The following is a 72089-nucleotide window of genomic DNA, read 5'->3' as shown; positions in this document are numbered from 1 at the left end:
TACATCTAACCAATGCAACTGTTGTTAGAGGTATTATTATTATTATTGCTATTATTATCGCAGTTAAATAAAAACAAGTTTGCTTAATTTGTTATTTTGGCATTTGCTTGTATTCTCCATAAAGCGACAAAAGGCGTTGGGCACAAGTTCGGCTACTTTATCTTGATGGTACCTATTTTTTCACTATATAAAACCCAAAAGAGTATCTCCTCTTTAACGGAATGATAAATCTGATTATAAGTGTTTTCCTTGTTCATTCCTCCCGAGGCATGTAGGCCCGACTCACTAGATTGATGTTGGAGTGTTGGAGGCAGATCAAGCGATGACTTAGTAGTTATTGTTCCGAACTCGCAACCAAAAATAGGTGTCCTGCCATGAGATCTTTCCATGTCAATGATGTGATTTAAATGTGCTGATGTATTCGAAAGAACCCCCTAAAATAAAGCATTATTTAATTGAAGGCATGTAACGTTTATAGCATCAACATCGGCTGGGAGTGTTTTTTGTCCATTTGAAATCAAGTACATTGTCATCAAGAACATTTATGGTCAATTTATTATTGTGTATATACAAAACTAATTTTAGGACGCAAGGCTCTAAGCTCTGTACAACAAGTTCACAAGTTCAATTGTGCATGTACATGAATAGTACATGAATAGTACATAAGCAGGTTTTCGTTTTGAAAGGTGAAATCATGTGATTCAAAGACTGAGTTCTAAATGTATTTTTATTCAAGAGAATATATTATATATTAACTAGAACACAAGTGTCTACATTTTGGCGTTTTTTTTTTCATACATGATTTTATATTATCAATGAACTGGTTTTCACTGATAGGCGATAAATCAGGGAATGCTTGAAGAACTTAGAGGGACATAACATTGAAGATTGTGGTGGCTTACGAGATAGCAAAACTGCAAAAGATTGATTCATTTCATATAATGCTTTTGAATTTAAAACCTAGAGTTACAAGATTTTGAATATATGATTTACCAGCAATTACTTGATTTTGTAATATTCTATTCATTTTGGGATGGTTGTGACAAACCATTTAAATTGTTTCATTATGGCTTTTAAAGTTGAATGTAATTAAATTTCTTACTCATAGATACCTTGAGAAAACATTATTTATCTCAGTTGTGTTGATAAATTGTGTATTTCTAGATTCGCTAAAAACATTAAATGTTCTGGAGGTTAATGAATAAAATTGCCTTTTTCCTGGACAAAAATCAGTTCACCACCACCCCACACAATGTAATGTGAGGTTTTAAGCTGTCATAAATGTAATAGTGCAAGACTGATAAAGAAGATGTGTACATAATACATAGGATGTAATAGTATTTCAAACCATAGAGATTAATATATATGTATATTGGTGAAAGTGAACTGATTTAAAACTATTAGATAATACAGAATTATTTGAATGGCAAAGAGGGTTGCACCTATGCATAGTGATAAACAACAGTTTGTGTGTAAAAAAACATTTGTCTAATTCATACTCGAATGTGACATTGGATCCTTGTGCATTTTGTTTCCTGCGATAAAGAGGGTCATATTTTTTCGCCTATCTAAAAGAGAGAACATGAGTTTATCTCTGATTCTTGATTACATCATTGGCCCATTGGTCGAGGTTCTTAAAATATCCGTTTCTTCGCTAAAGCGTCCTCAATTGTTTTCATGAAAAGAGATAGCTCTGTATCCACTTTAATTTTTCCACCAGCTTGTTTGCCATACTCAACACTGCTTCTTTGTCTTACAAATAGGCAAGAATAATTGGCCCTAGACTAATACTTACGTTCGCGAGTGTGTAGTGTAGTAATATATGCGGTAATTGTTAAATCAGAGTGTTTAACTTTCTTATGTGCTTCTATAGGCGATCTTCCAGTGGTATAAACAATACTCACATTCATTACCCCATAGCAAAGGATTAAAGTTCGTATTGCCAGGCTTCAAACCCGTATAATTAGCTTGCTTTTGTATGTATGTTGACACGGTGGATTGAAAATTCCTACATCCAGCATCACTAAGTTTAACTGCACCGCCAACGTTACATATGCATACGTTTGGAAGAAACCGAAAATAATTATCATCTAATCTGTTCAAAATACTTATAGTGGCTATACTATGCATAAGGGTTGCCACAGGGCTATATCCCGACATATTAAAATGATGCGGACTATCTACACATAATGCCAAAACAGTTACATCCTGTGATTTATTATATTAAAAAGTAGGTGATTACATTCTCTCGATCTCTATAGCCGCCCTCCAACTCTACATAAAGCTATAAAGGTAAAGAAAGTTCGTCAGCCCAAGTGTAAATCTGTTTCAAGGCTGACTATTTGCAAATAATAATGCTGCTCCTATGTACCGCTGTGGGAATCTGAAATGTAAACTGGGTTGACCGCCAGCAGAGACCTGGCAAGACGTTACACCTTTCAGGTCTGGTCACCACTCCTTGGAGCAAAAATAAAACCCAAGACAATCGATCGTTTTGGCAGACAATGGCTTACTATTCAATTACAGGGGACAAACAATATTACGATCATTTGTTATCGATTCAGTGCAATTTACTAATACTGAATCGAAATGGTCGGTTCATTTAAAACATTGGGAGAGGGCAAGTTGTTCTTTGTTTTAACGTCAACATTGAGAATTAGTTCTTAATTCTTTTCCCGAAGTCTTCTGATTAGTTATTTTGATATAGACACATTGTGTAGTATCAAGATGATTAATAATACAAACTGTCTGTCCGGCACTGGTACTGCAAATATTTCCCCGAGATATATGTTTTTCTGCTAAGGTATTTTTAGGTTGCAAAATGTTCCATTTTGCAGCGAAAAAAGTTAAAACACTATCTTCGTCTTTCTTTGTGTTAAGGGCCTTGATCGAAATATATAAGAAATCACCTATACATATTCCAAGTACACGCCTATTTACATTGATAGATTTGAGTTGCTTCATAGAAATTATTGGATCTATTTCAGAATGAAAAGCATTTCGCAAACATTTGTCCTCATTCTGCCGATTTAATAATATACTTTTCATTTTATTTGATATATTGACTCAGTCAGACAGACCAAGAGAGATACAGTTTTATATAACATGCAATATAAAAATATTAGCAGTGTTTGATGATTAGACTAGATAACATTAGCAGAAAAAATCTCAATTACCATTTATGGGTAAATAACTGAAATAGAACAATAGTTAATTCAGTGAAGGTATTGACTACAAAATAAACTATAATGCTTCATATAAGTAGTTAGTATATTGTCTGACATTCGGGTCACTTACTTTTGCGCCATACAGAAGGGTTCGCACACCGCCATTGTTTACGTGTAACAAACAAGCAGTGTATACATTTTATTTTGTTCTTGATAGCACGCAAACGTACTATAGATTACTAACCACTTTACTGTGATGACATATTTGCGATGTTACTATTCCAATCATTATAGCTAGGTTTATAGGACTCAAGCAAATCGTTAAGAAATATAAAAGTGTTTGAATTTTAAATTAAAAGATTTCGGCCTTGAAAGTACTTGACAGTTAATGCTATATAGACAGTTGCTTGAGAGGAGTTGATTTTCTGAAAAAGATCGTGTCATTGGGATACGTGTCTAAATCAATTGTAGTGATCACGATTATTTGCCTTGATTGAAGCTGAAACAATCCCTTATGGAAGCAAAGTGTTTCACGATGACTGACATTCAAGATCACCAGATGTATAATTGTTCAATAATTTAGGTTTTCAGAATGATCTAAAGAAATTATAAACAACTATAACTAATTCAGATCATTGGAAATGTATTCCATATGTTTTCTGATGCATGTGTTCTCTTTTTAGTGTCCCTAAAGTCATTTACGTGTAAATATACATACCTGTGTAGTTGTTTCTGTTGTTATTAGTATGGTTAGCGCTCCGAACTTTAGACCAGAAAGATGTGGCTCTATGTCCTGCCATGCAATCACTGTATGTAGAATTAAATAATTTAAATGTGCTCCTATGGCAAAATTAACCAAGCTAAAGTAAGTCATTGCTTAATTGAAGATTTGGAAAGTAAATGGCATCTACACCGACTGGGTGTGTTTCTTTTACATTTGATGCAACGTACATTGACATATAAACAGTTCGTGTCAGGCGAAAGTTCATTTATCTACTCAACTTATTTTAGGAATCACTGTGATGAATTTATTGCAACAAGTGCACAAGTTCACAGGTTGAAATGTGTACTTGCATCTTTACATAAAGGATAGTTTATATTATTAATTTGAAAACCCAATGATTTAAAGAGTAATGTTTGTCTTGATATTTAAGAGAATTTATATGATAAATAGTGTGTGTTAATTGCTATACTTAATTTTAATTGCGACAAAAGTAAAGTTAGGGCATTTTGAAGATATAATTTACAAATGACTCAGTGATTTTATTATCCTCTATTAACCTTTGATATTTTTACGACCAACCCTTTAATTTTGTAAATGGTTTGGGTCTGAGTAGGGCTTTTAAAGTTTAAAAACAATACAATTTCAGGCTCATAGATTGCCTGAGAAAACACAGACTTTCTCTGATTTGATTTTATGATCCCCTATTATTAGGTATTTAAAATATAAATGATCTCGAAGTAAAAGAAAAGGTTAACTCTTGTCTGAAACAAATCAGTGTACACGACACCACGAAATTTTGTGTGCTGTTTTATAATCTTGGAAATAGAAGAGATGTCACGGAACTTACAACCAAATAGATTAATATTTAATTATACTAGTGGAATTTAAAGCGTTGCAAATATAGGTCACTAAATAATTATTGGAATGCAGTGTTGGTGGATGGAGAGGGTCGCTGCTCTGTAGAAGGAAAAATAACATTTTGAATGTGATCAAACGTATGTTTGATTAACACATTAATCTAAGATTAGATAGTTGTACAACTTTTCTTCTGCAATAAAGACTGAGTGTCTTTTCTTTGTTTCTAAAACAATGAACAAGTCCTTGCCTATGACTCTTGGCTTCATTTTGAGCGTACATTCCTTGTTATTAACTATAAATATCCCTTTACTTGGCCAAATCTACCCTAGCTTTCTGATGAAAAGTGACAAATTTGTCGCCACTCATTCTTAATATTGCTTCCCTGACTTCAAATATAAACATATAAAACGGAAAATTACATCCCTGTATAAACTCTTATCTAGAATAGTATGATATACACACTTATTTCTTCCCTGCTTTAATGGCGTGGAACATTTTTTCTGCAAATACAAACGTAACACAAATGTGTACATGTTTTGTGCTCCTCCAGAATCTCAATGACTTGCTATGGACAAGGGCTTAAGGAATATATGTTTAACTGAGCATTTTACCCCTTTCCAAATCTACCTCCCAAATTTGAAAAAGTCAAGGAAGTTCATGGAAAAGTGGAAAATCTCGTTTTGACAAACGCCTTGTGAGTAGCAGTTAACGTGGTTACATTCGAGAATAAAACACATAAGAAAACAAAAGAATGGATGAACACGGTACAAAAAGGTGTTACCAAAACATTACAAATGTTCGCCCATGTAGGTAAGCTTTCGTATTCAGTGCTTTCATGAATTAAAATTACCTCTAAACCTCCAACAGCACTCTAACTCTCTCTCTCTCTCGCTCTCCTTCTATAGATCTCTTTTTCTCTTACTCTCTGTCTTTATATCTATCTTTCTTTCTCTCTCTCTCTCTCTCTCTCTCTCTCTCTCTCTCTCTCTCTCTCTCTTTCTCTCTCGTAAGCAGGAAAAATCCAACGAACATAGACCCGTTATTTCTAGATATTTGTGTGTTCAGCTGAATCAGGCCAAATTGTTTTGAATATTTGTAAAGCAACGCCACGATTTTTCTACAAAATTATATTCTTTCCCTCGTTTATATGTAACCAAAATGAATATTCAGAACAGTCTGAAATATGCCTGTCTATATTTCTATTACCCATAATATCTACTAAAGTATGTGCTTAGATTCATAGAGCATCAACACTCAATATTGTGACTGTCTTCTCGGCGTTTTTTGTGCGTTTTGCTTTCTTATTTTGACCAGCAAAAACAGGGCATGATGTCTGAAGAATATCTTTTAACACCTGATAGACACTGTGCCTGTTAGTTTGAACGAATCATCTGATTTATATTAAAAGTGACAAAATGGGCAGTTGACTACTAATGTACGTGCAAACGCCAGCCTCACAATATTCCCTGAGGCAGTGTAAAAGGTCAGCCGTGACAATTGGAGAGTAGGGTGAAAAGTGCACAGAGAAGATCTTTACAAAGAGAAGAATACAATGACCTTGAACAACTCTCCATATAAAGGGTCCATCCAGGATTGTGAGCATAAACTAAGAAAACTGTCAGACAGTTAGCACCACCGCTTTTGATCATTAAGCAGACAGGTTAGTGTACCTTTCTTCTCGTCATCGAACGTTCTCTCTCTCTCTCTGATTCTCCTTATTTATTTTGTCTGTGTGTACGTATGTTAATGTGGATAAATGAGACAATGTTTTAAAATGTGTGATTTATTAAGTTCATCAGAGCTCACTGTCTGTTTTTCAGAAAATGAAGTTCTTCGGTTTAATTACGGTGATCACGTTGGGCTTTGTTCTAAAAGATGTTCTATCAGTTTGTCCGCAAGGGTAAGTTGTTCTTATTCTACATCCTTTTTAAATAGAGTGGCTTTACATATAGATACATTTCTGTCATTTTATAAATCAAATATACTAAAGTTATGAAAGAGAGAGATTATTGCTGTTTGATGGAGAGATACATATTGCACTATAAAGGAAGATGGATGACAAATTGAGGCTTCATGTGTAAATAGAGAGAAATAGGTTGAGGGATGCATATATACATACTATAAAAGGACATAAAGATGGACAGATATATATATATATATATCAGCTTGATATATTATTAGATCGATAAAAATAAAAATGTATAATGAATATTGCTATGTAGATTTTTTCCTTTTCCGACAGACATATTGCTTACACTCATCGCATAATTCAACGTTTAATATACCATTTCCTCTACTTCAGCGGATGCGAATGTGGTCAATTTTGTGTTGACAGCAACAACAAATGGTGCAACAGTACCAATGACCAGGAATGTTTGTGTAAACCAGGTATTTTAAATGCGTTTGTTTGCTAGTTGTTTAAAACCCTACCTTTCCTCTATTCTGTTTTAATTACATAAAGATAGCATTAATATTGCTACTAGAAAACAAGCCACTACAACTGTTTCTGCGTTTGCAGCAGCTTCTCGATCTAGTGTTTCTAAACTAGCACTATACTTTTAGTATTTAGTCCAAACCAAATGATAAGTATGAGGATGAACATGAGTATTATGATAGCTACACAACAATCACTGTCACTATCAAGTTATCGCAAGCTCAACAACTCTCATCACCATCATCATTATCATCGTTTATGTTACAGGATGCCTGGTATTTGACAAAATGCTGACCCGGGGAGAGAACGTAGAAGATATTTACTGTAATGGTTGCTATTGTTCAGAGGAATCAACAGATGGAGAAGCAGTTGTGAGTAACAACACATTTTACTTTAGTTTTGCAACAAGATGTACAATACAGGCACAAGAGAGCATCAAAGTATAATAATTACTGACAAATCATTGTCATATTTAGTTCCTTGACATTTTAAGATATACAATTGTTTTCCTCGCAGTGTTAATGTAGTTGTCGAATAGATTCTTGTATTGCTCATAAACGTTACGTCTAATTCTGACAAACGATGATCAATAATATATATCGACGGTTAATACATACATGGAAAACGAAAACAACAACAAAATATCTGATAAATCATCGTCACTTTCTTTAACGCTTATATATATAGGCTGGAGTAAAGTCACTTCCATTTACAAATCTGATCATTTGGTTTAACGACAAATTCTTGAAGACAGTGCACAATGACAAAAGGCAGTAATGACGCTGTTTAAATGTCAGTACTTAACGTAATTAATATAACGTTTATCAATTTGATTTTCTATCTAATGCCCTGGGGTTATAGAAGGACGAAGCAAATGCTAAAGGAAATGAATTATAGTGTAATGCGACCTATATAATGCATCGATTTTCTGCCAATCGTAGATTTACTATCACTTTTGCAGCAGAACCTGTGCTCAGGTTAGCAACATTTTTTGAATTATTTTAGCTCAAATGTCTCTTACTAGACAAGTCAAATCCGACCCACATTCCAAATATTTGACTTTTATCAGTTCCTTATATCCCGTCTTACCCAATGTGGGCTATCGATTATTTAAAACCATAGCTGGAAAGAGATATTAAAAACTAGGATTAAGCTTTTGGATTGTTTGCTCTCTCTCTCTCTCTCTATCTCTCTCTCTCTCTCTCTCTCTCTCTCTCTCTTGCCAATTAATAAAACAAAGATAGATTCTTGTATTTTAAGTGTACCATGATTATATTACTTTTCTCCAATCCTCGCCTGTTTGACTCATTCTTTTTTCCATAGTGACTGAAATGAAAAACTGAATATATCTCTTGTTTCAGTGTACTCGTCGCGCTTGGTGTCTATTTAGTAATCTTACTATAGAAGTCGACTATCCTCATCCTGATAATGAAAGTCCAAATTGCGAAGAGGATGAGGTGTCCACTATACAAACAGGTATTAAATAATTTTATACTACTATATTAAATTATATGATTTTATGTTATATTATATTCTATTATATTATATAATATTATATTTTGTCTGCCGTAAACAAGATTTTCATGTAAACATATCGAGTTATCCTAAAGTAATAATTATTTAAAAATGTTTATGATCAATTCGATGCCGGAACCTTTGTAAGCACGGTCCTAGTAGTTCTGATTCCCAATGCGTAGACATAATTGCTTCATGTTGTCCGGGTATAATAATAATTAGCAGCTGTCTATTTACAGATCCCTTAAATTTGATAGTAAATACAATCTTTACATTACATGTGTTTGCTTGGGGACACGCGTATCAAGTTATATTATAATGGTATTCATCTTTCAAATCGTCAAAGTTTCATTTCCACTGTAATGGAAGATATTTTGATAAATACTTTTAAGAGAATATAACCCATCAAGTCAACGCATAAAATTTATTTCGATAGTTTAATAAAGTCAATGTTTGCTTTACTTTGCAGAAACCACAGACCCTAATTAGTAGAGCTGCCTCTCTCCGATTCAAATTGTAGTGAACTTTATCGAAAATGTAAAGATTGAAAATGAAATTTGTATGTTTGAAATTACATTACGTTGGATGTCATTATATGGATTGTTTTATTTTCTGCAATAATTATACATGTTAATGTTTATATATGCGCCACATAAATCTTGTCAACAATAAATATATAAGCAAGGTGAATAAAGGATGGATATATATAAGTATTTCATTGTGAGAACGACATTATATCGGGAGCGAAACAAACATACAAACAGATCTTTTGAATCAATTTCAATTGTTGCTCAGAATATTTATGGATTTTGAATAAATATCATACAATTGGACACCGTCTGAATGTTATCATTATTAAGTTGAAATTATTTTAAATTCCCGAAAGATTATATCTCTTTTGTTCCATGCTACTTAGACCAGTAGATGCTGTGCTAAATATCAGTCATTTCCTAACGAACTTTTCCTCGGTGTATAATAAGCTGTTGAGACGGATGTTTGTTTTGTCTTTGAAATTGGGTCTGCCAAAAAGATCTATCAATTCAAAGAGTGAAATTCCGTTTGGTTTCTTCAACATACTACACTTAGCTGTTTGAGTTTGTTGATACTTGGTAGTTTGGTCCTGACAAATTGTCCTTTACGTTCTCTCTACATTTACAAGCAGCAACCAACACGTATGTTCTACAAGATACATAAATGTTTGTTGTAAATTGAAATAATTATGTCTATCACACTTTGACACAGATCGTCAGTGAGTATTAACAGCGGCCCTAAAGGGAAAATTTGAAAATGATTTGAACGTTTATTCCTGGGAATATATCAAATATCGTTTTCCTAACATCCTCCTTAATTCGTCTTCTCGTTCGAAACGTAATCAACAAGAGCAGTGCAAATCTTGTTCATTATTCATATGAGACATAATCTTGCTATTAGGAACTAGGCCATAATCCTAAAAGGATGATGTGGATGAGAACAGTAATAGGAATCAATTGGTTAGTGCCAGTTTCCTTGACAAAGTAAATCAGAAAGCTTACTGGAATAAAAGGGACAGAAGAGATAGAAACTAACAATTTAAAGCATAATCATGTAAGACATGGCAAGGATACATTGACTGTTTTTTGTCAGAGTAGATGAGTCACATTCTTACAAATGTTTTAGAAAAGGCTTTTTTCCTTCACATTTGGCTGGGCAAGAGAAAGACAAGAAGTGTAAATAAGGAAAATATTCGTTATTAGCGAGTTTAGACAATACTATTCACACCGGTTACTACTGGATTGTATGTAGACACTACTAAATGTATGTAGACTGCTGAATAGTACTTTCTCTCTTGTGCAACATTGTACGGATCTTAAATTAAAGGAATATAGGGATAATGGTCATCAGAAACCTGGACTGACGCAACACATTCTAGATATAGACACCTCTACTTGGAGCAAAAGAAAGTCAATTAATCGTTTTTAAAGTTTGAATATTGCAAAGGAAAATTCTTGTCTTGAAGATACAGGGGACAAACAAGGTTATGATAATTTGTTTGTGGAGTCTGTATAATGTATTGATAAGGAATCGAAACGGTCGGAGCTGTCATAAAATCTGGTGAGGGAAAGTTGTTTGTTTAACATCAACATTGAGAATGGAATTCCTAATTTATTTCCCGAAAACTCGCCAGTAGTTAGTCTGAGATCGACACATTTTGCAGTATCATCATGATAAATAATATAAACTGTTTATCCATCAGGGGTGCAGCAAATATTTGCCCATGATATTAGGCTCGATAAATGCACGCTCTTTTCTGCTAAATTATTTTCATGTTGTAAACCTTCCATTTCGCAGTGAAGAAGCTTACAATACCAACTTCGAATTTTAATGTACAGCCTATATTAATATATTCCAATCATTTAACAATCACACGATCCCTCAATCGCAAGTTAATCGGATTCCTTAGCCCGAATCCTTTGGTTCTGTCCGCACTGTTGTTTAATAAATCCTAGTTTTATTTGTACACGTATGTGCCGAAAGAGCAAGCTTCGCTAAAGACACTTTTTGCAGCTACACTTTAAGTTATGTACAAGTAAAAAGAATACCTTCACGCGATTTTCATTGTTTTGTTAGTTATCTAAAACAATGATGTAGATGACTTATCAACCCACTGTAATGACCGTACGTAAGGAGTGACTTTATCAGCCGATGTGTATTAATGGCCAAGTATGTTACTCAAGTTTTAGTTTTCTTTAGTTTATTTTATTGATATTGCAGTCAATGGATCTTCAAAGCTCTTCATGCAGGATAATAATCAACCAAAAAATAATCCACATACGCAACAAGTTACATTGGAAATACTGTGAGTGGCAAAATTAACATGAATTAAGCCACGTAATTGATGCTTCCAATGGACATTTGTCCGAGTATTTTAAAATCAGAAAAGCCAATTTACAATAGAGTAAACGAGTGCTTTTCGAGGATCTCTCTCGGACCTTCTAAACGTTATGTGAATGATGGAAAATTACCTTTTAGTACAGATATTTTATATTATTCTACCTTTAAAACAGATTTATAAATATTTTAAGTCATACTGTCCTATGGGATTCACTCGCAAAAATTTTCATATGTCACTTCGAGCCTTCTCAGGAAAAAATAACCTACGCGTGGTGTTTGGAATTGCATTTATGGGAATTTTTTCATCGTTGGCCGAATATTCATATCGGGCGGACGTGTTTGACACACGTGATCCCTTGCTTAATCCAGTGCATTTGAAAGGATTCTTATTCGCCAAATGATTTGTATTTTATCTCTCTCTCTCTCTCTCTCTCTCTCTCTCGATATATATATATATATATATATATATATATATATATATATATATATATATATATATATATATATATATATACATATATATATATTATATATATATATATATATATATATATATATATATATATATATATATATATATATATATATATATATATATATATATATATATATATAGATAGATAGATAGATAGATAGATAGATATATAGATAGATAGATAGATAGATATACAGAGAGAGACAGACAGACAGACTGATAGATGCGACGTAACGGTAACAATAAATTTATGATATTAAATGAGCTTCGTATAATTAGTTGTTTATAATAACACATTAGTTTTCCGTTAAAACATTTTATGAAAAAAATATAATTCACTTTAATCGTACTTTTCTCCTGTAACAAAATCTGATATATGATAAATTCATATAGTGATATTACTCACACTTCAATTCGGTAAACATTACCTCATTTTTTGGCCTTTTGTTTTTGATCATGGATCATTTACTGCAGCTGGTGTACCATTTTTGAAACAGCGAGAACTGCAATACAAATCAACAAGGAGCTTTATGCTGTTTGACTGTAGCATCGGAGTCAAATCAGACCAGACATTGTGCATGCTCGTATGTCGAACAAATATGAAAGGAATATATTGGATTTTGTTCGAATTAATTGTTTTACAATTACGAGCTTTTGGTAAAAATACAATGAGATTAAGGAACCTATTCCACCAAGCTCTTGATTCCAAATATGTTGGTAGAGAAATTGCAAATACATTTTGTGCAGACTTTCATGATCGGTTCTTCAACTATATCACGGTGAATATCTGGGTTGGGGAACCATTTGGAGCACAACATTCTTAAATTACCTTTTGTTTGAGACATTTCATTGGTTCCACAAAATCACGGTTCCAATTTAAAGAAGAAGACCATCTCGCAAAAATTGCTACATTCATACTGCCGATATCATATACTTTTTAATTTTACTTGATTCATTGACAGATTGACTGACAGACACCAAAAGACAGACGGAAATGTAATTCGATATAAGATGCAATATAGATTTTTAGCCGATTGGATATCGCAGATTAAAGTTATAACATAAACGATTAAAATATAACTTACCAGTTATATGTAAATGATTGAAAAAGAACGGTTATTAAGTCAACGAAGGTGTTGACTCAAGACTACACTAACTTGTTTCATATATAGATAAACGCTCACTTGTCTGACATTTAGGTCAGTGACTATTGACAGATACTAAGGGTTTCGAACAACACCATTGTTTACATGTAACAAACAAGCGGACTATACATACTAAGTTGATTTGATAGCGTATAAACATATTAATCATCACTAACACCATCATCTTGATACATTGTTATGGATATTACTATCTTTGTAGTTAATGAAAATTTTAAACGTGCTTAAATTATAAAATTAAATACGTAGACCATGAAAGTGCTTGACAGTTCATGCTACGTAGAAAGTGCTTGAATATCCTTCATTTGTGTTTGATTGTGTCCTTTGCATAATTTTCTAAAGCAATTGTAGTAATGTTTATTAATTGCCTTGACTGAAGCAGAACAAAATCCTTATTCGAGGCGAATTGTTTCACTTTGAGTTCAGTCAAGATCACCAGGTGTATAAATGATCAATGATTTAGGTTTTTTCAGAATGACCTATACAATGGCAAACAGCCAACAATTCAGCATAACCTAAAATTGTGACTTTAGAAACTGTATTTCATTTGGATTATCATCTTTTTGTTTGTTTTCTTGTAAGTGTCTATAACATCAAATAATTTCATACATCTAACCAATGCAACTGTTGTTAGAGGTATTATTATTATTATTGCTATTATTATCGCAGTTAAATGAAAACAAGTTTGCTTAATTTGTTATTTTGGCATTTGCTTGTGTTCTCCATAAAGCGACAAAAGGCGTTGGGCACAAGTTCGGCTACTTTATCTTGATGGTACCTATTTTTTCACTATATAAAACCCAAAAGAGTATCTCCTCTTTAACGGAATGATAAATCTGATTATAAGTGTTTTCCTTGTTCATTCCTCCCGAGGCATGTAGGCCCGACTCACTAGATTGATGTCGGAGTGTTGGAGGCAGATCAAGCGATGACTTAGTAGTTATTGTTCCGAACTCGCAACCAAAAATAGGTGTCCTGCCATGAGATCTTTCCATGTCAATGATGTGATTTAAATGTGCTGATGTATTCGAAAGAACCCCCTAAAATAAAGCATTATTTAACTGAAGGCATGTAACGTTTATAGCATCAACATCGGCTGGGAGTGTTTTTTGTCCATTTGAAATCAAGTACATTGTCATCAAGAACATTTATGGTCAATTTATTATTGTGTATATACAAAACTAATTTTAGGACGCAAGGCTCTAAGCTCTGTACAACAAGTTCACAAGTTCAATTGTGCATGTACATGAATAGTACATGAATAGTACATAAGCAGGTTTTCGTTTTGAAAGGTGAAATCATGTGATTCAAAGACTGAGTTCTAAATGTATTTTTATTCAAGAGAATATATTATATATTAACTAGAACACAAGTGTCTACATTTTGGCGTTTTTTTTTTTCATACATGATTTTATATTATCAATGAACTGGTTTTCACTGATAGGCGATAAATCAGGGAATGCTTGAAGAACTTAGAGGGACATAACATTGAAGATTGTGGTGGCTTACGAGATAGCAAAACTGCAAAAGATTGATTCATTTCATATAATGCTTTTGAATTTAAAACCTAGAGTTACAAGATTTTGAATATATGATTTACCAGCAATTACTTGATTTTGTAATATTCTATTCATTTTGGGATGGTTGTGACAAACCATTTAAATTGTTTCATTATGGCTTTTAAAGTTGAATGTAATTAAATTTCTTACTCATAGATACCTTGAGAAAACATTATTTATCTCAGTTGTGTTGATAAATTGTGTATTTCTAGATTCGCTAAAAACATTAAATGTTCTGGAGGTTAATGAATAAAATTGCCTTTTTCCTGGACAAAAATCAGTTCACCACCACCCCACACAATGTAATGTGAGGTTTTAAGCTGTCATAAATGTAATAGTGCAAGACTGATAAAGAAGATGTGTACATAATACATAGGATGTAATAGTATTTCAAACCATAGAGATTAATATATATGTATATTGGTGAAAGTGAACTGATTTAAAACTATTAGATAATACAGAATTATTTGAATGGCAAAGAGGGTTGCACCTATGCATAGTGATCAACAACAGTTTGTGTGTAAAAAAACATTTGTCTAATTCATACTCGAATGTGACATTGGATCCTTGTGCATTTTGTTTCCTGCGATAAAGAGGGTCATATTTTTTCGCCTATCTAAAAGAGAGAACATGAGTTTATCTCTGATTCTTGATTACATCATTGGCCCATTGGTCGAGGTTCTTAAAATATCCGTTTCTTCGCTAAAGCGTCCTCAATTGTTTTCATGAAAAGAGATAGCTCTGTATCCACTGTAATTTTTCCACCAGCTTGTTTGCCATACTCAACACTGCTTCTTTGTCTTACAAATAGGCAAGAATAATTGGCCCTAGACTAATACTTACGTTCGCGAGTGTGTAGTGTATTAATATATGCGGTAATTGTTAAATCAGAGTGTTTAACTTTCTTATGTGCTTCTATAGGCGATCTTCCAGTGGTATAAACAATACTCACATGCATTACCCCATAGCAAAGGATTAAAGTTCGCATTGCCAGGCTTCAAACCCGTATAATTAGCTTGCTTTTGTATGTATGTTGACACGGTGGATTGAAAATTCCTACATCCAGCATCACTAAGTTTAACTGCACCGCCAACGTTACATATGCATACGTTTGGAAGAAACCGAAAATAATTATCATCTAATCTGTTCAAAATACTTATAGTGGCTATACTATGCATAAGGGTTGCCACAGGGCTATATCCCGACATATTAAAATGATGCGGACTATCTACACATAATGCCAAAACAGTTACATCCTGTGATTTATTATATTAAAAAGTAGGTGATTACATTCTCTCGATCTCTATAGCCGCCCTCCAACTCTACATAAAGCTATAAAGGTAAAGAAAGTTCGTCAGCCCAAGTGTAAATCTGTTTCAAGGCTGACTATTTGCAAATAATAATGCTGCTCCTATGTACCGCTGTGGGAATCTGAAATGTAAACTGGGTTGACCGCCAGCAGAGACCTGGCAAGACGTTACACCTTTCAGGTCTGGTCACCACTCCTTGGAGCAAAAATAAAACCCAAGACAATCGATCGTTTTGGCAGACAATGGCTTACTATTCAATTACAGGGGACAAACAATATTACGATCATTTGTTATCGATTCAGTGCAATTTACTAATACTGAATCGAAATGGTCGGTTCATTTAAAACATTGGGAGAGGGCAAGTTGTTCTTTGTTTTAACGTCAACATTGAGAATTAGTTCTTAATTCTTTTCCCGAAGTCTTCTGATTAGTTATTTTGATATAGACACATTGTGTAGTATCAAGATGATTAATAATACAAACTGTCTGTCCGGCACTGGTACTGCAAATATTTCCCCGAGATATATGTTTTTCTGCTAAGGTATTTTTAGGTTGCAAAATTTTCCATTTTGCAGCGAAAAAAGTTAAAACACTATCTTCGTCTTTCTTTGTGTTAAGGGCCTTGATCGAAATATATAAGAAATCACCTATACATATTCCAAGTACACGCCTATTTACATTGATAGATTTGAGTTGCTTCATAGAAATTATTGGATCTATTTCAGAATGAAAAGCATTTCGCAAACATTTGTCCTCATTCTGCCGATTTAATAATATACTTTTCATTTTATTTGATATATTGACTCAGTCAGACAGACCAAGAGAGATACAGTTTTATATAACATGCAATATAAAAATATTAGCAGTGTTTGATGATTAGACTAGATAACATTAGCAGAAAAAATCTCAATTACCATTTATGGGTAAATAACTGAAATAGAACAATAGTTAATTCAGTGAAGGTATTGACTACAAAATAAACTATAATGCTTCATATAAGTAGTTAGTATATTGTCTGACATTCGGGTCACTTACTTTTGCGCCATACAGAAGGGTTCGCACACCGCCATTGTTTACGTGTAACAAACAAGCAGTGTATACATTTTATTTTGTTCTTGATAGCACGCAAACGTACTATAGATTACTAACCACTTTACTGTGATGACATATTTGCGATGTTACTATTCCAATCATTATAGCTAGGTTTATAGGACTCAAGCAAATCGTTAAGAAATATAAAAGTGTTTGAATTTTAAATTAAAAGATTTCGGCCTTGAAAGTACTTGACAGTTAATGCTATATAGACAGTTGCTTGAGAGGAGTTGATTTTCTGAAAAAGATCGTGTCATTGGGATACGTGTCTAAATCAATTGTAGTGATCACGATTATTTGCCTTGATTGAAGCTGAAACAATCCCTTATGGAAGCAAAGTGTTTCACGATGACTGACATTCAAGATCACCAGATGTATAATTGTTCAATAATTTAGGTTTTCAGAATGATCTAAAGAAATTATAAACAACTATAACTAATTCAGATCATTGGAAATGTATTCCATATGTTTTCTGATGCATGTGTTCTCTTTTTAGTGTCCCTAAAGTCATTTACGTGTAAATATACATACCTGTGTAGTTGTTTCTGTTGTTATTAGTATGGTTAGCGCTCCGAACTTTAGACCAGAAAGATGTGGCTCTATGTCCTGCCATGCAATCACTGTATGTAGAATTAAATAATTTAAATGTGCTCCTATGGCAAAATTAACCAAGCTAAAGTAAGTCATTGCTTAATTGAAGATTTGGAAAGTAAATGGCATCTACACCGACTGGGTGTGTTTCTTTTACATTTGATGCAACGTACATTGACATATAAACAGTTCGTGTCAGGCGAAAGTTCATTTATCTACTCAACTTATTTTAGGAATCACTGTGATGAATTTATTGCAACAAGTGCACAAGTTCACAGGTTGAAATGTGTACTTGCATCTTTACATAAAGGATAGTTTATATTATTAATTTGAAAACCCAATGATTTAAAGAGTAATGTTTGTCTTGATATTAAAGAGAATTTATATGATAAATAGTGTGTGTTAATTGCTATACTTAATTTTAATTGCGACAAAAGTAAAGTTAGGGCATTTTGAAGATATAATTTACAAATGACTCAGTGATTTTATTATCCTCTATTAACCTTTGATATTTTTACGACCAACCCTTTAATTTTGTAAATGGTTTGGGTCTGAGTAGGGCTTTTAAAGTTTAAAAACAATACAATTTCAGGCTCATAGATTGCCTGAGAAAACACAGACTTTCTCTGATTTGATTTTATGATCCCCTATTATTAGGTATTTAAAATATAAATGATCTCGAAGTAAAAGAAAAGGTTAACTCTTGTCTGAAACAAATCAGTGTACACGACACCACGAAATTTTGTGTGCTGTTTTATAATCTTGGAAATAGAAGAGATGTCACGGAACTTACAACCAAATAGATTAATATTTAACTATACTAGTGGAATTTAAAGCGTTGCAAATATAGGTCACTAAATAATTATTGGAATGCAGTGTTGGTGGATGGAGAGGGTCGCTGCTCTGTAGAAGGAAAAATAACATTTTGAATGTGATCAAACGTATGTTTGATTAACACATTAATCTAAGATTAGATAGTTGTACAACTTTTCTTCTGCAATAAAGACTGAGTGTCTTTTCTTTGTTTCTAAAACAATGAACAAGTCCTTGCCTATGACTCTTGGCTTCATTTTGAGCGTACATTCCTTGTTATTAACTATAAATATCCCTTTACTTGGCCAAATCTACCCTAGCTTTCTGATGAAAAGTGACAAATTTGTCGCCACTCATTCTTAATATTGCTTCCCTGACTTCAAATATAAACATATAAAACGGAAAATTACATCCCTGTATAAACTCTTATCTAGAATAGTATGATATACACACTTATTTCTTCCCTGCTTTAATGGCGTGGAACATTTTTTCTGCAAATACAAACGTAACACAAATGTGTACATGTTTTGTGCTCCTCCAGAATCTCAATGACTTGCTATGGACAAGGGCTTAAGGAATATATGTTTAACTGAGCATTTTACCCCTTTCCAAATCTACCTCCCAAATTTGAAAAAGTCAAGGAAGTTCATGGAAAAGTGGAAAATCTCGTTTTGACAAACGCCTTGTGAGTAGCAGTTAACGTGGTTACATTCGAGAATAAAACACATAAGAAAACAAAAGAATGGATGAACACGGTACAAAAAGGTGTTACCAAAACATTACAAATGTTCGCCCATGTAGGTAAGCTTTCGTATTCAGTGCTTTCATGAATTAAAATTACCTCTAAACCTCCAACAGCACTCTAACTCTCTCTCTCTCTCGCTCTCCTTCTATAGATCTCTTTTTCTCTTACTCTCTGTCTTTATATCTATCTTTCTTTCTCTCTCTCTCTCTCTCTCTCTCTCTCTCTCTCTCTCTCTCTCTCTCTTTCTCTCTCGTAAGCAGGAAAAATCCAACGAACATAGACCCGTTATTTCTAGATATTTGTGTGTTCAGCTGAATCAGGCCAAATTGTTTTGAATATTTGTAAAGCAACGCCACGATTTTTCTACAAAATTATATTCTTTCCCTCGTTTATATGTAACCAAAATGAATATTCAGAACAGTCTGAAATATGCCTGTCTATATTTCTATTACCCATAATATCTACTAAAGTATGTGCTTAGATTCATAGAGCATCAACACTCAATATTGTGACTGTCTTCTCGGCGTTTTTTGTGCGTTTTGCTTTCTTATTTTGACCAGCAAAAACAGGGCATGATGTCTGAAGAATATCTTTTAACACCTGATAGACACTGTGCCTGTTAGTTTGAACGAATCATCTGATTTATATTAAAAGTGACAAAATGGGCAGTTGACTACTAATGTACGTGCAAACGCCAGCCTCACAATATTCCCTGAGGCAGTGTAAAAGGTCAGCCGTGACAATTGGAGAGTAGGGTGAAAAGTGCACAGAGAAGATCTTTACAAAGAGAAGAATACAATGACCTTGAACAACTCTCCATATAAAGGGTCCATCCAGGATTGTGAGCATAAACTAAGAAAACTGTCAGACAGTTAGCACCACCGCTTTTGATCATTAAGCAGACAGGTTAGTGTACCTTTCTTCTCGTCATCGAACGTTCTCTCTCTCTCTCTGATTCTCCTTATTTATTTTGTCTGTGTGTACGTATGTTAATGTGGATAAATGAGACAATGTTTTAAAATGTGTGATTTATTAAGTTCATCAGAGCTCACTGTCTGTTTTTCAGAAAATGAAGTTCTTCGGTTTAATTACGGTGATCACGTTGGGCTTTGTTCTAAAAGATGTTCTATCAGTTTGTCCGCAAGGGTAAGTTGTTCTTATTCTACATCCTTTTTAAATAGAGTGGCTTTACATATAGATACATTTCTGTCATTTTATAAATCAAATATACTAAAGTTATGAAAGAGAGAGATTATTGCTGTTTGATGGAGAGATACATATTGCACTATAAAGGAAGATGGATGACAAATTGAGGCTTCATGTGTAAATAGAGAGAAATAGGTTGAGGGATGCATATATACATACTATAAAAGGACATAAAGATGGAAAGATATATATATATATATATATATATCAGCTTGATATATTATTAGATCGATAAAAATAAAAATGTATAATGAATATTGCTATGTAGATTTTTTCCTTTTCCGACAGACATATTGCTTACACTCATCGCATAATTCAACGTTTAATATACCATTTCCTCTACTTCAGCGGATGCGAATGTGGTCAATTTTGTGTTGACAGCAACAACAAATGGTGCAACAGTACCAATGACCAGGAATGTTTGTGTAAACCAGGTATTTTAAATGCGTTTGTTTGCTAGTTGTTTAAAACCCTACCTTTCCTCTATTCTGTTTTAATTACATAAAGATAGCATTAATATTGCTACTAGAAAACAAGCCACTACAACTGTTTCTGCGTTTGCAGCAGCTTCTCGATCTAGTGTTTCTAAACTAGCACTATACTTTTAGTATTTAGTCCAAACCAAATGATAAGTATGAGGATGAACATGAGTATTATGATAGCTACACAACAACAATCACTGTCACTATCAAGTTATCGCAAGCTCAACAACTCTCATCACCATCATCATTATCATCGTTTATGTTACAGGATGCCTGGTATTTGACAAAATGCTGACCCGGGGAGAGAACGTAGAAGATATTTACTGTAATGGTTGCTATTGTTCAGAGGAATCAACAGATGGAGAAGCAGTTGTGAGTAACAACACATTTTACTTTAGTTTTGCAACAAGATGTACAATACAGGCACAAGAGAGCATCAAAGTATAATAATTACTGACAAATCATTGTCATATTTAGTTCCTTGACATTTTAAGATATACAATTGTTTTCCTCGCAGTGTTAATGTAGTTGTCGAATAGATTCTTGTATTGCTCATAAACGTTACGTCTAATTCTGACAAACGATGATCAATAATATATATCGACGGTTAATACATACATGGAAAACGAAAACAACAACAAAATATCTGATAAATCATCGTCACTTTCTTTAACGCTTATATATATAGGCTGGAGTAAAGTCACTTCCATTTACAAATCTGATCATTTGGTTTAACGACAAATTCTTGAAGACAGTGCACAATGACAAAAGGCAGTAATGACGCTGTTTAAATGTCAGTACTTAACGTAATTAATATAACGTTTATCAATTTGATTTTCTATCTAATGCCCTGGGGTTATAGAAGGACGAAGCAAATGCTAAAGGAAATGAATTATAGTGTAATGCGACCTATATAATGCATCGATTTTCTGCCAATCGTAGATTTACTATCACTTTTGCAGCAGAACCTGTGCTCAGGTTAGCAACATTTTTTGAATTATTTTAGCTCAAATGTCTCTTACTAGACAAGTCAAATCCGACCCACATTCCAAATATTTGACTTTTATCAGTTCCTTATATCCCGTCTTACCCAATGTGGGCTATCGATTATTTAAAACCATAGCTGGAAAGAGATATTAAAAACTAGGATTAAGCTTTTGGATTGTTTGCTCTCTCTCTCTCTCTCTCTCTCTCTCTCTCTCTCTCTCTCTCTCTCTCTCTTGCCAATTAATAAAACAAAGATAGATTCTTGTATTTTAAGTGTACCATGATTATATTACTTTTCTCCAATCCTCGCCTGTTTGACTCATTCTTTTTTCCATAGTGACTGAAATGAAAAACTGAATATATCTCTTGTTTCAGTGTACTCGTCGTGCTTGGTGTCTATTTAGTAATCTTACTATAGAAGTCGACTATCCTCATCCTGATAATGAAAGTCCAAATTGCGAAGAGGATGAGGTGTCCACTATACAAACAGGTATTAAATAATTTTATACTACTATATTAAATTATATGATTTTATGTTATATTATATTCTATTATATTATATAATATTATATTTTGTCTGCCGTAAACAAGATTTTCATGTAAACATATCGAGTTATCCTAAAGTAATAATTATTTAAAAATGTTTATGATCAATTCGATGCCGGAACCTTTGTAAGCACGGTCCTAGTAGTTCTGATTCCCAATGCGTAGACATAATTGCTTCATGTTGTCCGGGTATAATAATAATTAGCAGCTGTCTATTTACAGATCCCTTAAATTTGATAGTAAATACAATCTTTACATTACATGTGTTTGCTTGGGGACACGCGTATCAAGTTATATTATAATGGTATTCATCTTTCAAATCGTCAAAGTTTCATTTCCACTGTAATGGAAGATATTTTGATAAATACTTTTAAGAGAACATAACCCATCAAGTCAACGCATAAAATTTATTTCGATAGTTTAATAAAGTCAATGTTTGCTTTACTTTGCAGAAACCACAGACCCTAATTAGTAGAGCTGCCTCTCTCCGATTCAAATTGTAGTGAACTTTATCGAAAATGTAAAGATTGAAAATGAAATTTGTATGTTTGAAATTACATTACGTTGGATGTCATTATATGGATTGTTTTATTTTCTGCAATAATTATACATGTTAATGTTTATATATGCGCCACATAAATCTTGTCAACAATAAATATATAAGCAAGGTGAATAAAGGATGGATATATATAAGTATTTCATTGTGAGAACGACATTATATCGGGAGCGAAACAAACATACAAACAGATCTTTTGAATCAATTTCAATTGTTGCTCAGAATATTTATGGATTTTGAATAAATATCATACAATTGGACACCGTCTGAATATTATCATTATTAAGTTGAAATTATTTTAAATTCCTGAAAGATTATATCTCTTTTGTTCCATGCTACTTAGACCAGTAGATGCTGTGCTAAATATCAGTCATTTCCTAACGAACTTTTCCTCGGTGTATAATAAGCTGTTGAGACGGATGTTTGTTTTGTCTTTGAAATTGGGTCTGCCAAAAAGATCTATCAATTCAAAGAGTGAAATTCCGTTTGGTTTCTTCAACATACTACACTTAGCTGTTTGAGTTTGTTGATACTTGGTAGTTTGGTCCTGACAAATTGTCCTTTACGTTCTCTCTACATTTACAAGCAGCAACCAACACGTATGTTCTACAAGATACATAAATGTTTGTTGTAAATTGAAATAATTATGTCTATCACACTTTGACACAGATCGTCAGTGAGTATTAACAGCGGCCCTAAAGGGAAAATTTGAAAATGATTTGAACGTTTATTCCTGGGAATATATCAAATATCGTTTTCCTAACATCCTCCTTAATTCGTCTTCTCGTTCGAAACGTAATCAACAAGAGCAGTGCAAATCTTGTTCATTATTCATATGAGACATAATCTTGCTATTAGGAACTAGGCCATAATCCTAAAAGGATGATGTGGATGAGAACAGTAATAGGAATCAATTGGTTAGTGCCAGTTTCCTTGACAAAGTAAATCAGAAAGCATACTGGAATAAAAGGGACAGAAGAGATAGAAACTAACAATTTAAAGCATAATCATGTAAGACATGGCAAGGATACATTGACTGTTTTTTGTCAGAGTAGATGAGTCACATTCTTACAAATGTTTTAGAAAAGGCTTTTTCCTTCACATTTGGCTGGGCAAGAGAAAGACAAGAAGTGTAAATAAGGAAAATATTCGTTATTAGCGAGTTTAGACAATACTATTCACACCGGTTACTACTGGATTGTATGTAGACACTACTAAATGTATGTAGACTGCTGAATAGTACTTTCTCTCTTGTGCAACATTGTACGGATCTTAAATTAAAGGAATATAGGGATAATGGTCATCAGAAACCTGGACTGACGCAACACATTCTAGATATAGACACCTCTACTTGGAGCAAAAGAAAGTCAATTAATCGTTTTTAAAGTTTGAATATTGCAAAGGAAAATTCTTGTCTTGAAGATACAGGGGACAAACAAGGTTATGATAATTTGTTTGTGGAGTCTGTATAATGTATTGATAAGGAATCGAAACGGTCGGAGCTGTCATAAAATCTGGTGAGGGAAAGTTGTTTGTTTAACATCAACATTGAGAATGGAATTCCTAATTTATTTCCCGAAAACTCGCCAGTAGTTAGTCTGAGATCGACACATTTTGCAGTATCATCATGATAAATAATATAAACTGTTTATCCATCAGGGGTGCAGCAAATATTTGCCCATGATATTAGCCTCGATAAATGCACGCTCTTTTCTGCTAAATTATTTTCATGTTGTAAACCTTCCATTTCGCAGTGAAGAAGCTTACAATACCAACTTCGAATTTTAATGTACAGCCTATATTAATATATTCCAATCATTTAACAATCACACGATCCCTCAATCGCAAGTTAATCGGATTCCTTAGCCCGAATCCTTTGGTTGTGTCCGCACTGTTGTTTAATAAATCCTAGTTTTATTTGTACACGTATGTGCCGAAAGAGCAAGCTTCGCTAAAGACACTTTTTGCAGCTACACTTTAAGTTATGTACAAGTAAAAAGAATACCTTCACGCGATTTTCATTGTTTTGTTAGTTATCTAAAACAATGATGTAGATGACTTATCAACCCACTGTAATGACCGTACGTAAGGAGTGACTTTATCAGCCGATGTGTATTAATGGCCAAGTATGTTACTCAAGTTTTAGTTTTCTTTAGTTTATTTTATTGATATTGCAGTCAATGGATCTTCAAAGCTCTTCATGCAGGATAATAACCAACCAAAAAATAATCCACATACGCAACAAGTTACATTGGAAATACTGTGAGTGGCAAAATTAACATGAATTAAGCCACGTAATTGATGCTTCCAATGGACATTTGTCCGAGTAATTTAAAATCAGAAAAGCCAATTTACAATAGAGTAAACGAGTGCTTTTCGAGGATCTCTCTCGGACCTTCTAAACGTTATGTGAATGATGGAAAATTACCTTTTAGTACAGATATTTTATATTATTCTACCTTTAAAACAGATTTATAAATATTTTAAGTCATACTGTCCTATGGGATTCACTCGCAAAAATTTTCATATGTCACTTCGAGCCTTCTCAGGAAAAAATAACCTACGCGTGGTGTTTGGAATTGCATTTATGGGAATTTTTTCATCGTTGGCCGAATATTCATATCGGGCGGACGTGTTTGACACACGTGATCCCTTGCTTAATCCAGTGCATTTGAAAGGATTCTTATTCGCCAAATGATTTGTATTTTATCTCTCTCTCTCTCTCTCTCTCTCTCTCTCTCTCGATATATATATATATATATATATATATATATATATATATATATATATATATACATATATATATATTATACATATATATATATATATATATATATATATATATATATATATATATATATATATATATATATAGATAGATAGATAGATAGATAGATAGATAGATAGATAGATATATAGATAGATAGATAGATAGATATACAGAGAGAGACAGACAGACAGACTGATAGATGCGACGTAACGGTAACAATAAATTTATGATATTAAATGAGCTTCGTATAATTAGTTGTTTATAATAACACATTAGTTTTCCGTTAAAACATTTTATGAAAAAAATATAATTCACTTTAATCGTACTTTTCTCCTGTAACAAAATCTGATATATGATAAATTCATATAGTGATATTACTCACACTTCAATTCGGTAAACATTACCTCATTTTTTGGCCTTTTGTTTTTGATCATGGATCATTTACTGCAGCTGGTGTACCATTTTTGAAACAGCGAGAACTGCAATACAAATCAACAAGGAGCTTTATGCTGTTTGACTGTAGCATCGGAGTCAAATCAGACCAGACATTGTGCATGCTCGTATGTCGAACAAATATGAAAGGAATATATTGGATTTTGTTCGAATTAATTGTTTTACAATTACGAGCTTTTGGTAAAAATACAATGAGATTAAGGAACCTATTCCACCAAGCTCTTGATTCCAAATATGTTGGTAGAGAAATTGCAAATACATTTTGTGCAGACTTTCATGATCGGTTCTTCAACTATATCACGGTGAATATCTGGGTTGGGGAACCATTTGGAGCACAACATTCTTAAATTACCTTTTGTTTGAGACATTTCATTGGTTCCACAAAATCACGGTTCCAATTTAAAGAAGAAGACCATCTCGCAAAAATTGCTACATTCATACTGCCGATATCATATACTTTTTAATTTTACTTGATTCATTGACAGATTGACTGACAGACACCAAAAGACAGACGGAAATGTAATTCGATATAAGATGCAATATAGATTTTTAGCCGATTGGATATCGCAGATTAAAGTTATAACATAAACGATTAAAATATAACTTACCAGTTATATGTAAATGATTGAAAAAGAACGGTTATTAAGTCAACGAAGGTGTTGACTCAAGACTACACTAACTTGTTTCATATATAGATAAACGCTCACTTGTCTGACATTTAGGTCAGTGACTATTGACAGATACTAAGGGTTTCGAACAACACCATTGTTTACATGTAACAAACAAGCGGACTATACATACTAAGTTGATTTGATAGCGTATAAACATATTAATCATCACTAACACCATCATATTGATACATTGTTATGGATATTACTATCTTTGTAGTTAATGAAAATTTTAAACGTGCTTAAATTATAAAATTAAATACGTAGACCATGAAAGTGCTTGACAGTTCATGCTACGTAGAAAGTGCTTGAATATCCTTCATTTGTGTTTGATTGTGTCCTTTGCATAATTTTCTAAAGCAATTGTAGTAATGTTTATTAATTGCCTTGACTGAAGCAGAACAAAATCCTTATTCGAGGCGAATTGTTTCACTTTGAGTTCAGTCAAGATCACCAGGTGTATAAATGATCAATGATTTAGGTTTTTTCAGAATGACCTATACAATGGCAAACAGCCAACAATTCAGCATAACCTAAAATTGTGACTTTAGAAACTGTATTTCATTTGGATTATCATCTTTTTGTTTGTTTTCTTGTAAGTGTCTATAACATCAAATAATTTCATACATCTAACCAATGCAACTGTTGTTAGAGGTATTATTATTATTATTGCTATTATTATCGCAGTTAAATGAAAACAAGTTTGCTTAATTTGTTATTTTGGCATTTGCTTGTGTTCTCCATAAAGCGACAAAAGGCGTTGGGCACAAGTTCGGCTACTTTATCTTGATGGTACCTATTTTTTCACTATATAAAACCCAAAAGAGTATCTCCTCTTTAACGGAATGATAAATCTGATTATAAGTGTTTTCCTTGTTCATTCCTCCCGAGGCATGTAGGCCCGACTCACTAGATTGATGTCGGAGTGTTGGAGGCAGATCAAGCGATGACTTAGTAGTTATTGTTCCGAACTCGCAACCAAAAATAGGTGTCCTGCCATGAGATCTTTCCATGTCAATGATGTGATTTAAATGTGCTGATGTATTCGAAAGAACCCCCTAAAATAAAGCATTATTTAATTGAAGGCATGTAACGTTTATAGCATCAACATCGGCTGGGAGTGTTTTTTGTCCATTTGAAACAAAGTACATTGTCATCAAGAACATTTATGGTCAATTTATTATTGTGTATATACAAAACTAATTTTAGGACGCAAGGCTCTAAGCTCTGTACAACAAGTTCACAAGTTCAATTGTGCATGTACATGAATAGTACATGAATAGTACATAAGCAGGTTTTCGTTTTGAAAGGTGAAATCATGTGATTCAAAGACTGAGTTCTAAATGTATTTTTATTCAAGAGAATATATTATATATTAACTAGAACACAAGTGTCTACATTTTGGCGTTTTTTTTTTTCATACATGATTTTATATTATCAATGAACTGGTTTTCACTGATAGGCGATAAATCAGGGAATGCTTGAAGAACTTAGAGGGACATAACATTGAAGATTGTGGTGGCTTACGAGATAGCAAAACTGCAAAAGATTGATTCATTTCATATAATGCTTTTGAATTTAAAACCTAGAGTTACAAGATTTTGAATATATGATTTACCAGCAATTACTTGATTTTGTAATATTCTATTCATTTTGGGATGGTTGTGACAAACCATTTAAATTGTTTCATTATGGCTTTTAAAGTTGAATGTAATTAAATTTCTTACTCATAGATACCTTGAGAAAACATTATTTATCTCAGTTGTGTTGATAAATTGTGTATTTCTAGATTCGCTAAAAACATTAAATGTTCTGGAGGTTAATGAATAAAATTGCCTTTTTCCTGGACAAAAATCAGTTCACCACCACCCCACACAATGTAATGTGAGGTTTTAAGCTGTCATAAATGTAATAGTGCAAGACTGATAAAGAAGATGTGTACATAATACATAGGATGTAATAGTATTTCAAACCATAGAGATTAATATATATGTATATTGGTGAAAGTGAACTGATTTAAAACTATTAGATAATACAGAATTATTTGAATGGCAAAGAGGGTTGCACCTATGCATAGTGATCAACAACAGTTTGTGTGTAAAAAAACATTTGTCTAATTCATACTCGAATGTGACATTGGATCCTTGTGCATTTTGTTTCCTGCGATAAAGAGGGTCATATTTTTTCGCCTATCTAAAAGAGAGAACATGAGTTTATCTCTGATTCTTGATTACATCATTGGCCCATTGGTCGAGGTTCTTAAAATATCCGTTTCTTCGCTAAAGCGTCCTCAATTGTTTTCATGAAAAGAGATAGCTCTGTATCCACTGTAATTTTTCCACCAGCTTGTTTGCCATACTCAACACTGCTTCTTTGTCTTACAAATAGGCAAGAATAATTGGCCCTAGACTAATACTTACGTTCGCGAGTGTGTAGTGTATTAATATATGCGGTAATTGTTAAATCAGAGTGTTTAACTTTCTTATGTGCTTCTATAGGCGATCTTCCAGTGGTATAAACAATACTCACATGCATTACCCCATAGCAAAGGATTAAAGTTCGCATTGCCAGGCTTCAAACCCGTATAATTAGCTTGCTTTTGTATGTATGTTGACACGGTGGATTGAAAATTCCTACATCCAGCATCACTAAGTTTAACTGCACCGCCAACGTTACATATGCATACGTTTGGAAGAAACCGAAAATAATTATCATCTAATCTGTTCAAAATACTTATATTGGCTATACTATGCATAAGGGTTGCCACACGGCTATATCCCGACATATTAAAATGATGCGGACTATCTACACATAATGCCAAAACAGTTACATCCTGTGATTTATTATATTAAAAAGTAGGTGATTACATTCTCTCGATCTCTATAGCCGCCCTCCAACTCTACATAAAGCTATAAAGGTAAAGAAAGTTCGTCAGCCCAAGTGTAAATCTGTTTCAAGGCTGACTATTTGCAAATAATAATGCTGCTCCTATGTACCGCTGTGGGAATCTGAAATGTAAACTGGGTTGACCGCCAGCAGAGACCTGGCAAGACGTTACACCTTTCAGGTCTGGTCACCACTCCTTGGAGCAAAAATAAAACCCAAGACAATCGATCGTTTTGGCAGACAATGGCTTACTATTCAATTACAGGGGACAAACAATATTACGATCATTTGTTATCGATTCAGTGCAATTTACTAATACTGAATCGAAATGGTCGGTTCATTTAAAACATTGGGAGAGGGCAAGTTGTTCTTTGTTTTAACGTCAACATTGAGAATTAGTTCTTAATTCTTTTCCCGAAGTCTTCTGATTAGTTATTTTGATATAGACACATTGTGTAGTATCAAGATGATTAATAATACAAACTGTCTGTCCGGCACTGGTACTGCAAATATTTCCCCGAGATATATGTTTTTCTGCTAAGGTATTTTTAGGTTGCAAAATTTTCCATTTTGCAGCGAAAAAAGTTAAAACACTATCTTCGTCTTTCTTTGTGTTAAGGGCCTTGATCGAAATATATAAGAAATCACCTATACATATTCCAAGTACACGCCTATTTACATTGATAGATTTGAGTTGCTTCATAGAAATTATTGGATCTATTTCAGAATGAAAAGCATTTCGCAAACATTTGTCCTCATTCTGCCGATTTAATAATATACTTTTCATTTTATTTGATATATTGACTCAGTCAGACAGACCAAGAGAGATACAGTTTTATATAACATGCAATATAAAAATATTAGCAGTGTTTGATGATTAGACTAGATAACATTAGCAGAAAAAATCTCAATTACCATTTATGGGTAAATAACTGAAATAGAACAATAGTTAATTCAGTGAAGGTATTGACTACAAAATAAACTATAATGCTTCATATAAGTAGTTAGTATATTGTCTGACATTCGGGTCACTTACTTTTGCGCCATACAGAAGGGTTCGCACACCGCCATTGTTTACGTGTAACAAACAAGCAGTGTATACATTTTATTTTGTTGTTGATAGCACGCAAACGTACTATAGATTACTAACCACTTTACTGTGATGACATATTTGCGATGTTACTATTCCAATCATTATAGCTAGGTTTATAGGACTCAAGCAAATCGTTAAGAAATATAAAAGTGTTTGAATTTTAAATTAAAAGATTTCGGCCTTGAAAGTACTTGACAGTTAATGCTATATAGACAGTTGCTTGAGAGGAGTTGATTTTCTGAAAAAGATCGTGTCATTGGGATACGTGTCTAAATCAATTGTAGTGATCACGATTATTTGCCTTGATTGAAGCTGAAACAATTCCTTATGGAAGCAAAGTGTTTCACGATGACTGACATTCAAGATCACCAGATGTATAATTCTTCAATAATTTAGGTTTTCAGAATGATCTAAAGAAATTATAAACAACTATAACTAATTCAGATCATTGGAAATGTATTCCATATGTTTTCTGATGCATGTGTTCTCTTTTTAGTGTCCCTAAAGTCATTTACGTGTAAATATACATACCTGTGTAGTTGTTTCTGTTGTTATTAGTATGGTTAGCGCTCCGAACTTTAGACCAGAAAGATGTGGCTCTATGTCCTGCCATGCAATCACTGTATGTAGAATTAAATAATTTAAATGTGCTCCTATGGCAAAATTAACCAAGCTAAAGTAAGTCATTGCTTAATTGAAGATTTGGAAAGTAAATGGCATCTACACCGACTGGGTGTGTTTCTTTTACATTTGATGCAACGTACATTGACATATAAACAGTTCGTGTCAGGCGAAAGTTCATTTATCTACTCAACTTATTTTAGGAATCACTGTGATGAATTTATTGCAACAAGTGCACAAGTTCACAGGTTGAAATGTGTACTTGCATCTTTACATAAAGGATAGTTTATATTATTAAATTGAAAACCCAATGATTTAAAGAGTAATGTTTGTCTTGATATTTAAGAGAATTTATATGATGAATAGTGTGTGTTAATTGCTATACTTAATTTTAATTGCGACAAAAGTAAAGTTAGGGCATTTTGAAGATATAATTTACAAATGACTCAGTGATTTTATTATCCTCTATTAACCTTTGATATTTTTACGACCAACCCTTTAATTTTGTAAATGGTTTGGGTCTGAGTAGGGCTTTTAAAGTTTAAAAACAATACAATTTCAGGCTCATAGATTGCCTGAGAAAACACAGACTTTCTCTGATTTGATTTTATGATCCCCTATTATTAGGTATTTAAAATATAAATGATCTCGAAGTAAAAGAAAAGGTTAACTCTTGTCTGAAACAAATCAGTGTACACGACACCACGAAATTTTGTGTGCTGTTTTATAATCTTGGAAATAGAAGAGATGTCACGGAACTTACAACCAAATAGATTAATATTTAATTATACTAGTGGAATTTAAAGCGTTGCAAATATAGGTCACTAAATAATTATTGGAATGCAGTGTTGGTGGATGGAGAGGGTCGCTGCTCTGTAGAAGGAAAAATAACATTTTGAATGTGATCAAACGTATGTTTGATTAACACATTAATCTAAGATTAGATAGTTGTACAACTTTTCTTCTGCAATAAAGACTGAGTGTCTTTTCTTTGTTTCTAAAACAATGAACAAGTCCTTGCCTATGACTCTTGGCTTCATTTTGAGCGTACATTCCTTGTTATTAACTATAAATATCCCTTTACTTGGCCAAATCTACCCTAGCTTTCTGATGAAAAGTGACAAATTTGTCGCCACTCATTCTTAATATTGCTTCCCTGACTTCAAATATAAACATATAAAACGGAAAATTACATCCCTGTATAAACTCTTATCTAGAATAGTATGATATACACACTTATTTTTTCCTTGCTTTAATGGCGTGGAACATTTTTTCTGCAAATACAAACGTAACACAAATGTGTACATGTTTTGTGCTCCTCCAGAATCTCAATGACTTGCTATGGACAAGGGCTTAAGGAATATATGTTTAAGTGAGCATTTTACCCCTTTCCAAATCTACCTCCCAAATTTGAAAAAGTCAAGGAAGTTCATGGAAAAGTGGAAAATCTCGTTTTGACAAACGCCTTGTGAGTAGCAGTTAACGTGGTTACATTCGAGAATAAAACACATAAGAAAACAAAAGAATCGATGAACACGGTACAAAAAGGTGTTACCGAAACATTACAAATGTTCGCCCATGTAGGTAAGCTTTCGTATTCAGTGCTTTCATGAATTAAAATTACCTCTAAACCTCCAACAGCACTCTAACTCTCTCTCTCTCTCGCTCTCCTTCTATAGATCTCTTTTTCTCTTACTCTCTGTCTTTATATCTATCTTTCTTTCTCTCTCTCTCTCTCTCTCTCTCTTTCTCTCTCGTAAGCAGGAAAAATCCAACGAACATAGACCCGTTATTTCTAGATATTTGTGTGTTCAGCTGAATCAGGCCAAATTGTTTTGAATATTTGTAAAGCAACGCCACGATTTTTCTACAAAATTATATTCTTTCCCTCGTTTATATGTAACCAAAATGAATATTCAGAACAGTCTGAAATATGCCTGTCTATATTTCTATTACCCATAATATCTACTAAAGTATGTGCTTAGATTCATAGAGCATCAACACTCAATATTGTGACTGTCTTCTCGGCGTTTTTTGTGCGTTTTGCTTTCTTATTTTGAACAGCAAAAACAGGGCATGATGTCTGAAGAATATCTTTTAACACCTGATAGACACTGTGCCTGTTAGTTTGAACGAATCATCTGATTTATATTAAAAGTGACAAAATGGGCAGTTGACTACTAATGTACGTGCAAACGCCAGCCTCACAATATTCCCTGAGGCAGTGTAAAAGGTCAGCCGTGACAATTGGAGAGTAGGGTGAAAAGTGCACAGAGAAGATCTTTACAAAGAGAAGAATACAATGACCTTGAACAACTCTCCATATAAAGGGTCCATCCAGGATTGTGAGCATAAACTAAGAAAACTGTCAGACAGTTAGCACCACCGCTTTTGATCATTAAGCAGACAGGTTAGTGTACCTTTCTCCTCGTCATCGAACGTTCTCTCTCTCTCTCTCTGATTCTCCTTATTTATTTTGTCTGTGTGTACGTATGTTAATGTGGATAAATGAGACAATGTTTTAAAATGTGTGATTTATTAAGTTCATCAGAGCTCACTGTCTGTTTTTCAGAAAATGAAGTTCTTCGGTTTAATTACGGTGATCACGTTGGGCTTTGTTCTAAAAGATGTTCTATCAGTTTGTCCGCAAGGGTAAGTTGTTCTTTTTCTACATCCTTTTTAAATAGAGTGGCTTTACATATAGATACATTTCTGTCATTTTATAAATCAAATATACTAAAGTTATGAAAGAGAGAGATTATTGCTGTTTGATGGAGAGATACATATTGCACTATAAAGGAAGATGGATGACAAATTGAGGCTTCATGTGTAAGTAGAGAGAAATAGGTTGAGGGATGCATATATACATACTATAAAAGGACATAAAGATGGAAAGATATATATATATATCAGCTTGATATATTATTAGATCGATAAAAATAAAAATGTATAATGAATATTGCTATGTAGATTTTTTCCTTTTCCGACAGACATATTGCTTACACTCATCGCATAATTCAACGTTTAATATACCATTTCCTCTACTTCAGCGGATGCGAATGTGGTCAATTTTGTGTTGACAGCAACAACAAATGGTGCAACAGTACCAATGACCAGGAATGTTTGTGTAAACCAGGTATTTTAAATGCGTTTGTTTGCTAGTTGTTTAAAACCCTACCTTTCCTCTATTCTGTTTTAATTACATAAAGATAGCGTTAATATTGCTACTAGAAAACAAGCCACTACAACTGTTTCTGCGTTTGCAGCAGCTTCTCGATCTAGTGTTTCTAAACTAGCACTATACTTTTAGTATTTAGTCCAAACCAAATGATAAGTATGAGGATGAACATGAGTATTATGATAGCTACACAACAATCACTGTCACTATCAAGTTATCGCAAGCTCAACAACTCTCATCACCATCATCATTATCATCGTTTATGTTACAGGATGCCTGGTATTTGACAAAATGCTGACCCGGGGAGAGAACGTAGAAGATATTTACTGTAATGGTTGCTATTGTTCAGAGGAATCAACAGATGGAGAAGCAGTTGTGAGTAACAACACATTTTACTTTAGTTTTGCAACAAGATGTACAATACAGGCACAAGAGAGCATCAAAGTATAATAATTACTGACAAATCATTGTCATATTTAGTTCCTTGACATTTTAAGATATACAATTGTTTTCCTCGCAGTGTTAATGTAGTTGTCGAATAGATTCTTGTATTGCTCATAAACGTTACGTCTAATTCTGACAAACGATGATCAATAATATATATCGACGGTTAATACATACATGGAAAACGAAAACAACAATAAAATATCTGATAAATCATCGTCACTTTCTTTAACGCTTATATATATAGGCTGGAGTAAAGTCACTTCCATTTACAAATCTGATCATTTGGTTTAACGACAAATTCTTGAAGACAGTGCACAATGACAAAAGGCAGTAATGACGCTGTTTAAATGTCAGTACTTAACGTAATTAATATAACGTTTATCAATTTGATTTTCTATCTAATGCCCTGGGGTTATAGAAGGACGAAGCAAATGCTAAAGGAAATGAATTATAGTGTAATGCGACCTATATAATGCATCGATTTTCTGCCAATCGTAGATTTACTATCACTTTTGCAGCAGAACCTGTGCTCAGGTTAGCAACAGTTTTTGAATTATTTTAGCTCGAATGTCTCTTACTAGACAAGTCAAATCCGACCCACATTCCAAATATTTGACTTTTATCAGTTCCTTATATCCCGTCTTAACCAATGTGGGCTATCGATTATTTAAAACCATAGCTGGAAAGAGATATTAAAAACTAGGATTAAGCTTTTGGATTGTTTGCTCTCTCTCTCTCTCTCTCTCTCTCTCTTGCCCATTAATAAAACAAAGATAGATTCTTGTATTTTAAGTGTACCATGATTATATTACTTTTTTCCAATCCTCGCCTGTTTGACTCATTCTTTTTTCCATAGTGACTGAAATGAAAAACTGAATATATCTCTTGTTTCAGTGTACTCGTCGTGCTTGGTGTCTATTTAGTAATCTTACTATAGAAGTCGACTATCCTCATCCTGATAATGAAAGTCCAAATTGCCAAGAGGATGAGGTGTCCACTATACAAACAGGTATTAAATAATACTATACTACTATATTATATTATATTATTTTATGTTATATTATATTATATTATACTATATTATATTTTGTCTGCCGTAAACAAGATTTTCATGTAAACATATCGAGTTATCCTAAAGTAATAATTATTTAAAAATGTTTATGATCAATTCGATGCCGGAACCTTTGTAAGCACGGTCCTAGTAGTTCTGATTCCCAATGCGTAGACATAATTGCTTCATGTTGTCCGGGTATAATAATAATTAGCAGCTGTCTATTTACAGATCCCTTAAATTTGATAGTAAATACAATCTTTACATTACATGTGTTTGCTTGGGGACACGCGTATCAAGTTATATTATAATGGTATTCATCTTTCAAATCGTCAAAGTTTCATTTCCACTGTAATGGAAGATATTTTGATAAATACTTTTAAGAGAACATAACCCATCAAGTCAACGCATAAAATTTATTTCGATAGTTTAATAAAGTCAATGTTTGCTTTACTTTGCAGAAACCACAGACCCTAATTAGTAGAGCTGCCTCTCTCCGATTCAAATTGTAGTGAACTTTATCGAAAATGTAAAGATTGAAAATGAAATTTGTATGTTTGAAATTACACTACGTTGAATGTCATTATATGGATTGTTTTATTTTCTGCAATAATTATACATGTTAATGTTTATATATGCGCCACATAAATCTTGTCAACAATAAATATATAAGCAAGGTGAATAAAGGATGGATATATATAATTATTTCATTGTGAGAACGACATTATATCGGGAGCGAAACAAACATACAAACAGATCTTTTGAATCAATTGCAATTGTTGCTCAGAATATTTATGGATTTTGAATAAATATCATACAATTGGACATTATTTTAAATTCCTGAAAGATTATATCTCTTTTGTTCCATGCTACTTAGACCAGTAGATGCTGTGCTAAATATCAGTCATTTCCTAACGAACTTTTCCTCGGTGTATAATAAGCTGTTGAGACGGATGTTTGTTTTGTCTTTGAAATTGGGTCTGCCAAAAAGATCTATCAATTCAAAGAGTGAAATTCCGTTTGGTTTCTTCAACATACTACACTTAGCTGTTTGAGTTTGTTGATACTTGATAGTTTGGTCCTGACAAATTGTCCTTTACGTTCTCTCTACATTTACAAGCAGCAACCAACACGTATGTTCTACAAGATACATAAATGTTTGTTGTAAATTGAAATAATTATGTCTATCACACTTTGACACAGATCGTCAGTGAGTATTAACAGCGGCACTAAAAGGAAAATTTGAAAATGATTTGAACGTTTATTCCTGGGAATATATCAAATATCGTTTTCCTAACATCCTCGTTAATTCGTCTTCTCGTTCAAAACGTAATCAACAAGAGCAGTGCAAATCTAGTTCATTATTCATATGAGACATAATCTTGCTATTAGGAACTAGGCCATAATCCTAAAAGGATGATGTGGATGAGAACAGTAATAGGAATCAATTGGTTAGTGCCAGTTTCCTTGACAAAGTAAATCAGAAAGCATACTGGAATAAAAGGGATAGAAGAGATAGAAACTAACAATTCAAAGCATAATCATGTAAGACATGGAAAGGATACATTGACTGTTTTTTGTCAGAGTAGATGAGTCACATTCTTACAAAAGTTTTAGAGAAGGAATTTTTCCTTCACATTTGGCTGGGCAAGAGAAAGACAAGAAGTGTAAATAAGGAAAATATTCGTTATTAGCGAGTTTAGACAATACTATTCACACCGGTTACTACTGGATTGTATGTAGACACTACTAAATGTATGTAGACTGCTGAATAGTACTGTCCATATAATGACAAAATAGGGTGTTCTTGTTATGCATGATATCAGAAAGTAAGTGAGTCCATTTGCTCCATCCCAATACTACATCAAACCACCGGAACCTATGGACTTTAGGAATGTAAAATTATTTGACCTAAACGTAAGCACCTTTCAAGACCGCCTCTCTGAAAGATATAAATTCTCTCCTGTGCAACATTGTAGGGATCTTAAATTAAAGGTATATAGGGATAATGGTCATCAGAAACCTGGACTGACGCAACACATTCTAGATATAGACACCACTACTTGGAGCAAAAGAAAGTCAATTAATCGTTTTTAAAGTTTGAATATTGGAAAGGCAAATTCTTGCCTTGAAGATACAGGGGACAAACAAGGTTATGATAATTTGTTTGTGGAGTCTGTATAATGTATTGATAAGGAATCGAAACGGTCGGAGCTGTCATAAAATCTGGTGAGGGGAAGTTGTTTGTTTAACATCAACATTGAGAATGGAATTCCTAATTTATTTCCCGAAAACTCGCCAGTAGTTAGTCTGAGATCGACACATTTTGCAGTATCATCATGATAAATAATATAAACTGTTTATCCATCAGGGGTGCAGCAAATATTTGCCCATGATATTAGGCTCGATAAATGCACGCTCTTTTCTGCTAAATTATTTTCATGTTGTAAACCTTCCATTTCGCAGTGAAGAAGCTTACAATACCAACTTCGAATTTTAATGTACAGCCTATATTAATATATTCCAATCATTTAACAATCACACGATCCCTCAATCGCAAGTTAATCGGATTCCTTAGCCCGAATCCTTTGGTTGTGTCCGCACTGTTGTTTAATAAATCCTAGTTTTATTTGTATACGTATGTGCCGAAAGAGCAAGCTTCGCTAAAGACACTTTTTGCAGCTACACTTTAGTTATGTACAAGCAAAAAGAATACCTTCACGCGATTTTCATTGTTTAAAATTCTGCCTTCACGTGACTTTCATTGTTTTGTTAGTTATCTAAAACAATGATGTAGATGACTTATCAACCCACTGTAATGACCGTACGTAAGGAGTGACTTTATCAGCCAATGTGTATTAATGGCCAAGTATGTTACTCAAGTTTTAGTTTTCTTTAGTTTATTTTATTGATATTGCAGTCAATGGCTCTTCAAAGCTCTTCATGCAGGATAATAACCAACCAAAAAATAATCCACATACGCAACAAGTTACATTGGAAATACTGTGAGTGGCAAAATTAACATGAATTAAGCCACGTAACTGATGCTTCCAATGGACATTTGTCCGAGTATTTTAAAATCAGAAAAGCCAATTTACAATAGAGTAAACGAGTGCTTTTCGAGGATCTCTCTCGGACCTTCTAAACGTTATGTGAATGATGGAAAATTACCTTTTAGGACAGATATTTTATATTATTCTACCTTTAAAACAGATTTATAAATATTTTAAGTCACACTGTCCTATGGGATTCACTCGCAAAAATTTTCATATGTCACTTCGAGCCTTCTCAGGAAAAAATAACCTACGCGTGGTGTTTGGAATTGCATTTATGCGAATTTTTTCATCGTTGGCCGAATATTCATATCGGGCGGACGTGTTTGACACACGTGATCCCTTGCTTAATCCAGTGCATTTGAAAGGATTGTTATTCGCCAAATGATTTGTATTTTATCTCTCTCTCTCTCTCTCTCTCTCTCTCTCTCTATATATATATATATATATATATATATATATATATATATATATATATATATATATATTATATATATATATATATATATATAGATAGATAGATAGATAGATAGATAGATAGATAGATATACAGAGAGAGAGAGACAGACTGATAGATGCGACGTAAAGGTAACAATAAATTTATGATATTAAATGAGCTTCGTATAATTAGTTGTTTATAATAACACATTAGTTTTCCGTTAAAACATTTTATGAAAAAAATATAATTCACTTTAATCGTACTTTTCTCCTGTAACAAAATCTGATATATGATAAATTCATATAGTGATATTACTCACACTTCAATACGGTAAACATTACCTCATTTTTTGGCCTTTTGTTTTTGATCATGGATCATTTACTGCAGCTGGTGTACCATTTTTGAAACAGCGAAAACTGCAATACAAATCAACAAGGAGCTTTATGCTGTTTGGCTGTAGCATCGGAGTCAAATCAGACCAGACATTGTGCATGCTCGTATGTCGAACAAATATGAAAGGAATATATTGGATTTTGTTCGGATTAATTATTTTACAATTACGAGCTTTTGGTAAAAATACAATGGGATCAAGGAACCTATTCCACCAAGCTCTTGATTCCAAATATGTTGGTAGAGAAATTGCAAATACATTTTGTGCAGACTTTCATGATCGGTTCTTCAACTATATCACGTTGCATATCTGGGTTGGGGAACCATTTGGAGCACAACATTCTTAAATTACCTTTTGTTTGAGACATTTCATTGGTTCCACAAAATCACGGTTCCAATTTAAAGAAGAAGACCATCTCGCAAAAATTGCTACATTCATACTGCCGATATCATATACTTTTTAATTTTACTTGATTCATTGACAGATTGACTGACAGACACCAAAAGACAGACGGAAATGTAATTCGATATAAGATGCAATATAGATTTTTAGCCGATTGGATATCGCAGATTATAGTTATAACATAAACGATTAAAATATAACTTGCCAGTTATATGTAAATGATTGAAAAAGAACGGTTATTAAGTCAACGAAGGTGTTGACTCAAGACTACACTAACTTGTTTCATATATAGATAAACGCTCACTTGTCTGACATTTAGGTCAGTGACTATTGACAGATACTAAGGGTTTCGAACAACACCATTGTTTCCATGTAACAAACAAGCGGACTATACATACTAAGTTGATTTGATAGCGTATAAACATATTAATCATCACTAACACCATCATATTGATACATTGTTATGGATATTACTATTTGTGTAGTTAATGAAAATTTTAAACGTGCTTAAATTATAAAATTAAATACGTAGACCATGAAAGTGCTTGACAGTTCATGCTACGTAGAAAGTGCTTGAATATCCTTCATTTGTGTTTGATTGTGTCCTTTGCATAATTTTCTAAAGCAATTGTAGTAATTTTTATTATTTGCCTTGACTGAAGCAGAACAAAATCCTTATTCGAGGCGAATTGTTTCACTTTGAGTTCAGTCAAGATCACCAGGTGTATAAATGATCAATGATTTAGGTTTTTTCAGAATGACCTATAAAAAGGCAAACAGCCAACAATTCAGCATAACCTAAAATTGTGACTTTAGAAACTGTATTTCATTTGGATTATCATCTTTTTTCTTGTAAGTGTCTATAACATCAAATAATTTCATACATCTAACCCATGCAACTGTTGTTAGAGGTATTATTATTATTATTGCTATTATTATCGCAGTCAAATAAAAACAAGTTTGCTTAATTTGTTATTTTGGCATTTGCTTGTGTTCTCCATAAAGCGACAAAAGGCGTTGGGCACAAGTTCGGCTACTTTATCTTGATGGTACCTATTTTTTCACTATATAAAACCCAAAAGAGTATCTCCTCTTTAACGGAATGATAAATATGATTATAAGTGTTTTCCTTGTTCATTCCTCCCGAGGCATGTAGGCCCGACTCACTAGACTGATCTCGGAGTGTTGGAGGCAGATCAAGCGATGACTTAGTAGTTATTGTTCCGAACTCGCAACCAAAAATAGGTGTCCTGCCATGAGATCTTTCCATGTCAGTGATGTGATTTAAATGTGCTGAAGTATTCGAAAGAACCCCCTAAAATAAAGCATTATTTAATTGAAGGCATGTAACGTTTATAGCATCAACATCGGCTGGGAGTGTTTTTTATCCATTTGAAATCAAGTACATTGTCATCAAGAACATTTATGGTCAATTTATTATTGTTTATATACAAAACTAATTTTAGGACGCAAGGCTCTAAGCTCTGTACAACAAGTTCACAAGTTCAATTGTGCATGTACATGAATAGTACATGAATAGTACATAAGCAGGTTTTCGTTTTGAAAGGTGAAATCATGTGATTCAAAGACTGAGTTCTAAATGTATTTTTATTCAAGAGAATATATTATATATTAACTAGAACACAAGTGTCTACATTTTGGCGTTTTTTTTTTTCCTACATGATTTTATATTATCAATGAACTGGTTTTCACTGATAGGCGATAAATCAGGGAATGCTTGAAGAACTTAGAGGGACATAACATTGAAGATTGTGGTGGCTTACGAGATAGCAAAACTGCAAAAGATTGATTCATTTCATATAATGCATTTGAATTTAAAACCTAGAGTTACAAGATTTTGAATATATGATTTACCAGCAATTACTTGATTTTGTAATATTCTATTCATTTTGGGATGGTTGTGACAAACCATTTAAATTGTTTCATTATGGCTTTTAAAGTTGAATGCTATTCAATCTCTTACTCTTAGATACCTTGAGAAAACATTATTTATCTCAGTTGTGTTGATAAATTGTGTATTTCTAGATTCGCTAAAAACATTAAATGTTCTGGAGGTTAATGAATAAAATTGCCTTTTTCCTGGACAAAAATCAGTTCACCACCACCCCACACAATGTAATGTGAGGTTTTAAGCTGTCATAAATGTAATAGTGCAAGACTGATAAAGAAGATGTGTACATAATACAGAGGATGTAATAGTATTTCAAACCATAGAGATTAATATATATGTATATTGGTGAAAGTGAACTGATTTAAAACTATTAGATAATACAGAATTATTTGAATGGCAAAGAGGGTTGCACCTATGCATAGTGATCAACAACAGTTTGTGTGTAAAAAAACATTTGTCTAATTCATACTCGAATGTGACATTGGATCCTTGTGCATTTTGTCTCCTGCGATAAAGAGGGTCATATCTTTTCGCCTATCTGAAAGAGAGAACATGAGTTTATCTCTGATTCTTGATTACATCATTGGCCCATTGGTCGAGGTTCTTAAAATATCCGTTTCTTCGCTAAAGCGTCCTCATTTGTTTTCATGAAAAGAGATAGCTCTGTATCCACTGTAATTTTTCCACCAGCTTGTTTGCCATACTCAACACTGCTTCTTTGTCTTACAAATAGGCAAGAATAATTGGCCCTAGACTAATACTTACGTTCGCGAGTGTGTAGTGTAGTAATATATGCGGTAATTGTTAAATCAGAGTGTTTAACTTTCTTATGTGCTTCTATAGGCGATCTTCCAGTGGTATAAACAATACTCACATGCATTACCCCATAGCAAAGGATTAAAGTTCGTATTGCCAGGCTTCAAACCCGTATAATTAGTTTGCTTTTGTATGTATGCTGACACGGTGGATTGAAAATTCCTACATCCAGCATCACTAAGTTTAACTGCACCGCCAACGTTACACATGCATACGTTTGGAAGAAACCGAAAATAATTATCATCTAATCTGTTCAAAATATTTATAATGGCTATACTATGCATAAGGGTTGCCACACGGCTATATCCCGACATATTAAAATGATGCGGACTGTCTACACATAATGCCAAAACAGTTACATCCTGTGATTTATATTATTAAAAAGTAGGTGATTACATTCTCTCGATCTCTATAGCCGCCCTCCAACTCTACATAAAGCTATAAAGGTAAAGAAAGTTCGTCAGCCCAAGTGTAAATCTGTTTCAAGGCTGACTATTTGCAAATAATAATGCTGCTCCTATGTACCGCTATGGGAATCTGAAATGTAAACTGGGTTGACCGCCAGCAGAGACCTGGCAAGACGTTACACCTTTCAGGTCTGGTCACCACTCCTTGGAGCAAAAATGAAACCCCAGACAATCGATCGTTTTGGCAGACAATGGCTTACTATTCAATTACAGGGGACAAACAATATTACGATCATTTGTTATCGATTCAGTGCAATTTACTAATACTGAACCGAAATGGTCGGTTCATTTAAAACATTGGGAGAGGGCAAATTGTTCTTTGTTTTAACGTCAACATTGAGAATTAGTTCTTAATTCTTTTCCCGAAGTCTTCTGATTAGTTATTTTGATATAGACACATTGTGTAGTATCAAGATGATTAATAATACAAACTGTCTGTCCGGCACTGGTACTGCAAATATTTCCCCGAGATATATGTTTTTCTGCTAAGGTATTTTTAGGTTGCAAAATGTTCCATTTTGCAGCGAAAAAAGTTAAAACACTATCTTCGTTTTTCTTTGTGTTAAGGGCCTTGATTGAAATATATAAGAAATCACCTATACATATTCCAAGTACACGCCTATTTACATTGATAGATTTGAGTTGCTTCATAGAAATTATTGGATCTATTTCAGAATGAAAAGCATTTCGCAAACATTTGTCCTCATTCTGCCGATTTAATAATATACTTTTCATTTTATTTGATATATTGACTCAATCAGACAGACCAAGAGAGATACAGTTTTATATAATATGCAATATAAAAATATTAGCAGTGTTTGATGATTAGACTAGATAACATTAGCAGAAAAAATCTCAATTACCATTTATGGTTAAATAACTGAAATAGAACAATAGTTAATTCAGTGAAGGTATTGACTAAAGAATAAACTATAATGTTTCATATAAGTAGTTAAAATCTTGTCTGACATTCGGGTCACTTACTTTTGAACCATACAGAAGGGTTCGCACACCGCCATTGTTTACGTGTAACAAGCAAGCAGTCTATACATTTTATTTTGTTGTTGAAAGCATGAAAACGTAATATGGATTACTGACCACTTTACTGTGATTATATACTTGCGATGTTAATATTCCAATCAGTATTGCTAGGTTTATAGGACTCAAGCAAATCGTTAAGAAATATAAAAGTGTTTGAATTTTAAATTAAAAGATCTCGGCCTTGAAAGTACTTGACAGTTAATGCTATAGAGACAGTTGCTTGAAAGGAGTTGATTTTTTGAAAAAAGATCGTGTCATTGGGATACGTGTCTAAAGCAATTGTGATGATCATGATTATTTGCCTTCACTGAAGCTGAACAATCCCTTATGGAAGCAAAGTGTTTCAAGATGACTGACATTCAAGATCACCAGATGTATAATTGTTCAATAATTTAGGTTTTCAGAATGATCTAAAGAAATTATAAACAACTATAACTAATTCAGATCATTGGAAATGTATACCATATGTTTTCTGATGCATGTGTTCTCGTTTTTGTGTCCCTAAAGTCATTTACCTGTAAATATACATACCTGTGTAGTTGTTGCTGTTGTTATAATTATTATTATTATTTTTATTATCGAGATTCATTCATCAATTTTGTGCTCAATTTGCAATATTGTGATTCACTTTCTTGCTCATAAAACGAGAAAGACGTTGGAAACAAGTCTGGTGATGTCATTACAACGATACCTATTTCTTAACTATACAAACTGTAAAGATAATCTTCTGTTGAACTGAATGATCAATGAAATTATCAGTATGTTCGTCATTCATTCACCCCTCTGCGTCATCAATCTTGTAAACCCTATTTGCTAAATTGATGTTGAACTAATGGAGACAGAAGACACTGTGACGTAGTGGTTAGCGCTCCGAACTTTAGACCAGAAGGATGTGGCTCTATGTCCTGCCATGCAATCACTCTATGTAGAATTAAATAATTTAAATGTGCTCCTATGTCAAAATTAACCAAGCTAAAGTAAGTCATTGCTTAATTGAAGATTTGGAAAGTAAATGGCATCTACACCGACTGGGTGTGATTCTTTTACATTTGATGCAACGTACATTAACATATAAACAGTTCGTTCAATTATCTACTCAGCTAATTTTAGGAATCGCTCTGATGAATTCATTGCAACAAGTGCACAATTTCAGAAGTTGAAATGTGAACTTGCATCTTTACATAAAAGATAGTTTATATTATTACTTTCAAAACCCATTTTTTAACTTGCATCTTTACATAAAAGATAGTTTATATTATTACTTTCAAAACCCAATGACTTAAAGAGTAATGTTTGTCTTGATATTTAAGAGGATTTATATGATAAATAGTGTGTGTTAATTGCTATACTTAATTTTAATTGAGACAAAAGTAAAGTTAGGGCATTGTGAAGATATAATTTACAAATGACTCAGTGATTTTATTATCCTCTATTATTCCTTGATATTTTTACGACCAACCCTTTAATTTTGTAAATGGTTTGGGTCTGAGTAGGGCTTTTAAAGTTTAAAAGCAATACAATTTCAGGCTCATAGATTGCCTGAGAAAACACAGACTTTCTCTGATTTGATTTTATGATCCCCTATTATTAGGTACTTAAAAAATAAATGATCTCGAAGTAAAAGAAAAAGTTATTTCTTTTCTGAAACAAATCAGTGTACACGACCCCACGAAATTTTGTGTGCCGTTTTATAATCTTAGAAAAAGCAGAGATCTCACGGAACTTACAACCAAAGAGATTAATATTTAATTATACTAGTGGAATTACAAGCGTTGCAAATATAAATTTGTCGACATTTAATCTTAACATTGCTTCCCGGACTTCAAATATAAACATATAAAACGGAAAATTACATCCCTGTATAAACTCTTATTTAGAAGATTGTAATATATACACTTATTTCTTCCCTGTTTTCCTACCGTGGAACATGTTTTCTGCAAATACAAATGTAACACAAATGTGTATATGTTTTGTGCTCCCCCAGATTCTCAATGACTTGCTATGGACAATGGCTTAAGGAATATATGTTAAAGTGAGCATTTTACCCCTTTCCAAATCTACCTCCCAAATTTCAGAAAGTATGGTAAGTTCATGGAAAAATGGAAAATCTCGTTTTGACAAACGCCTTGTGAGTAGCAGATAACGTGGTTCCATTTGAGAATAAAACACATAAAAACAAAAGAATCGACGAACACAGTATAAAAAGGTGTTAATGAAACATTACAAATGTTCGCCCATGTAGGTAAGTTTTCATATTCAGTGCTTTCATGAATTAAAATTACCTCTAAGCCTCCAACAGCTCTCTAACTCTCTCTCTCTCCTTCTATATATCTCGTTTTCTCTCTCTCTCTCATTATCTCTTTCTCTCTCGTAAGCAAGAAAAATCAACATAGACCCGTTCTTTCTAGGTATTTGTGTGTTCAGCTGAATCAGATTAACTTGTTTTGAACATTTTTAAAGCAACACCACGATTTTTCTACAGAATTCTCTTTGTGCCCTCGTTTATAACCAACATGAATATTCAGAACAGTCTGAAACTACTTCAAAATGATGACAGTCTATAATCCTATTACCCATAATATATTCTAAAGTGTGTGCTCAGATTCATACAGCAACAACACTTATTATTGTGCCTGTGTTCTCGGCCTTGATGGTGCGTTTTGCTTTCTTATTTTGAACAGCAAAAGCAGGCATGTCTGAAGAATATCTTTTAACATCCAAAAGGCGCTGTGCCTGTTAGAACGAATTATTTGATTTATATTAAAGGTGATAAATGGGCTGTTAGCTACTAATGTCTGACAAACGCCTGACTCACAATATTCCCTGAGGAAATGTACTCTTGCATCATTTGCCAATAGAAGAAAGATATCTTTCTTATCTTAATGATGAAATATAGGAGAAGAGTGGTTTACAAAATATGTACATGTACTATCAATGAACTTGCTGTCCCACTCAAGTAATCCATTTCATGATTGTACACCTGTACAGAACATTGGAAACCTCATGTGTATCATAGGTGATCCCTGGGTGACTAGGGATGGAGTTTACAAACACACACACACTCTCATAGTGTAGTTTTTGAAAGGCATGACAAAATTCATGTCTCCAAGACTAAACATTGACCAAAGACATGCACAAAACACAGTAGTGTAGAGACAGAAGTGAGACAAAATTTAAGACTAGATGAAATTCAATAACACACGGGAAACACACACACACACACACACACACACACACATATATGATCCTTTCTGATATTTATATATTCAGTTGCTCATTTGCCTTTTTGTTGCCTTTATCATCAACATTATACATGTCATTACAGAATATACCTAAATATGTTTGCTTACTGTTTTATTTATTATGCATGAGCAACTGCACAATTATCAACACATTTCCATTCTTGTTTTACGAATAGATGATTGTTTATAGCAGGAAGGCCAGCCAGACTGAGAAAACAGATAATTAAATTAAGGAATGAGACAGCAATTTGAGGATCCATAGAGTTCAGAATTAGGAAAGCAAAAATACCATACTCCATGATTTTGCTGAAGCCACTTTCAATAAAGATTGCATATAGATATAAAATAGGATTTAAAATATATACAAAGACATAGTAAAGTTACTGCTATAATGATATAGCTTATGAACACTTAGCATATGTTATTTAACATACCTTTACAGACTTAATGAAGCTAAAATGCTTGAAATTTTGGGCTCAGTCCATTACCATTCAGAGAGGGCTCAGACGCCTCCAGCACTCTCTGTGAAGCCCAAAATGATGATGACCTGCAGGAAGCAAGCAAGGCAGGAGGAAAAAAAAGATACACAAAATACTAATATACAATGTACTTTTACTACACACTCTAAGTGATTATGTGTATGCATGCTATTAACATGTAATACTGCATGTGAGATGGTTTTATGAAACTATGTACAAACAAAAGCATGGATCTGGCTGTATTAGTATTGGCAATGCATACACTACTCTTACAGCAAAAATAAGAGAATACATACATACTAACACAGATGCAATTTGCCATATAACTCTTTTCTATGATGGCAGTCCTGTAGTCATTCTCTCCTACTAAGCATGATAATGCTTTCATTTCTCCAAAACTTGGCACCCATTAAGTACAGAAATCAACAAGTACCTACTAACTATTACTGGCCTTGGTATTTACCCTCCCGGTCCAATATTCCAAGTAAAACTATACTTGTCCACACTCAAACAAGGGCTGCTTTTTATGGAATTTAGCATCAGCAATTCAAAGTTAAATGATTGTAGGCATTTGGATTGGATTTCCCTTAACTTTAAAGGCCAGTTTATATTCTCAATAGATGGTTGTAAAGATATGGGGATTTTTCTAAACACTCCTTACATGATGCACACTACAGGACTCACAGTACTAATTCAGTTCCCATAGTAAACCTATGCAAACACCATCATATTAAAAATTCAATAACTTAAAATTTGGGAGTGTTTATGATCAAACCTATATTTATCAGTATAGATGAAATCTGGATGTCAGCTTCTGTGTCAAGGAAAGGATATGAGCCACTGTATTTTCTGGACCTGCATGTGTTTCGAACATGTATTTTCAATTACGCACCAAAGAGGCAGGTGTTAATTGTAGTAATGAGTGTTCCAAGCCCAAGACTATTCAAGGACTGAAAATCCATAAAAAAAACAATGTCTCTAACAATAATCACTCACAACTAGCATAAGCTCTCAAAAGATTCTTTTTCCTACAACATAACTTACATTATTAACCAATCCTGGTCAGCCTAACCCATATATACACTATTTTATGTTCACCCATTTCCAGGCTGGTTCCCATTTGTCTATATCATTAGTACCATGTGTCCTACAGGCAGACAGCTGCTAATAATAACTGTACCAACAGAGTATGCTGTATGACTATTTTAATATTTCTCAGCATGTAAATGGAATTAGAGTGGGATGAGATTCCTATGAATTCCTGTTGACCAGGACAGCATCAGTGATCCCTTCAAGGAACTCATTTCAAACTTCATTGGTGCACTACATGTACACTGCTGCATGGTGAACTTTCCATTTGATGGAGGGGAAACATTCAAACTGCAATGTAACTGGAGTTACAAATTTTTACTGGGTTTATACTTGTACAGAAAAATCTCAAGGCCATCTGAAGTGTAAAAAGAAAATTGTGTTAACTTTACATGTATAATCTCTATAATGTTTCAAAGGGATCAGCAATTATTCTGGCTATCTGCAGCTGAATATCTCATAGGATGAAAATTCCTAAGCCCAGCTAGCCTTTACAACTAAAAGTCATATATATTTTGGTATGACAAATATATACCACCTGAGCTTAAGTTAAAAGCCATTTATCTGCCCACTCCCTACATCAATGCTAACATTTTTTTTTTTTCATTGTTTAGTATACAGTAATGTACTTCAAATCTGTTGTAAATGTTTTTAAATAATTACTGTCTGACATTATTATAATAATGTATGATTTTCTTTTAAAACCTTATTAGCATGTTTCAATGTTTACAATAATATGCCTTTATTAATTGCATTAATCACACTATGTCAGTAAATATTATTGTTAACGAGAGATCTCAAACTAAGCTTATGCTTGTTGCTGAATCCTCTCTCTCTCGTGTTCAATTTTATGTACTTTCCAGGGGCCATAACTCAGTTAAATGTTAATGGCTGAGAGTGAAAACTGAAACTGACAAAGCTTCCTGATAAAAAATAATCATAAAAAATCTAGGTCATATTAACACCTGTTGTGCGGGATGATCAGGTGGACGTACAGATGCACAAGCCATGATAAATGTAATGACAGAACAAAGTACACTTGTGTATATGTTGTAGATTTAAAACTGTTCTACTTATGCATCTGATGTACTGTACTCAATGGTCCCACTGTGATGAACTGGACGTTAGACGCAGAAAATAAAGTTTGATTTTCATATTTCAGTGTACTTCTCCCAAGAACAGGAGGCTTTTGAAAACTATGTACTCAACAAGCTTAAAAACTACTCATGCTGTGTTTTTTAAATAATTGCTGTTAAATAGAATAAAGAAAACAAGTTTTATACAATTTATCTGACTCCTATTGGTAAAACGGCTGAATGTACTTTATGTATGAATTAAATATTATGTCCATAAGCTCAAAATCTCATTTCAGTAAATATCTTTTGAGTTTAAAAGTATCGTTTTATGTTTGATGTGTTAATGATATTGCTGGTGTGCATCATTATGATTTAGAAATTACTTTTCCATGAGACAAGCACTTCAGAAAATCTATTTTTGGCAAAACTGCAATTTGAAGCACTAAATCAATGAAACTCCAGTTGACAGTTTTAGCAGAGCATGTTACCAAGAGTGGACAAAGAATGTACTCACTGAATAATACTAATGCTAAAAGTTTAAGGAAAAGCATGTGTTCCTACAATATACTGTTATGTATTTAGGCTCGAATAAACAGTAACACAGAAAGAGTGAAAACAACAAGCTTTTTAAAATTTCACCAATAATTTATTTTCCTGGAAAATTCTGTAAAAATGAAAAAAGGAGAAGAACGTATGGTTTCAAGAATCAAATCCAAAAATAATATAAGAATAATCCATGAATTAAATTACAAAAGTCCTACTAATAAATGTTCTAATAATTTCAAATTCGAATCCTGATGTAAAATCCAAGATGGATGACGATGACATATGCTGTAGTCAGTACTGTGCTTATTTGCAGTTCCTTGTAGAAATACAAATAATGGCACTCCGGTGTTGGAAATCCAAATTAAATTTGTAAGCAATGTCTTTCCAAAATTTCTGTGAGCACTCCTCAAAATATTTCCAGAGAATAAAGAATTAATCCTTTTGAAATCCAAGTGATCTGAAGAATTGTTATAGCTCAAATCTGGCTACAACAAATTAACTTGACATCAGTATGAAAAGCCCCAAACTGAGAAATCTCTCTCAAAACAAAGATTATATTGTATATTAAGATGCAGTTTCGAAATTCCCCCAAGTTGCAAAATCGGGGGGGGGGGGGGGGTCACATGATCATATTTATATCACATACACAGAATAACTGGCCTTTATTAGTCCAATGATTTTATTCCCAGAATAGAAATTTTAAAAAAGTGTTTACTTCTTAACCCACGTAGTCCCATCATGACCTTGACAACAACCAATCATTTTAAAATAAAATAGAATTTTGTTTACTTAGTCTGAATCCAGGTCAGAATTTAGATCAACACCTGTTGTTTATAAACTAACCGTCAAGGTCAAACAATTTTCTGAAAAAGCATCATCTCTAGTGAATAAATTTACATTACAATAGCATGTAAGAAAATAAAACTTTAAAACTGACAAACAAACAATTAAATTAATATATATATATATATATATATATATATATATATATATATATATATAAAATCAGATATACATAACAATACCCATACTGTGTGGAAAAGCAAGTTGCTATACATATGGTGATGTAGTTTTGGAAAATAAAGCAGCCTGGGACAGAGGTACAGTCAGAGATAGAAGGCCAGCAAATCCACAAGACAGACACTGAGCATTCAGGTCAGGGAAGGTGAAAGCTTAAAATATGAGCATGGAAAGCAAAGATATTATGTTGAACTATTGAATAAGAAAATAGTAATGAATTGTAGCCACATAATTATACAGATGCTAATTCGTGTTGAATATGCATATATTACGGTGACTTATGGATGATAAAATCTGTGCAAAATTCAGGGTGCAAATCTGTTGCATGATAAACAGATCAAGAATCATGTGGGAAAATTGGACGTTGGTGAGTTCCAGTTACAGTATAATGGAACTCAACAATACAGAAGAGAGCTGAATAATAGGACTTAAACTGGTTTTTATTAACCTAATTATTTCAGTACTTCTTTCATTATCATTATGAGTGCTAGTGGGAATGTGTGAGTGTATACAATATTAGTGTTATAAATTAATAAATGCTATATTATTTGTTTAGTTTGTGCTATTATTCTTATTTTAATCGTCACCCCTTGAGTGACTGTCACCTTTCCTAAGCATTCAAGCTCCCCAAATTCTAGTATCTGACTCAGTGTAGGGGAGTTCATGACATACGAGAGGTAGTGATGTACTGTTAGTATTATATTTTATATGACTTTGTATGTACATGACAAGTAGTAATGTACTGTATTATATTTTTGTGCATGAGTGCTGTTCTGCCAAACTTTTGTTACTGGTACTTCTGACAAGCATGTATTCTTAACAGGGTTAGGATTAACCTGTCTGTCTTCTGAATAATCTCAATGCTCACTTTGTGATTGTGTGAATGGGGTAAAAAGATGAGAGAGTTTGCTAGCTGATTTGCCTTGTAATGACACATCAACAAATTAAAACTTATATCTTACAGTCTACTGGAGAATGCAGTACCCTGCCCTGAGACACACCACAGTAACCTGCTGGCCTGGCCAGGAAAGGATTTAACAAAAGCCTTATATAACAAAAAAAAAACATCCATCATTTTGGTCATAACAGTCAAGCATGCTAACTGCTGAGAAAGTACAGCTCAACTTGAGAGAGACTTGATAGTATTGATACTAGTAACCTGAGAGAGAATAACACTGATAATAGCAAGTTTATGATGTTGGAGTGCCACTTACACCTCAATAGTACTATATGCTGCAGCTTTGATATTTAAATTTGAAAAAAATGAATCAAATTTCACAGAAATTAATCTGTTCTTATAAACGCATTAATAACTAACTTAAAGATCATGCTTCCAACTGAAACTGCACTGTTCCATCTGCCTGGACATGACATAGAGTTTGGATCATATGAACAAGGCTCAGTTGCATCTGAAATAGAAACCAGATACAAATGGATTCAGGCTGCAAATATAAATGACTGTCAAAAATATGTTGCTCAAAATGCTAAAAGAAATTACACTATTGTATTCTTTCATCATTATCAAATTCAATTGTGTTTTTGATATCTCTATCAATTATTGAATAGTATTAAGAAGCTTTCTTTTATACAAAATATGCACAATGAATATGTCTCCTTGCCCCTGAAGACCTTGAGATCCATGCTCTTCCACTGGTCTCAACTACTGAGGGCTCCTATATGTATATCATAAGAACTGTCTGATATTTTTCTGGGTTCGGTAAAAGTTTCCTGTCGCGGTGCATGTTAGTTTTGTGTTGTCCCTTAACCATCAAAAAATGCATTTTGTATGTGATGGTTCCTGATGGAATATACTTTCTTTTATGAGAGCAAAAATTCCAGTTGGCTGGGCAGAATCTGCAAAACAGTTCCTTTGTGTTTTTGCCAGTTACAATAGGAAAGTTCCCTCATAACAAAAAAGATATTACAAATTCATAAATTCCATCCAACAAGCTGACTATTGGCCCTCCAACCGTTTTCCCACTTTGCTCTAACCCAGGCTTACCAGAATGTAAACAAAACAACCCTTTTACTACTACCAGATAGCAACCAATATTTAAGAAATGTTTCATTGTTTAACGAAAAGGAAGTTACAGTATTATGGCTCAACTTACAAAGTGGCAGTTTAATTATGAGGGGAACAAGTTTTTTTGGGGGGCGGGGGTTAATGCCATTTCTCAGCACAAGATAGCCTATATATGGCAGCCAGTATAACTGGTGGAGAAGAATTTCAGAAAAATCCTGGAAAGAACCACTGACCCACAGGAAGCAATTGGCAGCTTTCTCACATACCCACACTGACCAAGCCCCAGACTTCAACCCATGCAGATATAGGTGAGATGACAGTGATCTGTACAGGGAAGTGCTCTGAACCACTCTGGCCCCCGAGGACCCCTGGGCAACAAGGTATACCATGAGTGTACAAGAGTTTATTTTCAGGGCAACATGATGCCCCATCATAACAATATAAAACATCTCTATGCCATATTTTTACCGGAAACAACACTTTTAGTTGCAGCAGACACTTATTATGCATTTAAATAACTTAAAATTCTTTAACAGATTACCCAAACTCACAATGTACCTTCTTTTGACCAACGAAATTGCTTTGACATAACTGGTGTAATCTGATGCCTTAAGATACATTAAAAGGGTAAAAATTTACATTTCATCAAACAGCTATCAATTCATACTTATCTATGATCTTCAATATACATGTACCTCATCTGAACTTTACTATAACTCCAACATTGGTTTGTTTTATGCCACAGGAAAATCTTGTTTAAAGGCTGTTAAATTTTTATGTCTGTGTGAAATCAAATCAGTATACGATCATTTGAAAAGTAAATGCATAGCACCATGAGATAGTTTTCATTCACCAGAAGCATTAGTTCTACATGGGCACATCTACACTAATCCAGAATACAATCACCCTGAAAGGCTTGCTGATGCACCATGGTTGCAGGGTCTTTTCTGTCAGTAAAATTAATGGGGAGAAATTATCTCCTCAGTCTGAAAACATGAGTCCTTCAAAAGGACGGGTGCTTTACTGGGTGAACTGTTTTCCCAGGAATTCATTATAAGACCATTTCTTCTGCTCAACTATTGACTTTTGAAACCATCTCTGATATTCTTCTGTTATAACAAGATTTTCAAACTTCAAAGTTTCATGGCAGCCATAATGGATGTAATGTTGGCACCATTTTCATTTAGGACCACCTTGGTATAATACAAAGTTTGTTGGTGAAAAACCCATGTTGATATAACAATCCATTTGGGAGCAGCAGAGATAATATTTTCAAGATGGCCATCATGGTGGAAATATTGAGCAATTTGCATGCTTCTCATTTAGGACCAGTTAGACACTTTGAGAAGTCTTTTAATGAAAGCCCAATGTCAAAATGGCTTTCCACTTAAGAGTAGTAGATATAACAAGATTTTCAAAAGGTGACCACCAGGATGGCCATATAGGATGTCAGTTAAGCACCATAATAACCTAAGACCAATAAGACACTATAAAAAGTCTTCTGGTGAAAAGAACATTTTGATAGGACTGTCTGTTCTGAAGGAGTAAAAATAAAAGGATTTGTAAGCTAACTGCCATGGCGGCCTTACTAGGTATCAGAGGAGCACAATTTCCAGTTATGATCAACTAGACATTATTGGAAGTCTTCTGGTGAATGTACAATGCTGATATAAAAAGTCATTGAGGACAAGCACATAAAGATTTTTTGGATGGCTATTGTGGCCACCATACAGGATGTCAGATTGGAAACATTCCTATTTACAACCAACTAGACATCATAAGAAGTCTTTCAGTAAAAGCCCCATGCTTGTATGATTATTCATTCAGTAACTGCAATAAGAAAGGTTTCAAGATATTGGATGTCTGGGTGGTACCATTTTCATGTAGGCCCAACAAAACACCATTTAAAGTCTTTTAGCAAAAGCCCCTATGTTGATATCACTATCCATTCTGAAACAATAGCAATAACAAGATTCCCAATATGGCAGCAATGGCAGCCATATTGGATATGTAAGCAGAACCCTTTTCATTTAGGGCATCATAAGTCTTCTAGTCAACACACATTTTAATTCAGGACCACTAGTCAAAACAAGATTTTCAAAATGGCTGCTCTGGTCGCCATATTAGAACTCAGATCAGCATGATTTTCATTGACTGATTCGGCCCTGATCCCTTCTGCAGGCATGATGAGGCTGTACCCTATTTCCGAGCTCTGCAGCATCAAGGTCATTTAAGATAACCAACTTGGGTGGTATTACAAAAAAGCAGACAGATATAGCTCTAAAATGATACCAAATAATCTGGAAGTTCTAGACACATTACAAAATACAAAGGGAAAAACCTCATTCTTTGGACCCGTTTTTTTTTTCACCCAAAATTCGCTCAAGGTCGGAATGCGATTTTGTGTCCAGATTTTAAAACTTTTGGTCTCAGATCTAAGGCAGACTGGTCTGAACTGCACACAGACAGGTGAACCTTTGCAAAAACTAGGATAAGGAGGGCATTTGGAATAAAGAGTGGTCTCCAAACGAAAATGACAGGTCCATTAAGCAAAAGAAAAAAAGAACTCCAACTTTTACCCTTCTGCTCATGCGCAAGCAAAATAACCAATGGAAAATGATGTTTCTAATACAACTAGGCATTAGTCTCACGGAAAATCTGTTGAAAGCCAATGTATTACATTGTATCCAGAAATAGCCCCCCAAATGTCTTTCCTACGTGAATTTCAGGCAAAAATGACAAAAAACCTCTGGGGCCGAATGAGTTAAAGACCAACAGTCATAGTGGATATCCACGCAGCACCCTTTTCTTTTAGGACCAACAAAACCATGGGATGAACATGTGTGTAAACTTTCATGCCAGTCCTGCAAGCACTGTAGGAGTAGTGCTAGCTAATGGATGTACAATGGATGGACAAAAAGATCATCAGATAAGCTCTTCTGGTCTATGAACAGTAGAGCTAAAAATGGGGAATATAAGGGGATTAAACTAAGAAATATCAGCAAGAATGGGCTTGAAAGTATGATGTACAACATTTGTGCATTCACTTAATTTTTGTTTGTGGCAAGTTTCATTCACATTACCTGTGAATATATCAAGTTTCAGTATTAGAATAACATGCAGCTAACCTTAAGAAATACAAAAATCATAAAATGTTCTGGGGATAGGGTGAGCAATTACAGTATGTTCAGTGGAAGCCTAGTATTTGCTAAGTGCTAATACTTTTTATAAATCTGCAGGTGTATCATGTACTCTCAGACAAACTGATAGAACCTTGAAACTTTTGGTACTGGATTATTCATTTTAACTCTTACCTGTTGCACAATCATCTTGTCTCGATCTCTCCCCTCTCACTTGCTCCTCTTGGTCCTGATTTTTAGCAGGCTGACCTTTATCCTCTTCTGTTAATTTAAATTCTTCATCAATTCTATCATCAAATGTCTCCATGTGACTTTTTCCAGGAACGAACTCATGTGTAATATTTTCCTCTTGATGGCCCAAGTCTGACTGCTCTGTCTCATTGTTAATTCCCTCACCTTTGGGTTGTTCCTCCCTTTCCTTTGGTATTGTTGTATCAAAGCTCAAATCAGAATCTTCACTCAAACTATTTATGACAGAAGCACTAGATATTAAATTGGGTGAGGGTGGATACTGAGCGTATGGTAGTGCAATGGACTGGTTATGTCCTGATATGGTTTCAGGTAGTATAGCCCAAGTACTAGTCTCTGAGCACTGTCTGCTTGATATGTAGGAGGTTGCATCTGCATTAACTGAGGATACTGAACCACTGATTGAAGGGCTTGGATTCAATTCTTCACAAAGACAAGTTGATGCACCAGCTGCCAGTTGTCTTGTAGACCCAGTAGTACCTGGAAATTCTTCAGGATTCTCAATCTCTAGCTGGTCATTTACTTGTTTACCTCCTACTGTTTGTCCTCTGCTGTATGGAACTTCCTGTTGCACTGGATCTCTGCTGCATGGCATTGCCTCTTGCACTGGTTCCCTGCTGCATGAAACTGCTTCTTGCACTGAATCCCTGCTGCATGGAACTGCCTCTTGCACTGGATCCCTGCTGTATGGAACTGCCTCTTGCACTGGATCCCTACAGCATGGAACTGCTTCTTGCATTGGATCCCTGTTGCATGGAACTGCCTCTTGCACTGGATCCCTGCTGCATGGAACTGCCTCTTGCACTGGATCCCTGCTGCATGGAATTGTCTCTTGCACTGGATCCCTGCTGTGTGAAATATCTGGAATGATAAGTTTATAGAATATACATGTAAGAAGAATGTGATCAGGTACATAAAAGATGGGTAGTTTGGGTCAGATAAAAATTGTGAAACAATTTAATAAATCTAATTTACCCATATGCATTGTTGCATGCATTAATGAAACCAGTCCAACAGAATTTAACATGCACTAAAAATTTTGTTAAACACTACTTCAGTGGATTAGATTAAAGTGCAACTAGATGGCACTGTTGGTGCTGTGTGAGATCCCTCATTATCTTGTCAATTTCAGGCTTGTCATTTCCAAATCCAAAATATTGTTGTAACTAGGTCACATTTAATGCTCTAGTAAAGTCCATTTTCCCATGTTTACCACTCTTAAATTGTTTTAAGAATATTTGTCAGTTCTTCAGGAAACATTTATTGTTTAATTCTATCCTTCCATAGACTAAATCATGATTGAAAATATCAGGGTTCATTCTTGGATGCAGGCATAATATTTTCCAATTTAAGAATGTCATCCTCTGTTAGAAAGGTTTCAATGATGCATGAAGCTTTTGACTTGATGCCATTACATAGTTCAAAGGGTGTAGGAAATAAATCTATTCACATCTCTCATGCTTCTTTTTCAATGAATCATTTGCCAGTGTTTCCTTTTACAGAAAATGGACCAAATAAATACGTAATTGGGTTGATTTTGCACATTTATAAACTCATTACCTCTTGCTCATCATTACTCATTCACAAATTATTTCTTCCTGCCATTAGCCACATGATATACTAATGGAAAAAACTGAAGATTCCAAATGGCAAAATCCTAAACTGGTTCCAGGTTGTCTGGTTATCACTGGTGTTAATACTAAAACTGTACCACAGAACAAAGTCACCTACATGATGTTAATACATACACTTACAATATAACCTGAATAATGCTATTAATTAACATGCATGGACCCTGTACATGCATGTGTGTGTCCATATATGCATGCAGACAGACAGATATATGAAAATAGAACAAACACAAAAACAGTGACGTAACTCCACATTATAACTTCTGAATACAAACAGAAACATAGATTAACTTGAAGGGACAAACAATCCTTTCCAAAAGATATATATATATATATATATATATATATATATATATATATATATATATATTTGTAATTGAGATTAGTCCAAACTTAAACTAATGGTTCCCCTAACTAGTGACATTTATTTTGTAAACAATATCATACATAGCTAATATTCTAATATTTCTTAAGGATTGTAGATTAAATATTCAAATCATTATTAATTATAAACAAGTTTACTTTAGCTTTAGTTAAAAATAGAGTCTAGATTCTGACATTAAAAAGTTCCTGAGAAAAATCTTCCATTAAGTTGGCAGACTATTTCCATAAGATGGTAATTGTGACCAGTAGATCAAGTGGAGGTGTATATAAACTTGTTTACTTAAGGACCATTCTTTCTTGCCTTAGCATCCAAAACAAAATCAGTCTTATTGTTGTGTTCAGTTTTTAATTTTGGTGGATTTAATGTTCTAATTATCATTCACTGGAATTAGAAAGTGCACAATACAATTTTCAGGCTAAATCATATATCTGGAATTATAGTGAATTCAGTCAAAGACACTTTGGATTACAATATTGTGATACATCAAAAGACTTCAACATATCACTATAATCCAGGCCATTAGCACATTAAAGACAAAAGGAACATCAGCACATTCAATATTTGAAATTATTTGGAACTCAACTGGAATTCAACTGGAACTTTAAACATCTTGACTTGTGTTAGAACTTTTAGGAATATCTGTGATTTAATTCACAATACTGTGCATTCTTTTTAAGTTTTAACTTTGTTTTCTAAGGAAATAAATTATTTATTTTGTTGAATTTGACAAAATTTGTTGGTTTTTTGCTCTTTTCTGTTACTTAGTCTAAGACCATAGATTCATACCATTAACAAGAGGAAAAAATATAGTATTAATTTTACATTGATATATATGTACCTAAGTTTATGGTAAACTGAATAGTACAGATTGGATTTCTCTTGTACTCATCAATTTTATGTGGAAAACCTGTACTGGATTCAATACTGCCATTATAGGAGTCCAAAACAGGTCTTCCAAACAACACCAACAAGTATGATAGAAACACATAGTGTATTTAATTATACATCTTAAATTATTCCACAAAGTCTGTACATTTGTCTCAAAAGTTAATCAGTTCACTGTCATTTAAGAAAAAGCAATAGAAAAAAGGAAAGGTTGGGTAGAAAGCTAAACAGGGCTGGTCTGTTTTCAATGAAAAATGAGTTAGGGCATGTAATTCTATATTGCAATGTTTATTTATAGTGCATTTTTAAGCATTTCTTTTGTATCAAATTATTACTGTTTTCACCAATACAGCTTAGCTATGTTTTCTGAATTTATATTGTTATGAAACTAAAATCCCAAAATATGCAACAGAAAGGAAGTGAAACCAACTTCAATCAACAAATAATTTATTTCTCTAAAACAGAAAGTGAAAATTCAAAAGACACTTAGAGTATTGTGAATTAAATTCTGAATTATTCTAAATTTCCTATCACAATGTCAAAGAATAGAGAATCTTCCAAAATGAATTCCAATAGTCTTGAATATCCTGACATACCAATAGTCTTGAATATCCTGATATACCAATAGTCTTGAATATCCTGATATGCCACTAGTCTTGAATATCCTGATATACCAATAGTCTTGAATATCCTGATATGCCAATAGTCTTGAATATCCTGATATACCAATAGTCTTGAATATCCTGATATACCAATAGTCTTGAATATCCTGATATACCAATAGTCTTGAATATCCTGATATGCCAATAGTCTTGACTATCCTGATATGCCAATAGTCTTGAATATCCTGATATGTCAATAGTCTTGAATATCCTGATATGCCCATGATGCAATCCAGAATGTCTTGGAATTAATTAATTAAAACAATCAAAGTAATGCATTAATCCAAAAAGTCAATAAGCACTTTAGTAATTTCAATGAATGATTTCTGATTCCATCAAAACTGTAAGCTCCATTGTTTCTCAGAGACTGATGCAATACAAGAATGAAATATTTTGTTTAACAAACTCACTATACATACAAATCCCCACTGGACCTATGACACAAGAGAATGTTCTACATTTCAACAGGAAATCCTGTTTCATGGTAAACAAGGCAAGGCATTGAACTCAAAATTCTAATAAACTACTTGTTTACAACATACAAACAAGACAGAAGTGAAGAAGGCGAAAACTCCACTTACAACTTACAAGTACGAGTCAGGTACAAAAATAAATAAAATATACAAAACAGGAGAAGAATATATAGTAGAATATATCATTTAAATATTTATGTTTATAAAACAAACAATAAAATAAGGGTACATTATATTTTGCATTATTTTAACAGACAGATTGCAAATATATAAAACTTTTGTATCAGCTATAAATAATCATCTTCCAAAGTTTTAAAGGACATATATTTTTACCAAAAGGACTGCTTTAATGATTAATGCAGGGGAGATAATTATAAAGGTCAATAAATACAGTTATTCATGATTACCGCAGTGATTCTAGTAGTATTGTACTAAAATGGTTTTCAATCAAACATAAATAATAATAATAATAATAATAATAATCTGAGTTTGAGTGCACTCAAATTGAGGAGTTTTGTGAAATCTGAGCTTATTCTTAACTAGATCTTAAGAGGCAATTAATCACAAGTATTGTACTTAACTTGTTAAATGTACCCTAAGCCTGTATCCATAATCAATATATCAATAATAATATTTCCTAAACAAAATACAGAGTTCAGTGAGTAATTATTATGACTACAAATACCTCTGACCGTCATGGTTGTCATGCTCCAATTTACACCTACATATTTATATAAAATATAAAAAACTTAACAGTTTTAAGCATTGACAGAAGAGAATAATAATAATAATAATAATAATAACAATAATAATAATAATAATAATAATAATACAAATAATAGGTTCTTATTTATCTGTATATCATCACAGTATTTTACATAGGAATACGCAGATTCAAAAGCAATTTGATCAAAAACTGTAGTAACAACTTCCTTCATTGGTATTTCAGCACCAATTATTCCCTGCTCATAGCATAATATAAAAGATGCAGAGATTGTAGCAATGGAGAAGTACTCACTAGATCCTTTAGCTGAACTAATAACAAAATGTTATTTATGGTAACTGAGCTAGGGAATTGGAACTTTTATTTCAGTGGACTCAAGTGTGAACTTGTTATCCTTTAAACGAAAACCAAACCAATCAGAAACACTTGTATACTTTTCTTCCGCTTGAATAAAAAAGGAGTAAACATATTTCACTGATGAAATAACATATACAGTCTTAAATAACTAAAACATCACTGATAGAGTTTTCAGGTACATTCCATTTTGAAATCATAGTTCATTGATTTTTTTACAAATAGTGTTAAACCCACAAAAACAAAACATTTTACCCAAAAAAATGGATTAAAAGCAAAACTGAGTGGTTCTTTCAAATCTATCATCCAAAATGAAACAAGCTAATAGCTAAAATATGCTTAGTATTTTTAGTATCTATAAAACTTGCATGGAACTCGACAGATCAAGTAAATACTGAGAAAACCTGCCTTAAGGAACAATGCTGGATTCACTAGAATTGTCTAGAATTAGGTGGAGTCTGGCACATTTGAACAAAGAAAGTTTCAGCAGGTTTCTATTTAGTGCCCTCTGAAGTAGAATTAAAAGATCAATAAATCTTAAATCAAGCTGAAAACAAAACAGCTTTTCTATTATGAAACTTATGTACAATAAACAGAAATTTTCAAATAGTTTGTATAAAATGGAAACTGCACTGAAACCAAGTTTGCACTGTTTAAGGATGGTTTCTGTCCAGTTTCCATTTTACTGCAAAGCATTCTCATGCATGCAAATTGCAGTTATCATTATGACTGAAAAACAACAACAGCAGTTGGTTGTTTTCATATCATGGAAATTACTGGGATAGTTTCTGTTGTTGCTGAAACTATCAGGACAAGTGTACTTTCTATCATTAGGAAACACATTAGACCAGCATTTTTCATTTCCCTGAAACCAGATGTCAGCTTCTTTTGTGGTATCCAATAAACTTGAAACCAATAGAAATTTTGTTTAGCTGCAGTTGAAACTGCAAAGCAACTAGAAGGATCCAAGAATGCTGAAACTAAATGGGAATACCAACAGCAGTTGTCTGAAATAACTGAAACGTGGGAAACTTGTAGAATCTTGCACTATGCAAACTACATGATAACTAAGTTCTAACTATTTTGAAGTGACACTTAAAATGTTTGACCCAAAGTGATCTGAAAGTAATGGGAAGTATTGTTTCTATATTAGAAAACATCAGGTGACTGCAGAGAAACATCTAAGCAGTTTCTGTTACCTGAAAACTGTGCTTAAACCAAGTTTGTTCAGTTTCTTTTTTCAGGAAACCTCACTGTTCACGCAGCATCAAGCTGTTAAGCATCAAAAAGTCTATAAGGAAAAGGTGGATGGCATCTGTTTCATACAAACACCTGCATCAGCATGATTACTGTATCCTTAACAGTGCTCACCTTGAGTGGTCCCAGGATCCAACAATGCTGGAGACACCAGACTCTGTGCTTCATCTGGCAATATCGTCTACAAGAAGAGCAAAAAGACAATGTATTAATGGTTACAATTTCCCAAAAATTATGAACTGAACTGATCCCTCACTTAAAGGGTTTCTTCTTTAACCCCAACGGAAGAATCATGACATCGTATCTTTGCATGCAGAAAATTAATGTACAAGACTGACTTTAAACTCTTTTTATAATAAGCACAAAAGTTTAAGACCAGAAAAATGTGCCCCTGGATCCTATGAGAATAAAAATAGAAATCTAAATTGTGTTTGAAATGAGTTCATATAAATAAGTACCTAATACAACTTCTGAACTGAAATCAAGGGTCCAATTTCGACTAAATATCATTGAGCTCACCACCATACAATATGTAAAAGTGAATATGTTATGGTTTTGAGGTATAACGCCAGTATAACTGGCTGATTCAAGCCTGAGGAAACCCCAGTAAGAACATGTGTCCAACCCATGGAAAGCTACTGGCAGCTCTCTCACATATCCACATTAGCCAAGTCCATGACTTAAACCCATGTGGACATAGGTAAGATGGCAGTGATCTGAAAAAATGAGTGCTTTTAACCACTTGGCCACAGGGCCCCAAAAGTGAATATGATAAAGCCTGTAAATTACTTTAATCAAAGAAATTATCATAATTTCATGAAGCTGATCATTTGATCATATGTGTGATTTCCATATTAAATATAAAATAAACATGGAAAACTTACTATTTCTGTCAAGACTGTGAAGCAAATTACTTTGTGATGAGGTGTGTACGGGACTACATACTGGTACTTGCAGTTCAGGTTATCTTACTCTGTTTGTGGATTAAGCAGGGGAATTGTAATAGAGTCTTTATCAGCAAGAAGAACCTGGCAGAATAGGGCTAATACATTCAGGCCATCATAAATCCACAGTATGTCCAAACAGAAGCATACAGCAGAAAGGGTGTTGGTGGAAGCAAATCCAAACATATATACCCAATAAAATATATTCTGTGAAAAATGTTTGACAATTAATGAATAAATATGAAAAATGAAGTGAAAAAATTCATCTTCTCATCCTTGGCTATGTTGTGTTATTATAATCAAAAGACAAATCTTGTTTTGTCTATAAATGTATACATGATCCCTGGAAAGGGAAAGCCAGAGGCATTATTCCACAACCATCTATAACACCTCCAGAATTGAAAAATGGTATGTTGCTGACCTTAATGCATTAGGTGGTCAGTATATAGCAGAAAATCTGTGCAATTTGGTAAGAATCCACTTGTTAATGATTCTGGTTGGCAAGTGGAGTGAGAAAGATGCTTTTTACATACAGCTGTACTTAGACATGAATCTATCATGTTTTATCCAGCAAATAAAATCTAATGGTATTTACACAATGCTTTTACTCCCACAGACAGATCTTAACCAGAGTCTTGACTAAATTGCCACTACCTGAATGTATAAAACTAAGTTCAGAGGTTATATTCCCACAAATGCCAGCTAGGTTGCTTAAGATATAATGAGTTCAACTCAATATATCATGCAAAAATAAATTCTCATTGTTTGCTCATGTTGACGCTAAATTTTAAATTCCAAATTTCTTCAAAGAGTATAACAGATGTGAATCTTAAGTGTGTGTGTGTGTGTGTGAAAGCTTCTCTTTCATTGTAATGGTCACAGTCACTCCTACTTTTTCACCAAACACATGTACTCATTGCTCACTTATTAATTACAAGTTGGCTCATAGGTTAGCAAGCTATACTCATGACCATAAGGATACAGCTTCAAATCTATGACTGGATCAGCCTGGGTCACTTACCCTGGTATGTCCCTGGCAAATCACTTTACTCCAAATGCCTGGGCATTTAATAACCTTAATGAACTTTTAAAAAAAAACTAAACCCAAACTTCCTGGGCCACATGCATGTTTTACTGGAACAGTACTAACTCAAAATTCTACCTGTGCACAAAGTTTGGTATCACAATCCAAGTTATAAACTAGAAATAAGAACGGAAATTTAACACTTAAGAAAATCCATCGCATTATTGATTATCATCTGCAACTTACCAATGACAAGCTGCATATTAAGAACTTATGGGTCACTTGTTTGCATACCATTTTTGGAATTATATTGTGCAAACATGTTGCTGCTGTGTGTTTAACACAATTTTTCAGCACAAAGATAGTCCATACACAGTGGCCAGTAATTATGCGGTGGAGGAAGAACCTGGGAAAACACAAGAAAGTACCATGACCCATGGGAAGCTTTCTCACATACCCATGCTGGCTTAGTTTGAGCCTCAAACGCACATGGACATTGAAGGTGAGAACAGTGACATGTAAAAGTGAATGTGCACTAAATCACTCAGTCACCTGGGGCCACTATTATCTCAATTGTTGCAATTATCTCAGTTGGGAATGTGATTGAGGTTATATATTTCTCCCCTCCCCTCTCACAACCAAAACAGTAATGAAATTAAGTTACTCTCTTAATTTTATCAAAAATTTTCAAAAATTACATGTACATGCCTATACTAATAGTAAGACATGAAGTGTTCTTGATCTCATACCATTTTTTTTAAAAAATAATCCTGATATCAAGAAACACACACATCAACACTTCAGACTGATAAAGATGAAATGAAATAAAACACTTTAGTCATGCAGCACTGGAGGACAAAATCTATATTTTGAATGAAGAAAAGACCCTAATTGGACCTGAAGCCGTTTATATGACCAAACCTCAAAACAGTAAGAAATTAAGCAACTGCATATCTGCTAGATTAAGATCACAGAACCACCAATTACCAGGCAGTCAGCAGATACTGTCCAAAAGATTCAAAACAAATGTTACCAAAAGTGGTCTGAAATATGTACAAGAGGATTTCCATCTTAAGGCTATAGAAAAGATAGGTCACTAGTGTGAGTGTGTGTGCATGATTTTGGTTTTTTAATGTAGCTGTAACAATTCTGAGTCATATTGCTATGATTTCTGCAGATTGAAAGTCTATAGTGATGTTTAGCACTGAGGAATCATGTTGCTGACATGTAGCATCATGTCCCAGCCAGTCACATTATCCTGACACCAAGCTGACCAGTACTCTTAATGGTGAGTGCCAAGTGAAGCAGCTGCTAGTACCATTTTTATAAGTCTTTGCACTATCATTCAGCCAAGGTTCGAACCCACAATCTCCTGAATCTGAAGCAGATGCTCTAACCAGATAGGCCACCAGAGCTGTGTCACATGGGTCAAAAACCAAGAACAATTTAATTCTGTGTTAGAAAATATAAAATATCCTACCATGGTTGAATATACGAATTTAACATGTTTACAAATAAGGACATCCTACAGATGCAAGCTCAGATCATATGGCACCATATGCCTTTGGTTTAAAGATAAAATAATGAAATTATTCCCACTGGATACCAGATTCTGGTATTTTCTACATATTATTCATTTCTTGAAAGTTTGAAAAGGATGTAACTGTAAAATTTGTGTTACTGAGCTTTAAAGTTAAAATGTTTGTCTTTGTCAAATGTAAATTGCATGAATGCATGCACCTTTATCCACTTTAGCCATTTTTGTTACTCCATGTTACAAGAAATAACTGATATCATATAACTTAACATAAGATGTTTTTCATTTTTTTTTAAATTTGAAAAGGCTCAGAATTGTAAAATTAATGTTATGGCATTTTTAACGGTCAGAATGACTGACAGTTTATCACAGTGATCATTTTCATCTTCATTAAATACACATAATTTTTTTCTTTTGCTAATAAGGTAATTTGTAACAAATTAAACAAATTTGAATTTTAAAAAATAGGTAATGGTAACTGCATTTTAGTATTCAAACATAGCAGGCTTTACCAAACTTCCACATGTTCAAAATTGTCCACCTGGGCATTACATAGGAGTATGCCTTGGGTGCAGTATGGCATTATGAGGTGGATCTAGATAACACGTATATCTAAGAAAAACATGGTGGATATCCAGCCAGGCTACATAATCATGGTTTAATAGCTTCTATAATTTTTTCCAAATACATATCTTTGAAGAAATATGACTTTCATATACTCATGTATATGGTGCAAATTTAAACTTGATGTTCCCTCAGGATAAATCAGGCACAGATGATTTGTGCAAATGCATAATATCTGTGACTGAATATGTTGTTGTTGTTGTTGTGGGGTTTAACGCCATATTTCAGCACGCAATAGGCTATACATGGAGGCCAGTATTAATGGTGGAGGAAGAACCCAGGAAAACCCCGGAAAGAACCAACGACCCATGAGAAGCTACTGGCAAGCTTCCTCACATAACCACATTGGCTGAATCCGAGACTTGAACCACCGCAGGCAGCGGTGAGATGGCAGTGATCCGTAACGGAAAGCACTTTAGACCACTCGGCCACTCGGGGCCCCCTGTGACTGAATATAACATATATGCAAGTCTCAATCAACATATACTGTGATATATAAAAAACAACAACAGTGAGTCCAACTTGTATTATGTACATCACTTCTTGGTCTATTCCTTTAATTTTCTCTTGTAACATATGACATCTGTGTTTTAGCATCGGGATATTGCAGTACCCACTGTCCATCTTTCAGTGTTTCCATATTTCCTCCTGGGTGGAAATTCAACTAAACTTGTAGATAGATTACCCATTTGATAACCATCTGCATAAGGACTATAAACTTTGGCTCCCTTCCCTGGTGTCCCTGGGAGAGGGGTGGGATCAAAGGTCTGGTGAATATACTGAAATTGAAATTACAGCTATATTTTTTTATATTTTATTTTACACTATACAGTCTAAGAAGGACAAAATTTGGGGTTATGACCAGAACTTTTTCTGAAGTGGAAAAAGGTGGGTGATGGTGGAAAGATGTAAATAAGAGTAATCTGCTGTGGTGAGCCATGGCATTAGCTCTAGTCGTAACCTCATAAGATGTTGCATGGTTTCAGATAATTGTTGTTTTTCTTGGGGAAAGGTGGTATTCGTGTATGCTTTTAATGTGCTTGTCAAGGACTTCATGATCGTGTGCTGTGATCAAGACAATCTTAAATTGCAACAGGTTAATAGTCTTAGCACTACAAATTTTTACCTTTTTAAGTTTTGTTAACTCATCAATATGCCTTCCTGGTTCCTTCCAAGACCTGTCGAACGAGATGGGAATGCTGTGGCTAAACTCCTTTGGCAAAATTTCATTGTCGACTAATAATGGAATCACTTTATTTCCACTTTTTTTGATGATACGATCATACAATGCCGCCTGCTGGCAATATCTTGCCCAGCCATTGCTGCTAAACTCCCGTGTAAATATGATTATAGTCCATATTGAGGTTTGCACTCCTCGAAAAAATTCATCAAAAATAGATTCACCTGGAGTTGCATTTCTGTCGTAAAAGTAACATTTAATTTGCGAACGTTCAAGCTCATCAGCTAAGAATTTCACAAAATCAATGGATAATTTATAATCGCTGTCATCTTGAGCTCCAGGCAGTTTTACGTTATATACCAAATTACAATGGTACTTTACGTCCTGGGGCAGAGGCATCCTAGTTTTTACTTTGTATTATAGTCTATGGTCACACAGTACAGTTCCTTCAAAATTTTGGTAACCGAGTTCTTTTTCACTAAAATAAAACATATATATTACCGGTACTCAAACAAAAACGTTGAACTCGTTTATACGATGTCTTGGAATGAAAAAGGCTATTTTTTTCAAATCATATCAGCCGTAAATTTACTTCCCTTGGAATATTTGCTATATACTTTCGCTTTGTAGTTTGGAGCAGGGGTGCACAATCCTCGTACCGCGGGCCGGATCAGGTGCAAAGAAACACCGAAACGTACCGAAACACCGGGACGCAAAAATATCATATATACAGATCAGGGTCAAAACGGACCGATTCCAAAACACAGTGATGGGAATCGGTCAGAAATTCATAATCGATAACCGGTTCCACTTGACCAACTGATAATTGATTATAATCAGTTACTAAGAGCAAGTTTATTTTTTGTTTGTTATACAGTTATATCTTTGATGAAGAGTTCAAGATGTTAATAAATGTACAGGAGTAATCTCTTTTAATGACATGTATACTTTAACCTGATAATAATATTAAAAAAATTATATTGTGTTGTGTGTTATTTTTGTTCTACAACTTTGTTAAATGAACACTTGTTATGGCTGATCAGTCATATGCAACTGAAAAACTGCTACAGTCCAAAAAAATCCTTTCAGCCCTATGTGATGTGTCTATAATTTTGAGTGTAGAAGGACATGTTATTCTTGTTTGTCATTGTTTACAAATACTACAAATGATGTTGCATTTAAACTGAAACAAATCATCAAAATGTGTTCAAATTTATTAACTCAACAATTTAACAACTTTATTATGTAATAATAACTAAATGTTCCTAAGTACGAAATTTTGCACCTATGAAATATCATATGGTTTTATATTTGTAGTTGTGAAGGGAATTAATAAATTTCAGATCACCTTTAGTGGCTGGGAGTTTTACTAACCTTTGTGCTTTTGCATACAACTAAAAAGTAGTCTCCCTTTACACACTCGATTGTGGAGTTCACAATCGATTATCTTATTGGTTCGCTCAACCAACTGATGAGCGATTATAATCGATAATCGGAACAACACTACCAAAAGAGCGCATGGACAAACGGACGCGTGTTGAAAAGGCCCAGTCCGAATAGGCCCGACCCCAAAAGGTCCATTTATGTATCAATTACTTATTACTAATATTATGTAGACTAAAAGTAACTAATACATAAATATAACTACTTACGCCTGCGTAAGTACAGTTATCGGTGGTGTGATGAGGTTGGGTCTCCTTTTTACCTTACTCTGTTATGACAGTGAGCAAAGCCCGGAAGGGCCAATTGAATTGCCCCGTAGTGGTCATATGGATTTCACTGGCCAATCATATGGCAGGGCTTGCAACTGAGCACAGTTACTTGAATTGTATAATTTGCGTCACTTTCAACTGAACCGCAGAGGAGCAGAGACTCAATCCTGATTTCAGTAAAATATTTTGTGTGGAATTATAAGTCCCACCTCCGCCCCTACAGTCTCCTTTTTTTTTTGGGGGGGGGGGGGGGGGGAGGGGGGCTACACAGAGAGCGCTATATGTGGCGGGCCCTCTCTGTGTGGTGGCGGTCGGAGACCAAAATTAAAGCACTTGAGCTTAATTATGTATGTAAAGTAAGGCTAAAGAATGCATGAAGTTTGCATAGAGAAGCTATGCCATCATAGCAGTAACTTTGACATGCATTTGTATATCTTTTGACTTGAATTATGTTTTATTTCTATATATAATCTATACTGAAGTCACTAAAAGTGGCCTGCAGCATCAATCATGGAGTATGTTATTATTTCTTCCCTGAGGCCTAACTCTAAACAGGCTCACCTTGCAGTATCATTCCTGATTCAATTATCTATCTCCGCAGTCTTGCTGTCCCTCGGGCTATAAACAAACACCTAACCATAAAAGCCTTATTTTATTATGAAATATCTATAAATACTGTGCAGTAAAGTGATCATGAAATTAATTGCGACACAGTGGGATAGATTGACAAGAAGAAAAGGCAAAATGTCTAACTTGCATTAGCAACAAAAGACAAGATAACGCTAACGCAATTTCAGATTTAAAAATCTATGAATAATAACATCAATTAGTGATAATGCATAATTATTTAATTCTAATATCAAATTCAACAAATATACCTTACACTACATCCATATTGGACATCATGACTGTCAAATAAATTTAACAGTACATAAAAACATGTTATAAGAACATGCATACATAAATTCACTTTTCAACAAGAACCCGTATGAAACAACAAAATTGTACACAATGGCTGTCAAAATTAGCAGTAGAATTTAGGATGCATTCC

The 72089-nt window shown here is 33.8% G+C and overlaps 1 protein-coding gene across 2 annotated transcripts; it reads right to left on the bottom strand.

The window, feature by feature from the left end:
* Positions 1–48619: 48619 nt before the first annotated feature.
* Positions 48620–69976, bottom strand: LOC149775441 (uncharacterized). 2 transcript variants are annotated; one of them, XM_089943227.1, is made up of 5 exons: positions 69273–69976; positions 64132–64198; positions 57572–58507; positions 53553–53643; positions 48620–49950 (listed from the first exon to the last, which is right to left on the bottom strand). In XM_089943227.1, the coding sequence occupies exons 1-5, from the start codon at positions 69723–69725 to the stop codon at positions 49941–49943; spliced, it is 1557 nt and encodes a 518-aa protein (XP_089799353.1). In that variant the 5' UTR covers positions 69726–69976; the 3' UTR covers positions 48620–49940. The 2 variants fall into 2 exon arrangements, with proteins under 2 accessions (XP_089799353.1, XP_089799352.1); XM_089943226.1 differs by lacking the exon at positions 48620–49950 and having other exon boundaries at positions 51293–53643.
* Between the last annotated feature and the right edge of the window lie 2113 nt (positions 69977–72089).

This window comes from Sinohyriopsis cumingii, chromosome 19 (assembly GCF_028554795.1).
Source record: "Sinohyriopsis cumingii isolate HCF-2022 chromosome 19, ASM2855479v2, whole genome shotgun sequence".
NCBI classification, from domain to species: Eukaryota; Metazoa; Mollusca; class Bivalvia; order Unionida; family Unionidae; genus Sinohyriopsis; species Sinohyriopsis cumingii.
The sequence above is the reverse complement of the archived record's forward strand: the minus strand, read 5'-3'. Positions and strand labels throughout refer to the sequence as shown.

Excerpts from the sequence above, each read along its gene's own strand:
- LOC149775441 (XM_089943226.1), bottom strand. The coding sequence starts at position 69,725 with ATGCCTCTGCCCCAGGACGTAAAGTACCATTGTAATTTGGTATATAAC. Across the intron at positions 58,508-64,131 it reads GGATCCTGGGACCACTCAAG|ATATTTCACACAGCAGGGAT; the intron begins GTGAGCACTGTT and ends TTATCATTCCAG. Across the intron at positions 53,644-57,571 it reads ACAAGATGATTGTGCAACAG|ATGCAACTGAGCCTTGTTCA; the intron begins GTAAGAGTTAAA and ends TTTCTATTTCAG.